This window comes from Drosophila obscura, unplaced genomic scaffold (assembly GCF_018151105.1).
Source record: "Drosophila obscura isolate BZ-5 IFL unplaced genomic scaffold, ASM1815110v1 contig_187, whole genome shotgun sequence".
NCBI lineage: Eukaryota > Metazoa > Arthropoda > Insecta > Diptera > Drosophilidae > Drosophila > Drosophila obscura.
The window spans coordinates 887,620-942,086 of NW_024542775.1; the positions used below are offsets into that span (position 1 = coordinate 887,620).

Below are 54,467 nucleotides of genomic sequence, written 5' to 3' on the forward strand. Positions count from 1 at the left end.
CCAGCTGGTTAGTTGTCCAGTTATTTAGTCCATTGGAGTCGGCTATACCCTATAGAGCTATTGTCTGCCAAATGCATATTCGTACATGTACCAGACATAATCGAGTTTCATATTTAAGTGAGGAATACGGTTTCTTGCAACCGGAAGCAAAGCGCAGGCAACGAAACGCAGCTACCTGCAGGGCTACACAATGGCTCTCAAATCTTGCTTCGGTATCCAATCCAGAGATTCCACATGCCCACATTCATCTCCACTATGTGAACCACGTGAACCTAATGGGCTCAAATTGTTCTATGGCTCTGTTTATTTACACTTTTACAGAATAGTACGTACGTACATACATACATACATACATACATACGTACATATGTGGGTTCAGCACCTTTGTTACTGTTACACACATCGATAGATGATATTGTTGCCTCAGCAGGTAACCAATTCCATTCACCAAGTCAATTCACACGGAATCTTTCTGGAGTTGTTTACCCTCGAGCAGGCTGAAATCTGAATTGTTCAGTTGCTTGCAAGGATGGAACGGGAACGGGAACGGAACCCATTTCGATCAGCATATCATCAATACCTGGTCGATAGCCAGGTCCGTTTGTCGGGCAATCCATATGTATATAAAATATACGAAATTGTCTCTCCAGTTTGGAGCTAATGAAGCATCGAGGCTCCGATTTGGAATTGACTGACCAGTGATGGTGTTATTATTTTGCTGTATACCCACTGAGGACCCCCTTCAAGCGCCGTAAGACTCAGTACATTACTATTGAAACGCATACCCAAACCCCTATACGATAAGTGATCGCCCGCCGCCTTCGATTCGATGAAGAGGCAGAAGGGACAATGTCAGCAAAGACCAACTGAGCTGACGAGATTTAACAGAATTTTAATTAATTATGTTGTCGTGGTGGTAATAATGGCGCAAAACGGTAAACGGATAATTATGCTGGCAATTCCGGTCAAGGGCAACGGGCAACGGGCATCGGGCATCGGGCAGCCAGCCGGACGTCGAGATTGAGGGATGGAATGGAATGGAATGAGGATGCTCTGGTTGCTGCCGACCCCGAATTGGGCGAGGAGAGGCGAGGCGAGGCTGCGTTTCAATTATAATTGTTTTAACAGAGTTTTAAATGAACGAAATAGGGGTGACGAGACGGGACGAGACGAGACGCGACGGGACTGCGGTGGACAAAGGCGTTTGACTTCCGGAATTAAAAAAGCATAACAAATAAAGCAAGGCAACTGTGGCTCACCCGCACAGATTTGCTTGGGCATTAATTTGGGATTAAGAACCGTAAAGTATCAGCATTTTCACCATCGTCGTTTGTTAAGTGAGACACTTAACGAATTTAATTGAGGACCGCTACACCCAACCCAACCCAACCCCCAACGTGCCGACTGCCGCCCCCATTTTGTGCTTTTGAAACGCATCCGGAAAGTGCTGCGGAAATACATATGTATGTACATACGTATGTACAATGTACAATGTACGTCCACCACTTGGATAAACCATTGATTGTCAATCCAGGAAACGGCATTTTCGCGACTGAATTCTGTGAGGCAATTCTGTGAGTATAAAATGACAATGGAAGGAAAGGAGCATGTCTCTGCCAGGAGTCTTTGGGTCAAGTTGAAGTCCGAGTTACAAAAACGATTGCCCTGGACAAGTTGGAGTGTTTCCGTGTTGCATGCATGCATGTACATAGTACATATGTATGTATGTACATACATATGTAGGTAGGTAGGTAGGTAGGTGGGTAGGTGGGTCCATAATATCATTTACTTTTTGCGGCACGAGCCTAATTCTTTAACAGGGTAATGCAAGTTAGGTTTGCGACAACAGAACACACAGCCTCGAAAAACGCCCGTCTGGCGTTAAAGCGCAGTGGAGGGAGGGAGGCAGTGGAAAGGTTGTCCAAGCCGACGATTGACCAGTTAACACACCCCCAATCCAATACTTTCCTACACCAAATTTCGGTCAAGTTCAGTTCATTCACGTTTCGCTGTCACTCTCTCCCCTCCCCTATCCAACCCTGAATCTGATTTTGATACTGATTGTTGTTGTTGTTGCTGCTGACCAGAGCTTAGTTTCCGTGTGTTGCTTTTGCTCATGGATTATATGTATGTACATATGTACATATGTATGTACTATGTTTCATGCGAATACACTTTTAGGTTTCGATAATGCTACAAACTAACTACAAACTTTAATAGTATTAGGTATCTGGAAATAGACAGATAGACAAATAGACAAACGATCAAACAAAGAACGTTGAATTTTAAGGTTCATCCATAATATAATATAATATAATATCTTGTTCATCTTAGCAAAGTGGATGGCACAGCAAGCACATAAACATACAGATACAGAGGTATTCAGGTATAAAGTATACACAGGTATGGAAGCGACTTCGACCCCGACCCCGACCCTGCCACACGCACAAAAATGTGTGGGCTAAGCTAAGCAGGCACGTAGGGCAGTCAGAAGGCAGTTCTCGTCAATGAAAAGTGGAAACGGAACGAACGTCGCGCCGTATCGTACGAGTGTGAGTATCAATAAATTGTCAACGGGAAAGGTGCCAGCCCACATAGAGAGAGCACAGCTACAAAAACAGTGACCAAGGAGACGAAGAAGTGTCGAACCGAAGCGAGCCGAACCGAACCGAACCGAATCGAACCAAAGAAAAGCAACAACATAATCAAAAACAATAATAATAATAAAAACACCAAATGAGGCAGCCGATCGAAAAGGTGAAATCGTATAAATACATCATAATCGTAGACTAGCATGGGGAGAGGACCCACTTATGCATGTATGTATGTATGTATGTGCATACGTGTGTGTGGACACATGGTGTATACTTTGGATGCCAGGCAAACAAAAACTCGATCCATTTCGAAGCATTAACACACATACTAGTCGATCTCCCACCTGACTACAAATATTTTATAATCATATTCACAGGGGCTAATAGCTCAGAAATTTACGATTTCATTCATAACATCTAGCCACACGCACACGCACAGGGACATGGGCACCTGCGACAGAGTGTTCTCTGTCAGAGAACCCTCCGAAATCCTCCATTGATTGTCCCGACTAGTCGATACCCATACGTCTATCTTTACGAGCAAGTGTTTATCTATGTATATGAAGTCAGCTTTTGTTAGTAAAGCGTGTATTTCGTGATATGAGGACATGGAAATACAAAAAAGAATATTCTCTTACCCCAGAAACTAGTATTACTCTTTTCCGTTTGGCTTTACGCAGACAAAAATTATGAATTCCTCTTATTGGAAACTATGTAAGTGTGTCTTCCGTCAATCATTTGTGTTAAAGACTGTTTCGGACCTGGGTGTGTAACATCATTTGTCCGTGTGATCGGAGAAGGGCAGAGCCACAAAACAAAACAAAACACAACACAACACAACACAACACAATATGTGATCCGAATTAGCATTTTATCACCTTAAGAGTTCGGTACGAAAGCAGGCTATAACAGAAATTCATTTGAACTGTGAAAACTATCTGTAAAAAGTGTCTCGCTCAAACCGATAATCGGATTGAATAGGTTAATGAATGGATGCCCGGACCAGACCGCCTCGGATCGGATCGGATCGGATCGTATCGGACTGAATGAAATGAATCTATAAATATGCAAACAATTTGATCATAGTAGAGCTGGTCAGATGGTGGTGCGGTGCGGTGTGTTGTATGCATACATACATATGGGCATATGTATGTATGTATGTACATAGGTGTGTATGTGGCTGGGGAACCTGAATGACTTGAGTGCTTATCTGCATACATACATACATACATACATACATACACATTTATGTAGATTTGTGCATCAAATGATCATTAGAACTGTTCACACACGGACATGACAAATGAGTAGGAGAAATTCTGATTTCGGCTTTCTGATTCGATGCAATCACAATTCCTGCTGGAACAATTTGCAGCGAGTGTACAGTAGTAGCAAGTACCTAAACACAGTCTAGTCTCCTCTTTAGCGGCCGAGGACTGTCGCCAGAGCGTTGTGGGGTCAGCAGTCTCTCCCGGTACCTCCCTCTTTTCCCGGTACCGAGAATCAACGGAATCTTCGAAATCGAATCATTAAGACCATGAATATCTCAACCAATTACGATGGCTCCATGAGTTCGTGCCTTGTCCGGACTGGGACTGGACTGGAGCTGAGCCCGACTGAAGCGTTCGCAGTTTGTTTGATCACCTGTATTTATTTAATATATCCACTACCCCCACACAAGCGCATAAAGCGCACGCATACAGATACATACACTGTAATTGTACATTCGTATGATATGATATGATATGATATGATGAGCACGTGAAGTGTAGTTTTCTTTCTACATATATACATACATACATACATACATACATGCATACATACATACATACATACATACATATTGTATACCTTATTGTTTACCGATCGTTTACCGCTCAGCAGCGTTCCACCCGTTCCAATGATCATGCAAATGCATTTCTGGGAGTGGTCGTCGCCGTTCCCTGCCAGTTCAATACTCATCTCAATGGTCTCTATCTGTTTTATGGCAGTGCACAATTATCTGTTAATGATTTGTGTAATTAATTAATATGCAAACATTGATGTGTGCACATACATACATACATATGTATACATATGTACATATGTGTGTATGTGATTGCCTTAGCGAGTACACACTAGTTTACACAATTAGTTTCGGGTGGCAATATGCAAGCGTAGACCCTGTGCGAGATCTGAATGTATCCGCATGTTTCTATGGAATCGAGAGTACAAACATACATACATATGTACATATGTATGTATGAATGTGAGTACACTGTGGATCGCTTTGGTTCCTCAGAATGGGCTCTCCTCATCAACTTTGAACCCTGAGGCGTTCGATCCCATCTTGGCATTTGACGCCTCGTCTACAAAATACAAATACAAATACAACATAAAAATCACACGAGGACATTACTTCATTCACAGTTGTAACATTCAGATTTAAGCAGGTAACGCTAAGTAAGGCTATTATTATTCACGACTCCCGAATCTAGAGTCTTTCGATGGTAAAAACAGCTCAATGCATTCCCCTTGCTCAAGTCAGCTCTGAAAAAGTAATTAATTATAATTAATAATAATGCATATATACATATAATTGACATATTTACATATGTATATACATATTTCCCTTGGTCCCGGCATCATGCGTGATCGGCTGGACCGATTTCGCTAATTCTCTTTTTGTTGTGTTTGCTATTGTCAGGGGAAGGTTCTTATGTTAGTGAGTATGTTAGTATTGTTTTATGAAGTAGGTTCTTCCATGGCTGTCAAACGCTTGCTTTGCTTGATTGTTTGTAGGAAAGTGTTGCATAAATCAAAAAATAAATTATTATATTTAATTAATTAAATTATATAGTACATTTCATCTGTATCTGTTTAGACCGATTTTGCTAGTTATTTAAAAATAGTTTAAAAGTGCTGAAAAAGTCCGAAAATTGTGCGGAAAACGTAGAATAAATTTTTAAACTGTTTTGAAAATTGTTTTGTGTGAGTATTATTATCATTAATATATGTATACAGATTAATAAAGATGCTGCACAAGAAGATGGTTTTCAAATGAGGAAGAATGAGGAAGAATGAGGAAGAACGGGAGTCCCGTACGAGAGATAATATCATGAAGCATCCATATGCGTAGCGGGAGACGGAATGGCAGTCGATCAACTGAAGATGCCGGAAACGGGAATGGAATATTGTGTATTGTGTATACCCTCCAATTGTTGCAAATCCAAATTTATGTTGAACGTATTATTCGACTCACTTCTCATCCATGCAACCACGATGTGCCACAGTGAAACGTGGCCGGGCACAGCTAGTACGAAAATATATTACAAATACGCAAATTCTTTTACACAGCAGCATAGGATTTTCTATAAATCTGCAGAGAAACAGGCGGAGACTGTCTATGAGGCATGATCATCGACCATCCTGATCGAGAATATTAACATACATAAACACATGCATATACATACCTGCAAAAGGAACTTATCGGACAACATTTCATTTAATTGCTCTAAATTTAATGGCTATTTGAAGTTAAAGCAGCTTTTGGATTATTTCTTTGGGTTTTCCCGAGTCTAAATAATAAAACAAATACAAAAAAATGCACACACATAGATGCATACATGTGTACATATGTATGTATGTACATATGTATGCCACATAACTTACGCGAAAGGTGCTAGTTCCCAAAGAGTGCTGCCGAATTTTGAAAAATACATGTACTCTCGTGTATTGATGAATAGAAATTGTACACACAAAATTGAGCAATCAAATGAGGCGCAGTTTTTGTCTGCATCTCTGAATCTTACATAAGTACATATGTATGTATGTACTTATGTACATATTTATGTATCCCATCTATCCCATCTCTTAGCAAGGAATGTTCGCCTTGGAATATGTAAATTAGCTATTTTAAATATGTATGCATCTTTAACACTTTTTAATTTATTTTGACTGATAAATTGATGTTTGCATTCACATATAAATATGTACATTTTGATGGTGGTGACAATAAATGTTTGAATTTCGATTTTATAGGCCACATCCCAAGCCAATAGAAATGTGCAGCGACAACCACGATCCAAAAGCCAAGCAAACCACTAAACGAGCTCTCGTCGTACCATCCGATAGACTATTGTCCACATTTTCTGAAGCATTTAAGAAAATACATTTAAAGAGAATGTTGCCAAATGTGGACGAACTTGCCTAAATATTCCCAAGTATCAGTTTGGATTTAGAAGAGTGTTATTATCACCTCTGTTGCCCATAAATGCCGGTCTCCGCCAGGAAGTGTCTTAGGCCTGGAAAACAAAGTTCTCCCTCTTTTAAGCCATCCTAAAACCTGTGAGACGTATGCTAATCAATTGTAGGGTACAGCTCGAACATTCCTTGTGCATACACAGAGCCTAAAAATTCCTTTCGTGAATGAAGAAATAAATAAAGTTAGTACAAAATATGCATAGGTACTACATACATACATATGTATGTACATACATATATGGAGATATGTATGTGGCTGAGACTTCTCAGCCACGAAAAAACCTAGCCTAAATCTAACGGATATAAGTCTGACAGTAAGAAAACTTAAAGGAGTTCACGTTTTACTCTTTCCTTCATTCCTAACAAATAATTCAAATATACAGATGTACATACGTAAGGAGTTGGTTTCATTGGAAATCTTCTGTGTCAATTAATCATAAAGAACTGAATTTTCTTATTGTCCCAAGACAGATGGCAAATAAAGGATACGTAATATACAAGATGTAACAGTTCCGATTAAAAAGTTTGAATATTTCTCCCTGATTTTATTTCGACGTTTGGAATGACTTCTTGCCACTCTCACCTGTTCGGCCGACATATGTATGTTTATTCGTAGCTAATCCTATTCCAAATCAAAACTACATACGTGTTTCTGGATTTCGAAATATTTCAGTGGACGGGGCCCTTCGAGCTCTTAGGTTGGGACTCAGCTAGATGCATGTGTGTAAATTAAAGTACCTACATTTGCACACATATGTACATCTGTATGTATGTAAATGCACTCGTGTTCCTAGACCCCCCAAAAGGAAGCCCAGCCACCGCACCCTCGCATCAATACACACACTCCCAATCAAATTTTGTCGCGAAATTAAAACGGAAAACTGCCTCCAGGCGACATATGTTTGTGTGTGTGTGTGTGTGTGTGTATGGATGTATGGATGTATACTCAAAGCAACCAGTCAAGTCAGCATGCTGGGAAATGGTAAATGGAAAATGGCAAACACCCAACCCCAGCCCAAGCCGAGCCCCCCGTGCAAACCTCAGACGCTGACACATGCACAGCATCCATACATAAATACATATACATATACATATATATATACATATATGTATGCATGTGTGAACGTGTGCCCGCCTCATGACCGCGAAATGAGCAAACTTCTATATGTTCATACACATGGTACATACATACATACATACATACGTACGTACAACTTTTAATGCGCGTACATTTGAATGTGTGTGTGTGGGGGTGGGTGGGGGCATGTGGATGGGGATGTATGTATGTATGCAGATATCTGCAAAAGTATGTGCACTCGCGTACATAGATATGCATATTTACATGTCCACATACTATACACACATAATTCAAAGGAGTTAAAAATACTGGATTGTTAGTCAAAAAAAAAGGAAGACGGGACAGGACAGGACAGGACGACCGACCCTCTGTCTGCCCCTGCCTTTGCATTTGACGACGCCGTCGTCATTGCTATATCGTCGCCTGGGTATGTGGATGCTGTCTCCCCTTCGTGCCTTGCCCACCCACTCACTCATACAGCCAAATATGTACATATGTATCAGTAGTACATATGACCACATACATCCACATACATACATGCATACATCCATCGCACTGGCAAGTGAGTAAAAGCGAGAGTAAGCCCGCAAAGGAGTGAGTGAGAGAGGGAGCGTGGTTGGCAAAAAAAAAGGGGTTTCTCCCTGCCGTTTCCCATCCCATCCCATCCCTTCTCACTTCCTCCTACTCCATCCAGCATGGCATGCGTGTTTTATTCATTTCTAGTTAAAAAGCGTAAACGCAGACGCGAATTTTACGTTTCTGCCTTATTCGCTGGTTCCTTTTTTCAGTTGTGACTTTTTCCAGCGAAATGAGAATATATGCATTCGATTACGACGCCGACTGCAGGATCATGTGCGTATGTGTGTGTATGTGTTGGTGTGTTGGTGTGTGTGTCAATACGAATGCGAATGCAAAGGGTGGAGCATCGTGTCACATCGCATCGCATCGCATCTTGGGGCACTTGGGGTACGAACCTGCTCCAGCTCCATTCTTTCCTGATTTGCCAATAAATAAAATGGCGCTTGATGACGAATTCGGCTTCATTTAAATGAAACTAAAGCCCCGTACATACTCACTTATGTAAATATGTATGTATGCATGTATTTGCACATATTTATGTGGGTACACAGATCGTAACTATGAACGGTCACCTTAGTGGAGTGACCGCGTAGTTAATATCCTGAATGCAGACCAAGAAAATATTCATAAGACGACCAGAGTAAGAATAATCTCAAACTATGTACATACATACATACATACGTAAACATATGGAAATCAGGCAGTATAGTCCACTTTTCTTGGCGCACTAAGTATATTATGGCACGAAAAATCTCGCATGAAAACCTTACGGAGAAGTACAAAACAAATAAAATGCACCGAATCAGAGGGGAGGATAATGGAAATTTGATTAGCGAAGAACATTGGACATCAATTCCATTGATGTCCTAGAGATAAGCATGGATATAGACTTGTACCGTCTGATGATATTCCATCTCAAAGTACCCGTTACTCCAAATAATTTCTTCCTAATCACTCCCATTTGCCTGACCCCTTTCGGAGGAGCCCTTTGCTATTACAATATTGGGCGGACCTTGGTGAATCACAGAAGAAAACAACTCCCCCCATTCTGTAAGCAGATACATACATACGTACATATGTATTCATGTATGTATGTATTTATGTACAATGTACATACTTTGTACATGGATGTCCTTTTTAATTATTCCCCAAATGATTATCTTTGATAATTCATTTATTTCTCTCACTGCCACTGGTTGCTTTTTCCAATAGGACCTCCAACTGGTCTCGCCAACCTTTTAGTTAGTTACATTCAACTCTGGTAGAACACAATTCTACGATAAAAAAATAGCCAAAAAGAAAAACAACAAAAAATGGCAACCGTTTTGGCGAAAAATCACCAATTGTGGCAACGGAGATTGTAACAACAGGAGCTACATGAGAATTCTGGTTAATAATTAATAATATACCTTGGCATATACATAGGTACATATGTATGTATGTATATGTATTCTTGATCGGAAGGACGAGCTGATTCAGCCGATATAGCCATGTCCGTTTGTCCATCTGTCTGTTTCTTCGCAAACTTTGAACTCTGGCAGAATCTCATCAAGGGATTATTGTTCGGCCCAAATGTCTGTCTGAGTGATATTTGGACAAGTTATCGATAGAATTTGATGAAAGTAGTTGAGACGTCTAAGGTAGATTTAATCTGTGTCCAAATGTACTATACATATGTATGTACATATGCCCGAATAAATCCAATGTAATGTAATGTGAATGAATCCTGGCACAATTCCTTAGACAAGGTACTTTCGCTTTACAGCTATGTATATAGAGTGCTTTTCCATCCCGATTTGCAAAGGAGCTTAATTTTACATCACAGTTGCATACATTTTCTACATAGTATGCAGCTCTTCTTTTAGGCCGTCGATCTGGAATCGATTCACTTTACATCCCTTCTTTGTTTTAAAATTGTAAAATATAATGTAACAAAATTAGCCAATCTTATGGAAAATTGATTAATAAATCGTATAGAATGATCTGCCTTAAGCTTAAAATAACAGAAAACGATAGATATGATCGTCTCTGCATGAGGTTGCATACATATTACATATGTACATATGTTTATATGTATGTAGGTATGTATGTTGTGGATTTCTGGAAGTTTGGATTTATTGTTTAATGCTTGTTCCTGTGTGTGCAGTTTACTACGTGACCTTCAAAGAGATATCTTAAGGAAAACTAATCAGCAACTGCTACAGTCATGCACGGGAAATGGTCGCTTCTCTGGACTCTTCTCCGCTTTAATCGAACGAACGGAACGAAACAAAGATCCAGCAATAGTTCAACAATGCAGTAAGGAATTTATAATTGCTTGAAAATGGTTTTTAAAACCAATGATTGGTGAATATTGCACAAGCGAAGAATCCCCTCCGAACATTCTGCTTTCAGCTCTTTGAAACCTCTAACTTCCGACGGCAGTTATGTATATGTACATATGTATATGTATATGTATATGTATATGTATATGTATGTATGTATGTATGAATAAGAAAATAATGAACGATGATTGCCCAAGCTACTCCCACACGAGAGCCGCACGCACACACATGAAATTTGCGAGTGGTAGAGGGAGAGGAAGAGCGAGAGCGAGAGCGAGAGAGATCCACATTGAGAGCAATAAAGCACATTGGTACATTGTTTTATTTTATCAGTTCTTCGCTGTCTCGCTCTCTCGTAATTACCACTCTGCGTGGCAATAATTACCCCATTACGATTACCTTGAGACTCTCTTCAGTACGCATGCTTCGATTCCGACTCAATTCCACCCAAAGAGTACACGAGAGCAAGAGCGGACGGACGTCACCGCGCAAGGTCCAGCAAATAAACACGTTAAGGTACGTACTGCCATACCGCTCCTCGGTGGCCAAAGTTGTTTTACACACCAACTACCACCTTTTGCCATCGAAACAAGAGCCCGATCTTTGAGTTTGTTTGCCGTACCGTACCCTATGGAAAGTTGTACACTCCGGTTACTGCCAAAGAGCGACGTCGAGTGAGAGCAGCGTAGTTCAGCGCTCTTCTGTCTCTCTGCATCTGTATCCGTATCTCTGTCGACTGTCGAAAAAAAACCGTTGAACGAGTCGGATGCGGGTCGGATGGTGAGTTCTGTGTTGCCGTGCCTCTGTGGACTGGAACTGTTACTGTGATTTGTCTGGTAGTAGTTGCGCTGCATGTGAATGCGCCAGACAGCTCTAAGCCTATTCCGCGTATTCCGAAGCAGACAATTGCAAATAACGATTGAAAATCTGTGCGAAACCATTTGAAAACAAGTGCAGTGCACGTCAGAGCCAGGACAACAGGACAGGAGTGAAACCGCATAAAATGCCGCGGAGTCGAATTTGTCGATCACAAAACAAAGCAAGAAAATTTAAATGGAAAATAAAAATACTATTGCCTGTGCAGTAAATGTGTAGATACTGTTATTCCACTTCCATATCGATGCAGTATAAATGCGACGAGAGTGTTGTGTGTGTGCGTGTGCGTGTGTGAGTGGAGTGGAGTGTGAGTGTGTGTGTGTTTGGAACGAAGGTGCCGCCGTGACCGTGCATCTCTCTACCTGAATATACCCTATTCCCTTCGACACACATCGGATCTGTGCTGTATTTAATAGTGAACAAAAACAACAAAAACAACAAAAATATTTCTAAGGATAAAAAGTGTTCAGATTGTGTCTCTCACGTTAACAAAAAATACATACATACATACATATGTACATACGTATACGCAAAGACCCGGAATAAATAGCACCTTCAAGTGCATCCCATCCATCTGGCTTTGATCCGCTTCGATCCAGGACTCCAGTGACTGCCGGTTCTCGGGAAGGGTGGCTACGCTCCGTAGGCCCTTCTGCACCTAACCCTAACTTAACCCGATCCTTAGCAGCGGAAAGAATTTCACCCATTCCATCCCTCACCGCTAGCCGAATGCAACCCATAGCTTGTGTGTTTGTGTGTGTGTAAGTGTCGGGACTATTGCAATAACCGGAGTTGGAGTTGGAGTTTTGGGTGCTGAAGGGCATACCCTCCACATCCACTCAATCCCCATTAGATTATTGTCGATCAAAGTCTAGGGTCCGTCGCTAAATCAAATCCATGAATGGTCTATTCACATCTGAATATTTGTGTTGCATACACACACGTAAAAAAGGTACGTGTACCCTGGCAACAACAATAGTTAATTTCAATCAAACTAAGAAGGGTGAAGGGTGGCAAGGAGTACATAGTTTCTTTTATTTTAATTGCATTCCGAACCGTACCGCATAGCGAGCAAAAAAAGGGAGCACACACACCCACTGGCAGCAACAAGAAAAGGGTGCGAGATGGAATAATGAGCACGTGGTGCGGTGAGAGAAGTGTATGCAAAAGGACTCTATCTTTCTCACTCACTCACTCACTCTCACTCTCTCTCTCTCTCTCTCTCTCGTTGTGCCTGTTTAGGGGTGAGAGCATTGAATGTCGAAAAGTGCGGGACTTAGAGTAACTGTGTGCGTGTGTGTGTGCGCGCGAATGCATGCATAAAAAAGAGACAACTGTCTCTCGTTATAAGAAGCCAAATAGGAGTAACAGTGTTGACATTAAAAATGCAAAAAACGGAAGACGAAAAAAACGTTGGCAAATTAGATCGCCCTCTCGCTCACTCGAGCGCTTATTCTCGTTCTGGTATAAGCTCAGACACACACACACACACAGATTGCATTTGAAAATGAGCACGCACACCCGCTATGTACTGAATACATACATATGTACATATGTATGTACATATGTGCATATGTATATACGAGTATTTATGAACCTCGTAAATATTCAGTTCTATCGCGTATGAATTAAAAGTGCATTCTCCTTCTCAACCATTGAGTGAATCTTCACATTCGAACGCTTCCTGTTGCCACGCCAAGCGCCCCCATGTTGGTCGATTGGCAACAGCAGGTCGCTCACCTGCCGCCTGTTACCGCTCACCTGTCACTGGTCACGGCAATTACACCCTCAATCACATGTATTTCGGATCCTGCTTCGGGTTGTCGCTCTGTGGCGATCTCTCCCCTAATGTCCTGCTTCAATATCCTGCCTCTTGAATTCCCTGCCTCCATCCATCCCTCCCTCCTGAATTCGCACAGGAGATCGATGCCAACCTGCTGTTGTTCCGCACAAACATACAGACATACAGACATACTGTATATTCATTTGTGTTATTGTTTCGAACGAACAAGGAGGCATACATACATACGTATGTATGTATGTATGTATGTATAGATTTGTTAACTAAACCATCCCCAGGTGCTGCAGGCCAATCTACAAACTCGTCCACGCCTACATACGCTCGATTCAGAAGTTCCTATAATATTAAGAATAACATAGAATAGTACAAAACTAGTACGACTACGTAAAAGCCACTAACTGTCGATGCAACCAATGCCACAACCACAACACACCCCCCAAGTAAAATCCAATTCGAAATTCACACGAGAAACAACAAAATTAAAAACACATCGAATCGAGTCGGCGATGCTGCTGCGCAATGCCTTTCTGACGCCAAGCTGCTGGAGGGAAGACTAAGAGAATCAGAACAGCTGACAACAACCAACCCGTTCGCTAGCGAGGACAGCAGGTGAGTGAGTGTGACTGAGTGTGAGTGAGTGTGAGTGCGTTCTCTCGGATGTTGTGTTTGCACCAATTAGCTCCTCGCCAATTAAAAGCACTTTGATGGCTGACGACCTTCGACCCCACGTAATTAACAGCAGCATAACTCTAATTAGCCAATGACAATTCAGCGCTGTTCGTGTCGAAGCAAAACGAAGCGAGCCGAACCGAACCGATCCGATCCGAACTTGGCCGAGTAATTAAGCAAAAGCAAAAGCAAAAACAATGACTAAAACGAGCTTTAGTTCCGCGCTCTTTCTCTTCTCTTTCATATTCTCATTCCCAATCTCAGATGCTGCTTGTCAGAGCAGCAGAAACAGAAGAGTAAAGCAACAGTGCGCGACAACAACGCGCGACATGATTGGTCGGTCCTCAGCTTCTCCTCCTCCACCTCTACACCTGCTATCCACATTCGCATCCCATCCATTGGACTCCCTTCTGTGCCGTCCCCTCTGTCCCATGTGTTCTTTTCGCCAAAATAAACGGCTGTCACTTCTTATTCTGCTTTGTGCCGTTGCTGGGTGTGTGGTGTGAGTGCGAGTGCGAGTGTGATGAGTAGAGTTAATTGCTGCCTTTCATACTCCCACCTTTCCCACCCAGTACACCACACCCCATTCGTTGGCGTTGCTATTACTGGCTGGGGGTCGTCTCGGAATACGTGATTCGTTATCGTCGCCAGCCCACCACCCCACACCACAGGCAAAAGGGAGGAATCGCCGCTTCGCTCGGAATAATGTTAATTACAAATCCAACCAATTAAGCCCACATACACACCACAGACAGTTTCACACACGTACGTACGTACATAAGTATGTATCGCACACCCTCTGGGACTTCCCGTCTCTCTCGTTCTCTCAGTCAAGCAGAGGCTCTGTCTCGCTTCACACACATAAAAATATGTATTATCTATAGTACATGTGCCTCTGTGTGGTTGTGTGTAGTAGTAGTAGAACCAATTAAATGAGAGTTTTCTTATGTGACTCTGCTCGAGGCGGTACATAGTAAATACACATGTATACATTGCATATTCCTGTATTAAACATACATATGTATGTATGTATGGATATAGATTTGTGTGTTTCATCGCCCTAAGACGTCCTTCATTATTCATTTTGCCGATAAATGCACATAGCTATGTGCATGTATGCACATGCAGATGGGTGGCTCTGTCTCGCTTCACACACATAAAGATATGTATTATCTATATATTATAGATTTGGCTTCTACTAATTGTCGCTATTTTTTGTGGCATTTATGTACATAGCAATGGTATGTGTATGCATGCATGTACATATGTACATATGGACATAACTACATACATACATATATACCAATGTACATGTGTATGAATGCTTATTATATGCACGGAAAATCATCCTCAACCATCCCTCAGCCAGTCCTCTGTTACGCCACCCCCACCCCCAACACCACCCCACAACTTCTTCTTGTGGGCTCCTGCCCAGACCAGACCAGACCCCAAGCCCAGAAGCAAGGAAGGCAAATAGCAACGGAAAAGGCGCAAAAATCGATAACGCCGAGCAACGAAATTAAAATAAAAAACGACTCTGAAATATACAATAAACAAGAAACGAAATTTCTGCTCCGTATGTACATACTTATGTGTATGTTGTGTGTGTGTGTGTTTGTGTGTGTGTGTAAAATGGGGGTGACTGAGGTGGCTGCTGTACAGTGTACATGCAAATGAATTCTGTTTCCTGCGGCATCTGGGTTCGTCTTTGCAAGACTTCGTCTCAGATTTTTAGAATGGTAAACTGTGGGTCGGAGCAGCCCCCACCCCTGACTTTGGGTGGAGTGAGTGTCTGATTGTGGGTGGGGGAGGATGAGGCAGACATCACTAGGACTATCCCGATCTTCAATTGATGTACATTCCGTCTGTTCATTTGTACATTCATACATATGTACATACATGTTGTTGGGTGGGTGTGAGTTTTATGTTAATGGGCAATTAATTAGCTTTTCTTCATATCTAAGCACAATTTTTGGTGAGGAAATATCTACATATGTACGTCCATATACATATGTATACATAAATATATACATATGTATGTACAGATATCTTCATGACATGTCCATGTCGATGTCGATGTCGTCCATACCTTTAGAATGTGATTATTAACAATTCAAATCATCATGTCTCTAGCTGCATACATATGCATATACATACACTATAAACATACATACATACATATGTACATGCATACATATATGTACATATGTACATCATCACCTTTTGCACACAGCTACAAGGATTGCAGACCGGCAGGCAATGAATAAAAAAAAAAAGGAAAAAAATACATTATGTACATACAAAGTAGAAAACGAAGGTGAGGGTGGTTTTGTTCCGAAATGAGACAAAAACGTGTGGGAACGAGGGAAAAAATCTCCAAGTAGCAAAGTATGAGGGAAATATTGCAACAAAGAGAACAAGAAATGTCCTGCGAGACGTCGACAGACCAGACGCGATGTTCGAGTAATTGTGTACTCATCCTCCTCGTCGCTCCTCAAGCCGAGCAGTGTGGGGCTGTCGCTGTCTTATTCTTATATGCCCCTCCACTCAGTCTGTCCCGCTCCCACAGCCACAGTCACAGTCACAGCCGAGGCACGAAACACCAACACCCACAAGTCTGAGCGTTTTGCTTTACTGCGTTGCCATAAGAGACGAAGAGTAGGACGGAAACATGCGCGAAAGGGACACGGCAGGAAAGCTAAGCGCAGTCAGCGCATTATGTATAAATTATTTATTTACATTATATTTGTAGTCGCACTCTCTACGGTCGTCGTTGGGTTGTTGCTGGTGCTGTTGCTGTTGGTGTTGGTGTTGGTGTGATGTGCGGAAGAGGGGAGCTCCACGAGCGTGGAGACGAAAATGAACGAACCATGTTGGGGTCTGGTCTCGATGTTGTCTCCACATTGTCTCCTTTCATCTCCCAGCTCTCAGCCGATGATAGACGACTGTGCTTGTGTGTGTGAATTGTAAACTGTAATTGTATGCACACTCGCACACACACCCACGCACACACAAAGAAAGGGGTACGAAAACAATACAAGATGCGGCAAAAAGAGAATTAACAGCGAATATCTGCTGGAACTCGAGCACGGTACGAACCGAACACAAAGCCGAACCGAACCCTTCCGTTTGGTCCAACCCCTCCCGCCCCTTCTCCAGACGACAACGTAACCTGTTTTCCTTTTGTTGTTGCTGGTACGAGAATTGCGAATTTCTCAGTCGGCAAAACTGATTTTACAGAGAGAGTAGAGTCAAGTAACCTTTGCTCTCTTCCGCTCTGCTCTCTTACTTGCTGCCAGTCAGTCTGCTCTCTTGAATTTGTTTTTTGCGTTCGCTAATACTAATTAAATTAAAAGTCTCTCTTCTCTGGCTGCTCTGCTGCGCTCTTTCATCTCACTTTCCGTCGCCAGCTCACATCTCAGCCTCTTTCTCTGTTTCACTGAACGAACCGCTCAGTCTCTCCATCGCGTCACACTCTCTGTCTCGCTCTGTCCATTGTGTGAGTGCAGTCGAACTCACTTATATACATACATACATATAAGGGGAAGCACAACCAGTTAAATGGGCGTGAACGAGATGGAGGAGTATGGGTGGCAATGATTTAGTCGTGCTCATTGTTTTTTGTTGAATGCTGATGATGCTGCCGCAGTGGCTTTCTGTTTTGCTCTCTCACTCGCACTCGCACTCGCACTAGCTCGCTTATGACGTTCATTACTACTGCTCGGTAACCCTAAACCCTAAACGCCAAACCCCAAACCCCAAACCCCGAACCCCGCCGAACCCCGAACCTTAAACCCCATCCTAATCCTGAGCATTGTGCGCGTCAATGAGTGGAGTGCTGATGCTGTGCTCCGCTCTGCGCTGGATAGGCGTGGCGTAAAAATGGACTCCTCGGCTTCGACTCTCAGATGGTCTGGGTCTGGCTGACGATAAAAAATCTGCATATCGTACATAAATCCTTACCTATACATGTACATATATGTATATACATACATGCATACATACACACGTATGTCCATAATTGCCAGCCATTAAATGTACTCTAAGCGAATATTACCGTGAATGCATATGTACATATGTTGAGCTTTCGTTCTTCATATGCAACATACATGCTTACATGCTCACATGCTTACATTTGTATGCACATGGTTTCGCTCCTCTCTCTCACTCTCTCTCTCTCTCTCTTTCGCTCTCACTGTATATGTATATATGTATATATATAAATACATTTGTACAGAATGTAGTTAGCCAGCCATCCCCAACCCATCATCTCTCACCCACTCGAACTTGTGCTCAGAAAGTGGCACATAAATCGCACTCGGAGTCATAGCCAGAGCGTAGGTGTGTGTGTGTGTGTTTCTGTGTATGTGTGTGTTAGCGAGTGAGGAGCTCTTTGCGATGTGCGTTGAATATTTCGCACACCAGCACGGTCTTTGGGGTCTCAGAGCATCTCATCTTCTGATTGGTCGTTTAAATGAGCTCTGTGCGCCCGCGCCCGCCCCCCTTTCAGCGCTTCACTCCCCTCAGTGACTGCTTTAATTAACGTTCCTATATCATAAGCACTCCGAGTATTTTAATTGGTGCAGAGCTCAGGCCTGGGACAGCTTTCAATTCGCTCGAAGATGCCTATGTGTGTCCGTGGATACGCAAGTAATCCACAGGATAGACCCGCACTGCAGCATCGCATCGGTGAAATAGGATCAAAGATAGGCCACGTCCCGTCTGCCCATTCTTCGTCAAAGCCAAAAGTTTTTGACTGCCTTCGACTGCACTCCCTTCCCTCCGGATAGATCCACCTTCACATCACTACATAAATAGCTACTTTCATACCTAATGCATACTGCTTTATGAGCGTGGCGTGTCAAAAAGCTTCTGAGATGATCTGACATCAACATTTCAGCCCAATTGGTAAATATCCGTTAGGCTTGAAGTTTGAATGCATTCAAATGGTTTGAATAGTACTTTCATTTAGTTGTATCGATTATTGGTAATGTAGTTTATTTAAATTCCAAACTAGATTTACTCCAAGCGTCCGTCCTGGCTTATTGTTTCATGTTGGGTTCTTAGCGGTTAGAGCACTGTAGGCACTGCATGGCCAACCAGTACATATACACACATATGCTACTACATTTGGGCTCGGATTTAACTACAAGTGTAGCTCCAGCTCCGAGTATCTGTCTGGCGGGCCATGGCCCTTGGCGAGCGCGTCAGGTGGGACACTAACTCACGTGAGTGGCAAATAGCGTGCGGGGCGCGTGGTGAGTGGGTCAAATTGTTGCAGAGTTGTTCGTACTACATGTCGGGGTGTATACGGGGTGTACATACACATGTACGTGTGTATGTTGTGTCCCATTCTTGACCACAGCTTGTGTTTGTTTGTGTTTGTGTTTGCGCGTGTGTGTGGTGGACATGTGCGTGTATTTTGACACCTACTCCTCATTTTGTTATGTTAGTGCTCGCTTTTATCTTTACGGTCAATAAAGGTTTCGTTTCCCTTTTTGTATTATTTTTCTTTCGAAGTATCTGTCACCCCGAAAGGCCTTTAACACGGACACACACCCAGCCGACACGGCACACACCTAAGACATCGCTTGTTGAATGTTGTTCGGATAGTAGTTCGAATAGCGATTAGTATGGGGAGAATATATACATAAATATGTACATACATACATATGTAGAAATGTACATGTACTTCAGTAGTCAAAGTGGTTCCAAGATGTGGAGGTGGCTAAAAATTGAGCTCAGAAAAACCTGAAAAAACTGCACAATTTTAAAATGAATAGCATTTTTATACAGTAAATAAATACCTATGTACATATGTATGTATGTATACATGTATATGTATGTATGTGCATTTGGTCATTTCTATTCTGGACGTTACATTTCATTCGTATGACAAATTTTGAAGGGTTTCATTTGAATTGAATTTTTATTTTATTTATTTATTTTATTTTTATTTGTTTATTTTATTTTTATTTATTTATTTTATTTGAACGAGGGTACCGCTATATTCACCAACCATATTACAATCATCGAAGGTACGGTTTTGCAGATAACGATGTATAAGCCAATATATACATATGTACATACATATGTTCAATATGTAGCTTAAATATTCAGAGGTAATTTTCCCAGTTCCAAGTTAAATGTAAAAAGATTGCCTATGTTTATGTAACACGTGAGTATATCCGTAACAGCAGTAAAAATAAATACTATATACCCTTAGCAAAGATAAGGACAATTTTTTGGGATTCTATTCAGACACCTTTCAATATTTTTGAGAGACTTTGAGGAATATTTGGGGAATATAGCGGTACCTAATGCCAATAAAACCCTTCATTCACGACAATGTCGAATGGGCAAATTAGTTAACTTACCTATACAAATTTAGAAAATAATATCGGCACTCTTAATGTTTTTTGTCACTGTGGACATTTTGCCGAAAATGCACAATTTAATATGAACATTCCTACATACGTATACGTACATACATATGTACATAAGTATGTACTTGCGTCACGTACATCCCATCACATCCCCAAGATGGGTGCTGGAACTGGGCCGTAGCCAATAACAGGCACGGGACAGGGCTTTGCCGGGTACCAAAAATAGTCACTAATTAATCGTCCTGATGTTGTTGTCACAACCAACAAGCAACCAACCACCCTCTGTATGGATTTTGGGGTTTAATTAGACGATGAGAGAGTCGGCGAGAGAAGGTTGCTTGCCCCAAGCAAGGGCATGCAGCAAAGGAGTCGCAAAGGAAGTTCTCATTGGCTGGCCAATAGAAGACCAAAGATTTCGTCCTCGATGTATTTCGATGTATAAATCTGTGTGTACTTTAACCGTGATTGAAGCATTGGTACCAGGATTTATGTAGAGTGTGCTATGAAGCACAGAAGGCGGCATCTCCGACCAACCCCGAAAGGCTTACGTAAAAATATTTTCTTCATCAGGTGACAAACTAAGTCGATAGTAAATATGTATGTACATACATATGTACATATGTATGTATGTAGTGCCGCACACATCCACTTTCAAAACTCTTTTTGAGACATCTATGTATCTATCATCCAAATTGAACAATGGTACCTTTATGGAAAGCATAACTGGAATGTAAGCATTAGAAACCGTCAGACACCCGCTACATTCGCATTCCATCTTCTTGTTTTTCATGACTTTAGAGTCTCAATCCTAGACAAAAATAAAACCCTTTAAATCTGCTCTTCATTCTATTCAAAAAGGGTTCATTTGCTTGAATATTTCATTGAGCACAGCTGTACAATGTACATACAAACATACATACATACATACAAACATATGCCTTCATGAGGTCCAAACTAGTCGCTTAGTTTTTGACACCAATTCGCAATTGAAGTTAGGAAACTACTTGGGAAATACAATTTTTCGCCACCGCTACTGACTGAGTCATGGCCGTGGTTAGGGAACAGAACAGAACAATTAAATATGTGGTTCTGATCGTGGAATTAGCTCTGCAAGACAAGCACACGGAAAAGGGAAACAGACAGAGAGGCATACCGGCAGACCGGCAGACAGTCAGACAGGCAAGGGTAAAAAACACAAGCCCAACAATGTGTTGGAATTAAAATTTTCAACGAATTTCGTATTTTAATGTGACCATAATTATAGTTACTGTATAATTATTAGAGAAATTATTATTAAATTGGCGAATCATTATTATCTCCCTCTCCCACTTGAAGCGCATGAACACAGGCGCGTATGCGTATGCGAATGCGCATGTTTGTTTGTGTGTGTGTGTGTGTGTGTGAGTGTTGTTAGAGATCGTTCGGTTGTGACCCGCTGGGACTAGTGAATTCCTTGACCACAGGGAAAGCGGCTACTCACTGCTCACTGTGTTGCCCTTCACTATGTCACATTGTGCTTGCATTGATGAGAAGCGAGTCGAATAAAATATAAGTTAAAAATAAATTTATTTTTGCAATAGTTGGAGGGTATGAAATACCCAATACATATACATGTATGGTATATATGTATATGTATATGTATATGGTATATACCGATATGGTATTCCGCTCACGTTTTCGTCATCTTCAGTCCAGATCGTAAATGAAAAAGAAGGATATTTGAATAGCGCAAATGCAAGAAAATGCTGAATATATTTGCGATTGGAAACCAATCGAGTCGGACTAGCTCTACCGAATGCAACTTGTACCGAGGAGAAACCCTGCACTTGTACACACTATGGTATCATAGCTATCAAAATGCTCAAGCATTACAGATACATTAGGTAGACACCTTTAAAATTACATCGAGTACTGCATTAGATGGATGTGTATTCTTACAATTTCGGACTATGCATATGAATTTTCTTGGATCCGATCCGAGTCCATCCCTACACCATGTACACCGTGTACTATTTACTATACATACGTACCACTATATGTACAAAACCAATCTTGTACGGGATGAAACGTTATGGGCAGGTTATGTACAGGTTATGTATGCTTGCATGTACATATTCATGTACATATGTACATACATCAGAGTAAACATAATTCTCGCACTTTGTTCGTTAGTTTTGAAGCACCTACATATGTATGTACATATGTATGCACACACTCACACACGTACACACACACACACTTTACCATACGCACAAAAGAGAAGCCTCCTTCAGCAATAATCTCTTTTAATTATGAGTGAAAAAGCGTCTCGACAACTTCCGCTGCGCTTATGCCCCTCTTATTTTTTCACATTGCTTTCCGAGTCGTCTTCTTTGAATTACTTTTTGAATCGCCCGCAATCACATCACTTGACACACACACACCAACCAACAACCAACAGTTAACCAACAAAACAAGTTTACCGAGTCCGAATCGACGGCGAAAGAGAGAAAATGGGAAAAAAATAATCATGGTTATAATTAGTATTAAGTCGAAAAGGAGGGGGACCGGGTGTATGTGTACAAATTTGTGTACAAACGTTGAGAAGCTAAGCAAGCGCACTGAATTGTCGCGCAATTAGCAGGCTGCCATGCCACATGGAAAGAGTGCAGCCTGCCAATACGCCTGCTGCTGTACATATGTGCGATCCCATCCCATCCCTTCACAACACATCACATCACATCACATCACATCAAAGGAGAGGTCCTATGGACAATATTAATTGGTAAGGTAAGAAATTAGAGATATTAGGGCTAATTGGAATTGGAATTGGAACCTGTTTACTGGTTGAGCGTGAATGCGATGCGATAATAACTCATAATGACTGCATACTCGCGTAGGGTGCTGTGCTCTCTGCTGATCTTGAATTCATCTCGAGCTTGGAGCGGGAGCCTAACCCAAAAAAAACAGAACCTGAACGGATCCCGTCTGCACAGTGTAGAGTGTACAGTGTACAGTGGTACACTCTTTGTTTTTTGGGAATATGTAGATACAAATATTCCGCATGCGTGATTTGCTCCCATACGTGCTGGCCAGGTTAGAGGAAAGTTGAGAGGAAGGAAACCAATTAACAACAATTATCTTCGATACTGCCAATTAGGTTAGATTGGTTTCGAACCTTGCACGCGGGGCGGGATGCCAAAGCCACGAAAGGCAGGGAAGATTTCGAAGGAGCAAGAAAGTCGAAAGCTGCCTGAACAGGATACATATGTATGTATGTATGTATGTATGTATGTATATTCTGCTTTGGTCGCTCTAGCAATGAGTGGTCTTAGTTGTCTGTTGGGACGACCCGACCCGACCCCCTATCCATTGCTGAAACAGTGTCGAAAATCGGATCCCAAGATATTGATATCACGATGGGAGGGGTGTCACTGGCAACGTGCGCAACGTACGTGCCGTGCGGTTGAGTCTGAGTCTGAGTCGAGCGAGAGCTCCAAGATCGGGGGCCGCTCCGCATCGCGCATTTGAAATAGTTCAACACCTTTTGTGTGTGTGTGTGTGATGTGTTGTCTCTCTGTGTGTGTGTGTGTGTGTGTGTACAAACTACATCAACATCGACGACAATTTTTGGGCATTGAACTTTTTAAATGATCGGTGGGGGCTGTGCTCATGCGCATACAAACAGAAAATCTGGTTCCGTGGCGTTGCCAAGTTCATGTCTAACTCAAACTCAGCATTTATATTTATGCGTACTGTGTTGGCGAATAAATGAACGGCAAATGTACGAGTATATGTATGTACATATGTATGCACCTATGCATGTACATAAAGCCAATTACGTGAATGCAATAATTAATTAACGCTCGACAACAGGGGGAAGAGGAGCAACCTAACCCAAACGAGCGAAGAGGAAGAAAGGGTTCAGCAAACGGAATTTTTCCGTTTCCAATCCAGCCGCACATTGAGCTCATTGGACAGAAACTAGAGTTTCGCATACCCTCCCATGCAGAATATGAAATAAACTTGTCATCATTTTCATTTTATGTACATAAACAGATGTACATATGTACATATGTAGCTGTGCGATTCCAACAAAAGAAACGTGAGGAAGATTTGTATTTGCGTGAGATTAGTGTAGCTTAGCTGTCCCCGCTACTCCCCGCTCTACCACGCACTTACTAACTACTCGCCCATCTCTCTCTCTCTCTCTCTCTCTCTCTCTCCATCACCATCTCCCTCCTACTGTTGCAATTCTTGAAATCGAATACACAAGTATTCAACCACAAGTCGAGCTGATCGATCAAAACATCCTGGCTAAAACATTTTTTCTTGATCATCGGAGTATCACATATGTATTTCTGGCACAAGAAAGGTGTGCACATGTATTCTATAACTAATTAGTATATAACCCTCTCCCTTCCAGAGCAACAAATGGCCAACGATGCACTAACCAACTAATTGAATTGGTAAGTTCCATGTACTGCTAGAGATATAACATACAGCCAGCCATATACAGCCAGAACACATGAAGGAATCAACTTTCTCTGTCACCTCTCAATTATAGCGACTCTGTCTCAAAGAGTGATCGGAGTTCGCCTCTCCATCCGCCAATGTTAGTCGAGTTTTGAACATATACATATTTTATAATGGTTTTTCCCCGAAAAAGTATGTCAGGGGAGAGTTTAACACATGCATGTCCTAGGGCGTAACCACCCCTGGTTCCCGATTGATTACCCTACTGGTAATTACCAGTAGCTAGTTGCTCATAAGCTAGTTCCCGATCGATTGCCAGTACCTGGTTGCTCAAGCTAATCTATATTCTCATAGAAGTTACCTTTTTTGGGGTTACAGCCCCAATAATCAGGGACCAAACATTAATCCACTTAGAACAGCCGCACAGCAATTTGATGTGATTTTCAAAGGGTTGGTCAACCAATTTTAGCCTCAGCCGTTTCTCCATACATTTTAATGAACTATACTTTAAACGACGCCTAATTAATGCACCTAGAGTCTAGGTCCTAGGCACAAAATAATAAAGGACCCAGGAAATATTTTTTTCCACGTTTCCTTTCAATATTTCGTAAAGAATACCGCACAAAAATCATTATTTTTGCATTTGAAAGCTTAATATTTCTCAGACGGTAAGCTAAAACCACAAAGTGCTCGGGTCCAATTTCTAGATGCATCAATTAGCTTTTCGGAATGGCAATGTTCTTTACAGCCAAATGTAAGATACTTAAGTTATGTGAAAAAAAGAAGCGCTACCTCTGAAAAAAGCTTAAAAATACCGGTTTTATAAAATTTTCAAAAAGAAAGTTCTGCCATAGAAAAAAAACCATAACTCTATCAGAAAAAGTCCGTTTGGTTGGAAGCGGAAATCTTCCGAATCTCTATTTTGTCGAGTAGTGTAATCCGTAATAAATTTTTGATTATTGAAAAAATCATAGGAAGTTGAGAAAAAATGTGTACATATTTTTATTAATTTTTCATACAAATTGATACACTTTGGTGTAATCTGAAAACTGCTTTACCGTGGTTCGTCTTGGCTCAATTAGTTAGGTAGTGTTTAAAAATAATTATTATGGATTATTGTTGATAATGGTACTAAACAAAAACGATTATGACTGAAGAATATCCTTAAACGTTGAATTACACTTTTGTTGTTTGATTTTTAAAATACGAGAATAACGTAAAAACAGTTCGCTAGGGCTTATCCATGGTATGATCGATTCTTGTTAGCCACACACACACACACACACACAGATGCATATACATATACATATGAATGTACAAAAGTGAGTGAGTATGTGCACTCTCTCAGTTTTCATTGTGTCATGCCCATAGGCCCCCTAAGACCTACCTATTGTAGTCGTTTCCGTAATTTCTCGTTGTTTCCGAACTGGCATAGCCGTCGTCTGTCCCGTCGTCGTGTGTGCGTATGTGTTTGCTCCTGATGGGACTATGTACATACATACATAAATATGTACATACGTACATATACCCAACTACGAGTATAGTAAGTATGTCTGGGTCGTCTCCCAGTGTTCACTCAGACACTGTCATCTCGATTTAGCAGCTTAACTGCCTCCGTCCAGCTTTTACTCACTGTCCCATTCCAATCACAATCACACACAATCCCCATTCCGATTCCGATTCCGATGCCGATGCCCATGCCGATTCCAGTCTCGACTCACCTCACATGATCCGCATTCATTGTGTTGGGCCTACGTACAGAACACTGTTCTGTTCTGCTCTGCTCTGTTCTGTTCTGAGAAAAGAAGGCAAAGAAAACAATTCTTTCAATAAAACACAATACATTTTTTCATTTTCTTCTTCATCTTTGTTTTTGTCCTCTTTGATATTGTGTCCATATATATTTACAGTGCATTAATTCGTTTTATTATTGCTTTTTACTCCTTCTCGGCCTTCTATTTTACTGGTACTCCGCATCCACAACCACATCCAGATCCTCGTCCTCATCCTCGTGCTCATGTTCATTGTGTGCAGCTCTTGCTTATGAATTTATGGATTCAAATTGTGCTGCGCCTTCCTCTGCTTTGCACAGCTCTCATTGTATTTTCCCTTATGCTCGTACAGGGCAGGCATCAGGGCTTATGTTGCCTTGTTTGTTATGTGTTTGTTACATTGGTACGCTCTTATAATACACTATACACTATGCTGGGATACACTGACGACTGGGGACTGACGACTGCGACTAGGGTATGCATATTTCATAATGAAGCCCCTGGACATTTTCTCCTCTCGATTCCTATTCACCATGATGACTTATGAATGTTCGAAAGGTGTTTGTCTGTCTGCATCTGTATATGTATGTATATGTGTCTGTGTCTGTGTATTGGCTATTGATTGCAAAAAGAGGGTGACTCTGAATCGGCATCATCGGCATCAGCATCAGCGCCAAAGATTCTGCCTCAGCCTGTCTTAGTCTAGTTTCATTCATTTTTGTTTTTGTTCCCGTTTTCGGGGTCTGAACTAACGGGCAATTTAACTGCCGAAAATGATGAATTGCTGTCTTGGTGTCGATGCGCTGGTGACTCCAGTTCTACCCGATGTCACTTTTCAAAGCAGAGAGTGGAGGGGGAACGGTCATGTACCCTGTAATTTTCGTAGAAATGTGCAACTCACCTATCTCCGTCCTCAGAGGGGCAGAGAGTGTCCAAAACCAAGCTACGAAACTGCGGTAATTAAAAAATATCGACAGTGATAGCAGATATAGACTGTAGTGATAGATACATACATTTATGTACATACATATACACATGTATGTACATATGTATGTATGTTTCAACATAACAGAATAATATTTAACAATTTAATTTCGCATTTGTTGTAACACCATCGAAAGAAATTCAGAATTGGAAGCTAATGAAATCAGATTTATGCATTTGCCTCGATCGTTTTGTTCTTGCTGATGGCGGGTCGCAGCTCATGTATGAATGTACATATGTGTGTGTATGTACATATTTCAAAAGGCCCCAGAGCTCCAACAATGGGCTGGGTTCAGAGGCTCATTGTGATGTGTCACACTCCGTCTCCGACTACGAAGTCGGTAGCGAACATTTTGGACATTTTGGTTGCTTTTGCTTTTGCCCTTGCCTTGCCCCCATGCGGTGACATTGCATATGTTTGTACATTGTACAATGTATGTATGTATGTTTGCTTACAATCATTCATTAACATATTCATGCGATGAAAACAATCCGCGACAATTTTAATGAAGGCTGAAAAGGCTTAAAATAAATGAAATTTATTGTTCTTTTTGTGCAACTCCTTTCGAGAATTTTGAAAAGAGTTCATCAACGGACGCTGCGAGATCCCTTCGCTTCCCTTCCGACCCGATCGCGAGAACTCATACCGTTTGGCTTTCGCCTCCTGGTTTCCTTTTTGTCGCAATTCTCTGCCTCCCCAGGTATATCGTATCGATCCATTGATCTTACCGAAATGAATGATTGTGGAGCTTTTGTGGAAGCCACAGTACAAAAAAAAATCAAATGGCCATATACATACATACATACATGAATACATATTCCTACAAACAAAAAAAAAAGAGGGAATCAGCCAACACAAGCCAAGCCAGCGACAAAGGGAAAAACAATGCAAGCTAAACCTGGACTGGACCTCGTCTGGTACCTCCAGACCCTCCCTCGGCAAGTGACACTTTTGTTTTATATTCGCAACTTTTTATGCTGAATCTCCGAGAACAAAAGACGATTTCTTAGTAAAAAAAAAACCTGAACCAATACATATACATATATTACTTGTTGCCTTTACGTTATCCGCCCCGCCCCGCCCCGACCCGTCCTGTCCTCCCCTGTCCTGTCCCCTACCAAATACTGGGTACTGGGGTACACTCTACTGTCACTGGCAGTACCGTACCGTACCGTACCGTACCTTACAGTACCGTACAGTACAGTACCCCTTTGGCCAGTAGGTATTAACCCTAATATGTACATACATACACACACACACACACATGTGTAATTAATATCGATACGATTATGGAATCGCAGATACTTTTGACATGAGTTTTGTATCTGAGTATATACATATATATGTACATATAGTATGTACATACATACATATATCAAATAGTAAGTATGTACATACATACATATGTTGCGAGCAGCGGGCAAAGGGCATGATTTGATCCTGTTAATTGGATTACGAGCAATACTTTACTCATAACTGGTGAATAAAGTCAAGGGACGAATTGCTTGTTTCAAATTTATTAAGTGGCGAGGGGAGGAGCAGACTCAGAGCCAGAGCCAGAGCCAGAGGCAGAGCCCTTAACAACCAGAATAACAGCGATGACAACAACCAGAGGGTAAAAGAGAACACAAACAATGTAAAATGGGTAATTACTTGACCCAACTCCACTCCACTCCACTCCACTCAACTCTCGACTAGACAATTATCTGAAAATACGTTTTTCCCAACTGCTTTATAGCTATTTAATGACAACTCCAGCCCAGCTCTGATGACAACTTAAATATTATTATGCGTGCAGTTTCGCATGTGTTCTGTGTATTGCCTTGTAATTATGTGTGTATGTGTGCATGTGTGCTCGTATGTGTATCAGCTATTGTTGCACTCGCATTCACTGAGGTCAATAAATCGTTTCTGCATGCAAGTGCATTCAGAGCGGCTGTAATTTGCATACACATGTACACATGTACCGTTGCACGGGTATACGGGTATACGGTGATAATTTGTGTACAACAAAAAAAAAGGGGGACACACAGGGAATCAACAGATGAGATGCGATAGTAAAAGGGTTGATGGGTTGAGGGGTTAATGGGGTTGAAGGGGGATGAACAATCTGGAACTTGAACGCAACCAAGTGGAGAGGTTCCCAAAATACTCTGTTGTATATGTACATATGTTGATCAGGAGGTATGCTACATGCCACGGCTGCTTCCCTCCTCATAACCTTAAGGCCTAAGCTCACAGAGGATGTGTGATCACAGGAATACCAGCTGCTAAAGCTGCTTTAAAGGTCACGACCTGTCCCACCACTCACCACTCACCACTCACCACTGACCTCTCACCTCTGCCTCATTTTGTTTTGGATTTGTTTGGAGAATAACATAACCAAATCTAATATATGCATCTCTCAATTGGACACCGTTTCATAATTCAATTGGTAGAAAGAACATAAAAGTGTACATATTATACCTATACCTAATAAAGATTAGGAAAACTTCGGTTGAACCCTTTGGATCCTTGGCTGAAAATTCCTGAAATTCCAATCTTCATTTTGGCATGAGCTAAATTATTAACCGAGCATCTGCCTGCGATTATTGCTCTACGAGTTACATAAATACATATGTACATATGTATGTACGTATGTTAATAATAAATACCTACTAAGTGTACAAAGCAGTCCCTAAGAATGTAATTTGTAATAATTTCATGCATTGATGAGCAAATAGTTACAGAGTGCATCAAAGGAACCAGAAAAACAAAAATTATGTCTGGTCTGGGAGCAGTTTAATAAGCGTACAGTACAGCAGTGCGGTAGTGCGGTAGTGCGGTAATGCGGTAATGCTAGTGAAACTCTTTAAATAGTTCAAAGTCAGACTGAGTAGAAATATCGAGATTGCCACACCGATTCAAGCACCGGCACCGGTGGGAGAGTGACCACGGAGTGGCCTATCCTGTGGCTTCCGTGACTTCTGTGTCCCTGGGTCCAGTCCAGTGACGGAAGGGACATTTACAGCTGTGTTCAATGAAACTACAGCACTACTAGCCGCACCGTTTTACCGTTTTAGAAAGACTGGAATGTAAGCCTAGAGCCCTGATCCTCACTGACAGAGCGATATACAATTGTTTTCATAAGTTTTGAGGTTATTGCCGACCTCCGACCATCCAAGAAATAGGATCTACGCATACAAAATCGATTTTCATTAGCCAATTTGCTTAAATACAGCGTTAAGAGTGCAACAACAAACAACTGTTTTTAACCCTCCTTTAAAGCTCCTGCCTTTAATTTTAGTGTGACTCTTGTGTGTCCTCTTCTGGACCGAGCAATGATTGAGCAGATTTCATGGGTGCTCGTCTAAGCTTCAGAGTCATTTAAAGTCATTTAAAACAAGAAGATGGAATGCAATGAAACGGGATCCATTCCAGGCTGGAAATGATATACTGAAAATGGAAATGCCTAAAAAGAGTTTTGAAAGTGGTGAGGTACAGAACTGTACAGAGCGGACAGACGGACTTGGCTATAGAGTTGAGGAATCGGAAATGCTCGCCTCCCGTTGCAAGCAACTAGACAAAGTCCAAGTAACTTTTCTAGGGTATAACCAAACGCGCGAAGGGGGGCAGATTCTTGCTCCTGCTTCTGCCTTTAATGTGGGACGACAATGGGATGGAATGGAATGGAATGGAATGGTAAAAATAAGTAAGTTTCAGGCGCTGGCAACGCATTGCCGACAAGAAAGAGCAAAAAATTATTAAGGAGACTAAAGGTGTAATGGGAAGACAGACGCGCAGCGCAGCGCAGCGCAGATCGACCTGAACATGAACCTGGTCCTGGCCTGGCCTGGCCTGGCCAGGCTTTTGAGTGCTGTGCTTCAAGAGTTGTTTGCATACCAAGTCGGCTGCCCTGCCCCCACTTGCCTGCTGCCCCATCAACTAAAATCCAAAGTCGAAGACTGAACTAAAGCCATACCCCACCACACCCCACCCCACCGCACCGCACCGCACCGCACCGCACCACATGCCACTCGATGGTGGTGGCTGATATATCACGGAATTTGTGTGTGGGTGTACTGGGTACTGGCTACATACATAAGCATAAGCAAAAGCAAAGCAAAGCCAAAGCAAAAGACTACAAAGACGACTGAGTCAAACCAGTTGAGGAATATGAAGAACAGATAACGACGACTCCACAGAAATAAAGACGTACAACAACAAGGCACGCGCAGCACAAGCAGACATCGCGGAATGGTTAGGAGAGGAGTGGAGAGGAGAGGAGAGGAATGGAGAGGGATGTGTGGGGATGGGAATGGGGATAGGATGGGATGGGAAAGGGAAAGGGATGGTTGCTGGATGGGTGGGGTGGAGAAGAAGGAAAACCTTGACTTCCTTTGTTTTGTGTACAACCAGAAGAGGCAGTGAACCCTTCCTTCTATTTGTGACCACACCAAACCAGTGATCAAGTAAGTCAAGTAAGAAAGTGTAAATTACGTACGGATTTACATAGATAATGCCGTGTAGTGTTGCTGTGTTGCTGTGTTGTGCCGTGAAACCATAACTTCGTATCATGCACCAGTACGAATATTTACAGAACGCACTGTGTACTTCAAACTTTTATTTCCGACTATCGAATGTTTCATTTGAGCACGAGTAGATGTGATCAATTGTAACTTGAGCAGGTTAATTTTAGGCTCGGACGGACCGGACCGGACCGGACCCCTCACTACGCATAGATCCGGCCACTGACATGGGTTCACGTTCGACCTGTGCCTCAGTCTGAGACGTGTCTGGGGCTTTGCGTGGGCTTGTTCGTTCCTGTTCGTTCCCGCTCTTCCCGTCTCTTCTTTGGTAATGTGAGAGCTGCGAAAGGAAAGTTCCGTTCCGTTCCGGTCATTATATTGGAGAAACATTTAATTAAATTAAGGGGGTTGGATGATGAAAAGGATAGGATGACATGGCCCTGCGCTGTGTGGAGTGAATCTTATTCGATAGTGTGTAGTGTAGTATGCTTTAGGGTTAGACGCCATAAAGCCATTAAACCCGATTTCTAATCACTTGTAAACACTTAATGTGGCATTTACTTATTGTGAATTTTGTTTGTTTGGTCTATTTGCAGTTTCAATAATGCTAATGACGACGGCTCTCCAATGTCCAGTTCTGATGTGGAAACTTTCAAAGGCAAAATAGTTTACAATATCGATGGCAGCGCATTTATTATCGATGCTGATAATGCCAATGGATGTGGATCTGTTTCTGTCTCTCTCCAAAGTTCAGATGCCTCAACATCGACACTAGTGAAAAGACCACCGAAGACTAAAGACCGAAGACCGGAAAAGCAGGAAGAACAACAGCAACATCAACAGCAACAGGAAGAGGATCAGGATCAGGATCAGGATCAGGAACAAGCTGGTGCTGACGCTGACGCTAACGCTGATGCTGATGCTGAATCTGGTGCTGGTATTGGTTCTGCTGGGGGATTTGGTTATAAATCGAGTCCAAAGATCCATTCCTTCCGCGTTGTGTCCGCGCAAGATGCAAATACAACTTGCCAGGATCCGAATAGAGCCCTTAAGATTCAAAAACCGATTTTAATGTGCTTTATATGCAAACTATCCTTTGGCAACGTGAAGTCATTTAGCCTGCATGCGAACACAGAGCACAGACTCAATCTGGAAGAGCTCGAGCAGCAGCTACTGAATCGCGAGTACTCCAGTGCCATTATCCAGCGTAATATGGATGAGAAGCCGCAGATATCCTTCCTGCAGCCCCTGGACATAAATGCCACTTGTGCTGACGAGAAGCTCATACTGGCCCCCGATGCAAATTGTACTCCACTGGCTTCAGAGCCAGAGCCAGAGCCAGAGCTCGATCATCATGATCATTATGAGCAGGATCAAGATCGGAGTCAGGATAAAGGAGTAGCGCAAGAGATGGAGCAAGACTCAGAGCATGATCAGGTTCAGGATCGGGATCCGGATCAGGATCAGGATCAGGAGTATGCTAATAGAAATAGAATGGCAGCGCCTAGTGCCAATCTCGCATCATCATCGACTAAAGTAGCAGCGAAATCAGTAGCTGTGAAATTTGGTTCCTTAAACTCAGCAACTGCTAAGACTAATAATCTATCGAAAGTATCCTCATCCAGCTCACCAGTATCCGCATCCGCATCCGCAAACGTGGTTGAGGGAGAGGTCCCATTACCTAGTACTGATAATATAAGTAACAATAAGTCAACCAAATGTAGGCAAGGAATAGAGCCGCCAACAACATCGTGTGGATACCTGGATGATGGCAAGAGTCAGAGTCAGAGTCCAGCAGCGTCTGCCTCTGTTTGCACCTCACCTCAACCAAACGAGTCGGATGCAGCAGGCGCCGATTTCTTGCAACTGCAACAGGTGGCTGCGGCTGTTAGCATATTCCCTCCCCAAGTCAGTTCCTTCCATGCCTCCTTGGCAGCGCTGGCCGCCAACGAACCAAATGCCAATAGGGTCAAGCTTCTCACGGAGTTTCTTCAACAGCAGCTGCTGCAGCAGCAGCAGCAGCAGCAACAACAACAGCAGCAGCAACAGCAGCAGCAACAGAGTTCCTTGTTCGCCAGCCTATGTCCCGAGCATCCCGACTTCAAGGGGGTCGACTGCAAGACTTGCGAGCTCATTGATATCCAACAACGGGTTAGATCGCCGCCTCCATCGCACCAACATCTGGCTCTGGCTCTGGCTCAATCTCAATCTCAGTCTCAGTCTCAATCTCAGGCCCTGCCTTTGTCGCAGCCTCAGCCACATCGCTCTCCTAACAGCAACAGTGGCGGTCTGGCGATATCGCCCAGCTCCTCATCGGTGACCAGCGTAGGAAATGCGTCTGGTGCGGCTTCCAGCTTCACAATCGGCGCGTGTTCCGAACACATCAATGGGCGACCCCAAGGAATAGACTGTGCCCGGTAAGTCAAGCATATCCCTCATCCCATATCGATAGAACTGAATCAGAATTCTCGAACGGCAGCAGCAACATGTGTGTGGGGTTGCAGCCAGGGAGCCAGCCGGGCAATTAGAGCATGCCGCGAGCGATTCATTTAGACATTAGTGTAAGGGTTGCTGCACGTCTGCTGGTCCGCTGGTCCGCTGGTCCGCTGGACCAGCTGCAGGGTGCAAGATCTTTCGGCAGGAGAAAGAAGGAGAAAGGGTTGGGATTACGTGTTTTCTGCCTTACTGCTGTAATATGCGTAATTATTGACACTGTTTGAACTTTGACTGGGGGAAAGCTGCTGGGCATTGCCACACAATAACTCATTAGGCCCAGAAGCAGCAGTTACGGCAGGGTGGCAGGAAGGCAAGGCAGAAGGCAGAAAGCAGAAAGCAGGATGTGTTATGCCCTGAGGTCCGTTGCGGGTTGTTCATTTAAACGCAAATGAACCTTGGGATTTGGATCTGGCCACCACTGATTGCATCACACTTGATTAGGTGGGGGTTTGGGGTTGGGGTTGGGGCTAAGGTATTGGTGTTCCATTTCATCACCCTGGGATCCCATCCCACTTAAAAATATCTCGTATACTGCGATCTGCGCACTCCATTCCATTCCCCCTGCATTAATTGGTTGCATTAATGCTTCTGTTATGCTGTTATTCTGTTATTCTGTTATTTATGTGGGAAAACGTTTATTTAATGCTGTCGCTCGTACTACACAGGGACATTCTCCCATACGAGTATTTGTATTTGAACGTACTGCAGCGTTAATTTGTAGGTGGCCAGATTTGAACATGCCCCCCCCATTGTATGTACATATGTACATCGGTTACATCTCACATCCCTCTGCACGCATACGCATACGCGCACGGCCGTACGCGTAGTATACAGTACAGTAGGTATTTAAATTAACTGATTGTTGAGAAATCTTTGTGGAGATTTGATGATCTGTGGGCTTTGCTTTGGTCTGATGAGAATCATTCCACGAGGGTGGAATATGTATGAGATGTGTGTGTACAAATGGATGATATTATATGGCGGTGGCTTAACCGACAAAAAATTAAACCAATTGCGCTGATTTCACTTAATAAATGCCTCTGTCCCTGTCCGGGTCCCCAATTGTCACAATTTAGTGGTGGCGACTGGGTCGCGGCGGCTCAGCTCGGTGTCATTAAAATTTCGTCAATTGTGGGGTGCCGGGTACCGCTATTGAATGTGGATACGGTACGGGATACGTACGGGATACGTACGATGTGCCGCACCAGATTCACGCTGTGCAGTCGTCGTGTCGCGTCGCGTCGCGTCGGCTCGAAGCCAAAGCCAAAGCCAAATTAAATAATTATGATAATAAAAATAGTTTACCCAAATATTTACCAAGGGGAGGATGCAAATTTTGGTTATAAAGTGATCATCTTTGTTATCATTTATATCAGTAGAAAAACACACACACACACACACACACACACACGTACGTTCATACACATGTGTATTATTATTGTATTCGTTTCTTCCATTAACTACAGCTGCGAAATGCTGCTAAACTCGGCTCGACTCAATAGCGGGGTCCAGATGTCCACCCGCAACTCGTGCAAGACGCTTAAGTGTCCCCAATGCAATTGGCACTACAAATATCAGGAGACGCTGGAGATCCATATGCGTGAAAAGCATCCTGATGGGGAAAGCGCCTGTGGTTATTGCCTAGCAGGTACGAATACCTACATACATACATATGTACATATTTAAATACATACAGCAGCATACATATGTAATTTTTGTTGGATCTGTTTTCCCCGTTTACTTTCTGCCACAGGACAACAGCATCCTCGGCTGGCCCGTGGCGAGTCGTACTCATGCGGCTATAAGCCATACAGATGCGAGATATGCAACTACTCCACGACCACAAAGGGTAACCTCTCGATACATATGCAATCGGACAAACACTTGAACAACATGCAGGAGCTGAATAGTTCACAAAATATGGTTGCTGCTGCGGCGGCAGCGGCTGCGAGTGGGAAGTTGCTGCTGTCCAGCTCATCGCCACAAGGATCCGGTGCCGGCCAACAAACTGTGCTGGGCTCAAGCGGTAGCGGGAGCGCGAGCGCCGCTGTCGTCTCTAACAGCGTTGGGGGCAATGCAGCTATGGTTGCGACGCCAACGCCTGGATGCACGGGGGTAGGAGGCGTGGCCAGCGGCAGCGGCAGCGTCAAACCAAAGCCCTCGTTTCGGTGCGACATCTGCAGCTACGAGACTTCCGTTGCCCGCAATCTGCGTATCCACATGACCAGCGAGAAGCATACGCACAACATGGCTGTGCTGCAAAACAACATAAAGCACATCCAGGCATTCAACTTCTTGCAACAGCAGCAGCAACAGCAGCAACAGCAGCAGCAGCAGGGCGCGAGTGGCAGTACTTCAGGCTCCAGTGCTGGGAGCTTCATGCCGGAGGTGGCACTGGCTGATCTGGCCTACAACCAAGCGCTCATGATTCAACTCCTGCACCAGCAGCAGCAACAGCAGCAGCAGCAGCAGTCGTCTAATACCAAAATGTCGCCCACATCGTCCTCGCCAGTTAGCGCGACGGATCAGTTTTCATATTCCCCAAAGCCCATGAAGCATGGCCATGGAATGGGAATGGGAATGGGTTTGGGCCTGGGGTTGGGGCTGGGAATGCCAATGGGAATCGGCCATTCAAATGAAGCATCTGGTGAATCGGGGAGCGATTCTCATCCACTGGCGAAGCCAGATATGTGGCCCACGGCGCTCTACAGTTGCCTAATCTGCGACTCCTTCAGCACAAACAATTTGGACGATCTTAACCAGCATCTGTTGGTGGATCGATCCCGACAGTCCTCGAGCGCATCCGCCGACATAATGGTCATACACAACAACAACTACATATGCCGGCTCTGCAACTATAAAACGAACCTAAAGGCCAACTTCCAGCTGCACAGTAAGACGGACAAGCACTTGCAGAAACTGAACTTTATAAACCACATCAGGGAGGGCGGAGCCCGCAATGAGTACAAACTGCAGTATCAGCCCCAGCTCAGTGCCAACGTGGTGCAACTGATGTGCAACTGTTGCGACTTTCACACCAATTCCATACAGAAGCTCTCCATGCACACCCAGCAGATGCGACATGACACGATGCGGATGATTTTCCAGCATTTGTTGTACATTACGCAGCAGAGTCGAATGCACAAGGAGTCGTCGCCGTGCACGGCATCTGACGATGCCCAATGTCCTTGTCCGGACGAGGATCAACAGTCGATGGCCATGGCAACGATCGAGAAGGTTCTCATTTGCCAGCTGTGCAGCTTTGCCGCCAAAAATCTGTATGAAATGGTTCAGCATGTGAAGGGCATAAGGCACATGCAGGTGGAGCAATTCATTTGTCTGCAGCGTCGTAGTGAGAACCAGGAGATGCCCGGACTAAGTGAGGTGTACAAAGTGACTGAACGGATCCGTGGTAGCGAAGGTATGTAATAATCAATTAAATCGAATCTTAGTTCTGAAAGACCTACATGCATTCGTATGTATCATATGCGTACATGCATATGTACACCATGTAAGTGCCATATGGGGAATGCAATAGATTTCTATTTTGTGTGTCCAATGTCCGAATATGAGTCTGAGTCTGAGTAGTTTAGTCTTCCCTATTTTTCCAAGGCCCGCCAATATTTTCTCCCAGCCCACCGCTCACTCGCTACAATCTACAACCTAAAACCTACAACCTACAACCTACAGCCGAGTACATAACATAACGATATTGCATTGTAGTTGTAGTAGTTGCGGTTCGGTTCGGTCCGTTCGTTCGTTCGTTCGTAACTCATCATTAAGCGCTGATTTCAGTTCAATTTCTTTTGCTTCACTCTTCGATTATTATCGTCTTCGTCTTTTTCTTCGTCCTCATGCCCATGCCCATCCCCATCGCAATCGCCATCCCCATCCCCATCCTCACGTTCGGTATCGTCGTCGCGTTTACGTAAATTCTTCACTGCGTACCCTTCATCTTCTTCTCTACCAACGCCATCGCCATCGCCTTCGCCTTCGCATTCGCCCTCGCTCGCTCCCGATGCGATTTATATGCGCTCTGAGATTTATACGCTGACGCTGACCCTTAAGGAAATTATTACAAATTACTTAAGAATGCAAAAACGATTATGTGTATCCATCGAATTTGCAATTAGTGACGTGCACACTTTGCTCCACGCCAGTTTCAACCTCAACCTCAGAGGCTCAGGCTCAGGCTCAGACTCAGGCTCAGACTCGACTCCGACTCCAACTCCTCTTTGGTGCGCGATGCCCACAATCCAAAAAGGCAAACATACATATCCACTCCGCAGTGCAGTGCAGTGTGAGATTCCCATATCAGATGTGCGGCGTCGTGCGGGGCCGAACCGCAGGCATGGCACCTAACCACAGAGCACAGAACAGTGAGACCAGGCCACGCAGAGACACAACAAACGGTCGCCGCACCACTCCAATCCACTCCGCACCGCACTACACCACACCACACCACACGAATCCGAGCCTGCCAATGCGCGCGCCCTCTGCTCTACTCACCCACTCCTCCTCCTCAGATGTTGATAATTGCACATGCCGCTCCGCACCACTGTAGGGTGTCGGAGGTTTATATGCAAAATTGAAATGCTTGCTAACGTAGACAATGAGGCTCATACGATTTTCGTTGTCTCCCTCTGGTTTCCTTGCCTGCTGCTCCGTTCCGTCCCGTCCAATGAGGCTTTGTGTTTGTGCCTGCGGATTCGAAATCGCTGGCCTTGTGTTTCGGGATGCGACTGCTATTGCTCCCCGTCCTCAGTCGTTCGTCTGGTCTGCCTCAGTCTGCGCCTTCGCTTCCGCTAGAACTTGTGCCTCAAATGATCCCGAACATATCCTAAACCATTTCAATATACTATCTCAAACGATTATGGCACTTACTAGATAACGGTTATTTAATTATCGTATGTCATGTGTACACACATGTATGTATGTATGTACATACATGTCATATCATATAATCATATAATCCCTCCGTCTTCTGTTTTCATTTTAAAATATAACGCGAAAACTATGCTTGGAATTCCAGTTCCAGTCCCCAAAAACTGTTGTTGTTTTTCGCACACAATCACACCTTCGCGAAGCTATATGGTATGTGAATATGTGGGTAATTTTGATTGTGCTGGCAATAAAGCGCTACATAATGATACCCATCCCATCCCATCTTTAGTCATACATAAGTGAGGAGGGAAGGGCTGGTCGGACGTCTGCATCCGAGAAATCCTCTTCTTGTATACTCTTTCAGATCGCATTATGATTTTGGCCACAGGTTGCCTATAGGTTGACACAAGGAATACCTATACATATGTACGTATTTAAGACGTCAGTCAGTTTGACTGAATGTACTACATACATATGTATGCATGTCATAAAATTCGAATAAAATTCATTTCGGTATTGTTAATCACAAAAGGAGTAACGTTCTATTAAATCCGCGCAGGTTACATACAGAAGCAATTCGTTCCGACCCTATACAATATGTATGTGTATATATACATATATATGTATGTAGGTATCTGAGTTACTTATTTATCTTATGCTAATAACAATATTGGAATGTGTTGTGTTGTGCGGTTCTACAATCTGGGCCCTAAATCTGCCCTTAAGATATTCCATTGCTCTGCTCTGCTCTGCTCTATCGGATATTGCCCTATCGGGTGTAGTGTATTCCGACTTTTTTATTGTTGTGTGTGTGTGTGTGTGTGTGTTCGCAGTCTTGTTGCCAGGAGCGGGAGCGGCAGTGGCAGTGGCAGCGGCAGCGGTAACAGCTGCGCATGATTATTGCCTAACTTGGATGGATGTATGTATGTATGTACATGCATGCTTTATGCTGGTGTGTATATGTATATGTGTACATATGTATATATGTTAAGTAACCAAGAAGTCGAAAAGTGGAAACAAACAAAGTACCACGTGAACATGTTCGATTTGGTTAGATTTATTCATTCCCCCTTGGCTTCCTTTTCGTTTTACTTCCTCGGTCCACGTCCATGTCCGTGTCCGTGTCCGTGTCCGTGTCCACCGCCCCTGCTACCGACATTGTCTTGATTTCGGTTTTTAATTTGATGCAATCAGACTGTATGGAAATTGCTTTAAAATTGTTAATGGAATTTGAGACGGAATCCCATCCCAGAATCCCAGATATTCCCACTTTGAACCCTGCACCACACCACGCTTCGTTGCTGGCAATTAACTCAATCAACTCAGCAGCTGAGGCCAATGGCTTGACCAGATCCCAATCTCATCCCAATCCCTTGCGCTGACCGACGAAGATGTAATAAGTTGTATGCTCATACATACATACATACATACATACATACATACATATATACATACGAGTACATAATGTTAAATGAAGACGGGCAGGACAAGGTTTCGTCGCTATTGAAAACTCAGAAGGATTTGTTTTCAGCATTAAATACCACTGCCGTTATTCTTTCACGATACATTTACATTTATTCCAGATATCATTTTTGAAGCTGGCTTCAATATGGCAACAACCGCACCCGTTGGGGGATCGTCGGAGCTTGGCTTTGCAGCGGCAACAGCTGGCTCGTCGGCCGCTGCCGCTGCCGCTGCAGCTGCAGCTGCAGACAGCAACATACTATCTCCAAAGTCCACCTCGAGTTGCTCGACATCGTGTGGCAAGAGTATCGGTCGCATCGCGTCTCCAAGCATGAATGACTTTAGTCTGAGTGCTTCAAACAGCATTCCCACCACAGTTTTCAAGTGCAACTTGTGCGAGTACTTTGTGCAGTCGAAGAAGGACATGGCCAGCCACATTGAAACGGTGCACCCGGGGGCAGAGGGTGACGACTTCATGAGTATACCAACGAACACGGCGGCTCTGCAAGCCTTCCAAACCGCTGTTGCAGCCGCAGCCATAGCGGCGGTCCAACAACGCTGCAGTGCCATCAACATGCCTAGAGAAGCAGATACGGAAATGGATCCTTGTATAACCGACTGCCCCATAGACATTAAGCGTGAGCGTCTCGAAGAGCAGGACGATCCAATGACGGGCATAGAGGAAAGCAAACCAACAGCCAATATAGATGCGGATTCGACAGGAGCTACGGCTACGGCTTTAACTACAACAGCAACAACAACAGCAACAGCAAAAACAACAGCAACAGCAACAACACCGGGAGTGCAGTGTCCCCTTTGTTTAGAAAATGGCTTCCGGGAGAAGTCATTGCTCGAGACCCATTTGACGAGCGTGCACAGCGTCACCAAAGATGGCCTCGCCAGGCTTTTGCAACTGGTCGACAGTAAGGCCTGGAGTGATTCCCCATCCCCATGCCCATCCGTAACCGTAACCGCAACAACGAGCACAGCATCCAATTGCAATTCGAAACCGGAAGACTGTGCGACAACCACGGGGAGTGTAAGCACCGAAGACTGTGTGTCGACTGTGTTCCCTGGTGCCGCAGCGACCAGCTCCACCGCAAGCTCGGCGGGAATGCAGGGACTCTCCTGCCAGCAGTGTGAGGCCAGCTTCAAACACGAGGAACAGCTGTTGCAGCATGCGCAGCAGACGCAACACTTTCCAGAGCAGAATGGAGAGTACATCTGCCTCGCGACCAGTCACATCAGCCGTCCCTGCTTTGCGAGCTTTAGCACACTCTCGGCAATGATCAGCCACTTTAAGGACTCGCACATGAGTCTGGTTATCTCGGAGCGCCACGTCTACAAATATCGTTGCAAGCAGTGCTCACTAGCATTCAAGACACAGGAGAAGCTTACCACGCATATGCTCTATCATACAATGCGCGATGCCACCAAGTGCTCCTTGTGCCAGCGCAATTTTCGTAGTACACAGGCCCTGCAGAAGCACATGGAGCAGACGCACTCCAACGATGGAGCTGGAGCTGGAGTCGCGGCTGGCAGTGGCAGTGGCAGTGCCAGTACCAGTAGTCCCCGACCGCCGACACCAACTCCAAGCTACGGCGAGATGGACAAATTGTCATCGGGGGAACGAGAGCCCCCGAATGCTAGTGACGCAGGTAAGACAGCATTAACGAACAAACTCTAAGCGAATATCGATCCTCATCGGGAGTTTTGTTTTCAGGGCCCAAATCGAATAACACCTCAAGACGTTCACTGTCACCGCTGAGACTAGAGTTGCAGTACTCTAAGGAGACGGCGCAACTGTCGCCCAGCCCCAGCCCGCACACTCTTGACACGAACCAAACCCAGCAGCAGCAGCACCACCTGGCCACACTGACTGCGGCGTTGCTTAAGCAGCAGCAACAGTGTCACCCAGATGCTGGCCTTCTGTCGGCAGATCCTCTATCGTTGTCTGCTGCCGACTTTTCTCAGCAGCTGCAGGTAGTGCCGCCGCAGTCCCAGCTTGGGGCTTTCGGAGTCGCTGGCATTAATCAGCAATCCTTGCAGGGCCTGCAGAATCTCCAAAATCTGCAGCACATGCAGCAGCAATTTAGTGCCGTTGCTGCCTCATCGGGAATGCCCATTAACCCGGTGGACATGCTCAACCTCATGCAGTTCCATCATTTAATGTCTCTTAACTTCATGAATCTGGCCCCTCCATTGATATTTGGCGCGAATGCCGCCACCGGCAGTACAGCTTCAACAGCCGCGGCCCAAAACAACGGCATGACCTCCGCTTCCTTATCAGCACCAGCTTCCCAAGCGGGCGACATGCAGATTGGGAGCGGAGCAAGTAACTTGACGGGAGAATCCACTAGCGCGAACAATCCCACGGCCCAGCACAGCATCAACAGTAACTCTCAGGTGAGTGGGGTGGGGCTTAGCCTTAAGTACTGCTAAATAAGAGTAGGGTGGGGGGGTTCGTTTCGTTTGTCTCACCTTATCAGAGAACAGAAACAAAAACTAATACAAAAACTAAAATAAAAACGAGAAGGGACGTGTGAGTCGCTTCTGGGGACGCGACTCTACTTATACCCGTACTCAGCCAGTATATACATTTTTGAGCTTATGATTATTTAGAATTTTAGAATTAAAAAAAAATTTTACATTTAACATTTTTTTGCTACATCTGTTATCTACATCTATGTATATATATACAATGTATATTTTACATCTAACATGTATGTATATTCTACATGTACCATTTAGATTCTACATCTCCTCCGCTAGGGGTTGCTCGCGCACTGAACGCGGCAGAGTGTGCGAGCGAGAAAGAGAATAAGTAGCGTTTCTCTGGCTGGGGTGGCGGGGGAAGCAACTGAAATTTAAAATTCTTCATTCTGGCTATAATTACGATTCGATCGGATTTAGATTCAGCAATCTGGTAGATATAGTCACTCTCTACGATACTGCGATTTTAGTTTTATCGTATCTTTAAAATTGTGCCTGCCACAGATTTTCGTTCTTTGTGAAGGCGGAAGGGGGCGGGGCGAAATTTTACACTTGTAGCAGTGTCGCATGAGTCTGGAAACCAAATTTGGTTGCCCTAGCTCTTATAGTCTCTGAAATCTAGGCGCTCATCGAGACAGACAGACAGAAGGACAGACAGACATGGCTATATCGACTCGGCTATTGATGCTGATCAAGAATATATATACTTTATGGGGTCGGAAACGTTTCCTTCTCTGCGTTGCACACATCCACTTTTACCACAAATCTAATATACCCCTTAACTCTTTTTTGTGTACGGGTATAATAAATAATAAATGGGTAGCTAGGTTGATATGGGGAAGAAGTTTTTGGCTATTGGGCTATAATCCTTACATTGCATATTCCAACAGATGAACAACAACCAAAAGCGAGCTCGCACACGCATCACAGACGATCAGTTGAAAATACTGCGTGCCCATTTCGACATAAATAACTCGCCCAGCGAGGAGAGCATTATGGAAATGTCGCAGAAGGCGAATCTGCCAATGAAGGTAGGTATGCGGGTAGGGGGTATGGGGCAAACTGCCTCGATTGGACCCGTTGTGACCAATTTGGCTTTGACATTACAGGTGGTTAAGCACTGGTTCCGAAACACTCTGTTTAAAGAACGACAACGCAACAAGGACTCACCCTACAACTTCAATAACCCACCGTCAACTACCCTAAACTTGGAGGAGTACGAGCGCACAGGTCAGACCAAGGTAACGCCCTTAAATGATATTGTCAGTTCCGCGTCGCCCGCAACCATATCCACGCCGACTGCGATTTCGTCCGCTCCGTCGGGAAACGCAAACTCTAAGGAGAACACAGCAGCCACCGTGTCGGCACCTGCAATCTTGCCAGCTCCCGCTCCGGCTCCCGCCCCGGCTCCTGCCTCTGGCCCCGCATCCCGTCCAGCGTCAACCAACTCCAGTGGCAATATATCCGACTACTTAAGCAACAATTTGTGTTTTGGACAGCAAGGGGGCAAAGAGCAGAGCCTGCCGTTTCCCGTGGAAGTGCAAATAAAATCGGAGCCGCAGGACGATACGATTGTGTCCAGTGAATTTGCATTTCTCCGGAAGCAGCAGCAGCAGCAGCAACAGCAGCAGCAACAGCAGCATCAGCAGCAGCAACAAGGCTTTATTTTTTTGAAGCATCAACAGCAGCAACAAAGTGATCCGCCGGAACAGTCCAACCAGCATCAAGAGCCTGACACCCTACATGATCAATCGTTGCTCGCAGGCTCATCGCTTGCAGTTCACTGTCATAACCAGCAGCAACTGCAACTGCAACAGCAACAGCACGCACAAACAAATAGCTTCGAAACCAAATCAGAGAGCGGAAGCTCTGATGTAATGTCGCGTCCACCGACTCCTAATAGTGTGGCTGCTAGCAATTTGTATGGCAGCATGAACGACCTGCTGAGCCATCAGCTAGAAAGCATGGGGAGCAACATGGGTCCACCGAAAAAACTGCAAATAGCTGGCAAAACATTCGACAAAGGCACGGCCACCGTCTCCAGCTCGGCAACAGCATGCAATCAGTTTGAGAGCAATTCCTCCAGCTCGTCAAATTCATCGTCGACGTCGGGAGGTAAACGGGCGAACAGAACACGTTTCACGGACTATCAAATTAAGGTCTTGCAGGAGTTCTTCGAGAACAATTCATATCCAAAGGACAGTGATCTAGAGTATTTAAGCAAGCTGCTGCTCTTGTCACCCCGCGTCATAGTGGTGTGGTTTCAGAATGCCAGGCAGAAGCAACGCAAGATCTATGAAAATCAGCCAAACAATTCACTGTTCGAGAATGAAGAGACCAAGAAGCAGAACATTAACTATGCGTGCAAGAAGTGCAGTCTGGTGTTCCAGCGCTACTACGAGCTAATACGTCACCAGAAGAACCACTGCTTCAAGGAGGAGAACAACAAGAAGTCGGCTAAAGCTCAGATTGCTGCTGCGCAAATTGCCCAAAATCTAAGTTCTGAAGACTCGAACTCTTCCATGGATATACATCATGCTGGCATCTGTCCCCCGGGTCCGCTGGGTCCACAGACTGTTTCAGCACCCGTGTCTATCGTAACCCCATCCGGGCACGCTGGGTCACAGCCATTTGGTGCTTCGCCCTCGCCACAGCATATATTTAGCAAGTCCTCGTCACTCACTGACTTCAGCCCATCCACGACTCCAACGCCTCCCCAGCGGGAACGAAGCAATAGTTTGGATCAGCCGCAACGAACCGCATCGAAGTTTGACTGCGACAAATGTGAGCTGCAGTTCAGCCACCTGGAGCTACTGCGTGAACACCAAATGATGCATCTGATGAATCCAGCAGCACTCTTGGCCGCCGCCGGCCAACACCCCAATCCAGAGGCGAGCTATGGTCCTTTCGGTAGCATACTGCAAAGTCTGCAGCATGCAGCGGCTCAACAGCATCAGCATCAACAGCCTCATACAAAAAAGCGAAAATACTCGGATAGCTCTTCCAACGCAGATGATATAACGTCCGTGGGGGAGATGGAGACCCCGCAGAAGAAATATGAATTTCTGTATCAATACTTTATGCAGCATGAAACGAACTCTGAGCTGAAACAGCAGTTTCTGATGCAGCACCAGCAACATCAGCAGCAACCAGGAAATGAAACGGATTTTGAATTGGAGTTTTTAACTAATTTCTATCAACAGAGCGAGCTGAAAAAAGTCAGCAACTATGACTTTTTGCTACAATATTATCGCAAATGTGAAGCAATATCGTTGAACACGAAGCCGCCTCAACAGACTTTCAGCTCCAGCAAGAAGCCAACAATTGAGTTCCTTTTGCAATACTATCAGCTTAATGAGTCGAAAAAGTTTTTTCAGTTAGTTGCCTCGCCCCAAACGATGCCTGATGGGCAAGGGTACCAACCGTCGTCGCAGTTGCCGAACGCGACGGCGGATGAAACCATGAACGTTATCGGCGAACCAGAAGAGGGGCAACAATTGCAGGAGCAATTACAGAATCATCAGGAACACTCTAACGTCGAGAGGAGACGACTTGGAAAAGGGCTGGCGCTGGCGCTGGCCGACGACAAGAAGGAACAGGAAAGGCTGAATAACAACAGCATTAATATCAACTCGAGCTCATCTGAATCAGCTCAGTTCACCTCAGCTAGAGTTGAGGCATGCGAGACGCAACCAATTGAAATCAGAGGCCATCAGCAGCCGGCAGTGACACCCACTTCAATGTCGATCACTGAGGATGAAAAATCTTTATTTGGCAGGTCACTACAAAAAAACGACAAAGAGAAGTCCCAGTTCTTTCAAAACCTTGAGGACTTTTTGGATGCCACCATGATTGAAAACAACTCACAGACTCTAACTTTTAACGATGACGACACTGCTAGCCAGAAAGATGATGCTAAAATATCCTCAACGCTCAAGGTCCATGAAGTGGAAAACGTAACCTCGGTGTCTCCGGTCAATGCCCCATCGAAGCAGAATAAGCGCCTACGCACGACAATACTTCCAGAGCAATTAAACTTTTTGTACGAATGCTATCAATCCGAGTCGAATCCCAGCCGAAAAATGCTCGAGGAGATATCCAAGAAAGTAAACCTCAAGAAGCGTGTAGTACAGGTAAGCTAAAAGCATTCAACAGTAATTAAACTGCAGTTTTGTATATGCATTTGTATGTAAATGGTTCGGAAACGAATACAACGTAACCCTTGGGACAAAACCATTTATATGTATGTACCTACATTAAAAGACCCATTGTATCGCCCAATTAAATGAACACCCACCACAGTAACAGGCCAAGCAAGATAATTCACTATTTTAGGAGCACTCTTCCAGGGCTAAGGTCTACAAATCAGAAAAGATAAGATCAGGGCGCTAACGATGAATCAATGTAAAATCATTTGAGTCAGGATCGACAGAGCTACATATTTAAAAAAAGATTGCATCGTGAGAAAACAAATATATTGTAGGATTGTATGTGCTACATGCGCACATTATCGTATTCACCTAAAATCTATCACTTTTGTTTGGATTATTTTCACAAGACTAAAATGTAAATAATAAAAAAGGTTCGTTCCGCAGATAGCATTTCTTCCTTGTTGCAGATAAAATACAAAATCTACATCTGAGCAGAGCACCCTTCCTCTTTTTGTTATTAAGAATTTCCTTTTTTATGCATCCAATTAATTATGATTTTATATATTTTTGTATGTTTTCTTTTATTTCATTTCATTTGATTATATAGTGAAAAGACACAAATCGAAACCGTGAGATGAAATCCCAAAAGAGCATCCTGTAAAATAAAAACAAAAATAATGTGAAACGTGTGCGAGGGACAGGGACATCATGCAATAACGTATTGATTAAGCCACTGATCTTCCAAACCTCCAGTTTGGCGAGCTTGGCTCGAAGAAAGGGCAATAAAGGTAATTAAATGAACGTGATACCCGATAATGGAGTAAATGGAAACAGGCAGACGAATATGGACTATGTACATACATATGTACATATGCATGTACATCAAATCAGTTCGTAACTGTGCTCTATTTTGTAAAGATTTAAATTTCATAGCAGTTGGGACACTCCTATATAAACAATAGGATATGGTAGGTGTCCGATTTGGATTTTTTTGTATCTTTCGGTTGAAATATATTGAGAAAGAGACTAGCTTTTCCCACAAACATTTGTTCGTCGACCTATGTATGTTCCATTCATATACAGCATTAAGAAATACTCGCAATGGTAATACTGCCTGAAGAAAACACAACTGTCTGTGCCAGTAGCAGTCAGATAGATTACAAACCGATGGACTAGTTTGCAAGGAAACAGACAAGAGGCAACGTCAACAAGGACCAAAGAATTGAAAGAATTTTGCTGATTTGCTAGGACGGCAAAAATAATATTCATAGAGCTATACTATGATCTGAAGATCAGATCCATGGCGGCGGCCTTAGTCTCACCCAATTTCGAATATGCATGATAAGAAATATGGCTAATACAAAAACTCTTACTTTTACATTGATCTTACAGGTTTGGTTTCAAAATTCACGTGCCAAAGACAAAAAATCTCGAAATCAGCGGCATTATTCGCATATTTCGGATGACAACAGCTACGACGGCTCCAGTGGGAAAGAGGTTGGCAACGACCTGAAGGGGAAGGGCGTTTCCGTCGTACAGGACCACGACATGGATCTGCAGGACTGTCAGCTTTGCCAAGTCACACAGGTCAATATGCAAAAGCACGCTTTTAGCGTAGAGCATATATGCAAAATGAAGGAGCTTCTTGAACAAACCACCGAGCTATACGCAAATAGCAATGGCAGCGGCAGCGACGATAACGATTCGGATAGAGAAAAGCGCTTCTACAGCCTATCAAAAGCTTTTCTGTTACAGCACGTTGTTTCGAACGCTGCTAACATATCTACACAACGGCATACGCATACGCCGGGTGCTGGTGCTGGCCCAGATACAGATGTGCTCCCAGAAGAGAACTGTCTGCTTAACTTTGACGCCGCTGCTTGCGAGGACAAAGGCCATATCAAGCATCATTCGGCTGCCGACGTTGGGAGTAAGGATGTGCAAAATGTCGGTGGCAATCAGGATCTCATGCATCAGCTATTCAACCGAAATCATATCACCGGTAAGAAGGGTTACGTTACGACGACATAATAACAGAAACTCTACTCTTACTGACCCCATCTAACCTATCTGAACCAGTTTCGTAGCCAGTAGCAGTAGCCACACCCTTACCTACCTATAAACGTGGCAGCATTATTACTTTTTATTTTGTTTGTATACTCGTTTTTAATATGAATTGTGTATAATTGAAAATATTTGTTTGCTGCTTTGTTCATGCCTCCCCAACTGCTTTCAAATGGAAATCTTTGTAAGGAAGATCTTGCATTTAATTGTTTAGAATAGTAGGAGAAATAGGGGACTCTCGATAGGCATACCATACCTACAGTCTGTTTTTAAGGAGTAAGACAGTAAGATGTAAAATTCAAAACGAGTATTTGGGTAGAAACTCGTAAGCGATAACTTTGTGCCGTTGAGCTTTGTGTAGGAGAAATCGATACATTTGAAACTATCTTCTAGTAGTGCAATGCACTGTACGAGTTTAAGCATGTACAATATAATACGAAAATGTATTGGCATTGTCAAAGACTAAAACTATGTTGTTTTAAACAAGCACTATTATCGTAATATGTATGTATACCGAACTTATAAATAGAATAGAATACAATTTTAACGCCTCGCAAATTTTACAATTATACTATAAATTTACATAAAGGTAGGATTAGGACACATTCAGTTTTACTACATATTTTATGCATATAAATACTTATTTAAAAGGAGTCTTAGGTGTGCGTACATTCAGCAAGAAGGTACATATTTACAAAATGTAATAAGGAAGAATGTGACAACTTGAGTAAATTAATAAAAACACTAAAAGTGTAACGTTAGTATGTACAATGTACTGTAGTACATGGTACTACCTCTACTTTTTTTCTGTCTCATTTTCTCCCTCAATCTCGCCCAAAGGTACCAACTGGCATTGGTCCTCTCTCTCCCCCTCTCTCTCTCTCTCACGCTCTCTCGCTCTCTCTATCTCTCTTGCTATGCCAATATCTTGAAGATTTACCCATGTATGTCTACAAAAATACATTTTGATATGTATGCCGTTTGAGCCTTTGGTGCTACTATTGCGGATACTTGATACTGAAACTTGATTGATAGCTTAATTAGCATTATGTATTTAAATAAATAGACAAAAGTAAATACAACAACCGAATTACATTTATATACAATATTAAAAACATGTACAAAAATAAATCTTTTATTTTATTCAAATCAATTCATTGCATATTTGCGTTTTTTTTACTTATTTGGTTTTATTCATTGTTTGCATTTTTGTTTGTTGAAAATTTTTTGTTTCTTCTCCATGCTGATGGAGAACTTTTTATTTCAGTTGGAGTAGAGCACACAAGCTTACATATTTAATGGGCGTGTATGTTGGTACATGCATATGTACATACATATGTACATTTGTATGTATGTACATCCCGAATAAAGTTAGTAATGCATCTTTTATTAGTTATAGGTGGAAAATGAACTGAAGGGTTGCCATTATCTTGTTATTCTGGATAAGGATTGGTGTGCAGGTGAGTTTTGTTCTCGAAACATTTTCCAAGCCCATTAATCAATATGAGATTCTATTCAGATTATGGACGGAAAGGAAACATGATGATAACACTTGATGTGGAGGAAATTACACTCCAGCATACATACATATTAACTATACTATGCAAACTTGAAAGTTCCTATTTTATAGAAATACACACATAAATGAAATTTTTGACATTTCATGATACTAAAAAATGAATACATGTATAAGAAATCTCACGAATACCTATGTACTTCAACCTTAGTAAGAATTGCAAAATGATACGGAAGTGTTCCTAACTATTCAAAATATAAATGTAGCAATAATCGAAAAGTTTATACATATAATTGCAGCAATGGAAGGTTAAACGTTTATAGGCCATGGCAGCTTCTACCAAAAGTAAATAATATGACATATACATATACATATAATGACTTAACAAAAGCATTAGATTTAATGAGACGCAAACTGAGTTCCTAGCATTTGATTGCTTTATGCCTTTGTTTTCTATTTTAGAATATAATCATAGTCACAAGGATACAATTAATACTAAGAAGCTACTTCGGCATGCCGAAGTCCCTTTGGACACCTATCAAAAACTGATACAAGCTTAGTCTTTAAAGTATAACCCCACTATTCAAGTTTTCGAAAGTGTGCATCAACGAAACGAGCAAAATAAAAAATAAGAACTATTGTTTTATTATTACCTAAAAATGCTGAGGGTAAATGTGCCAATGATTTATTTCGCGAAACATGCATATATGTATGTACATACATACATATGTACATGGTTAGCACATTCTATGACTAAAGCTACATTAAGATTTAATATTCGCTTTCGAATAATTTCCAGTTCCTATTAAAAAACATTAAAATACTGTCATGTGCATTTAGAGTATATGAGTGGGGGGCTTGCATATCCAACGGGTTCGATAGTTGGATAATAGCCAGAAAAATGACTCTTATTTGGTCCTGTCAGAGAGCATCCTTGTTAAATATGTATTTGTTATTAAATATCACAATATTATTTACTATTTACTACTTACTTTTTATGTATTATTTAAACGTTCTAAAGAGAGAAAAACGTTAGGCAGTGGTTACTACTATTTCACAATTACATTACTTTTTTTTTGTAAGGCTTCCAAATACAGATCTGAGCTTTTTGTGGGAAAGCTCAACATAAATATCATACTGTTACATACATATATGTTTGAACTATTCTTCCTGCCCTTCCATTTAGTTAAAAAGATTTTAAAAACAAATGGGCTAAAATAGCTAAATGAAAACAGATTTGATAAGCTTTAGACCGATTCAATTTCTTAACAAATCGTATTGACATTCAGTTAGTTGAGTTGTTCCCTTCCCTCTCCTGCACATACATTCATACGTACACCCAGTATAAACTAAGTGTAAGAGTATGTTACGAGAGCTAAGAAAAACTTTACTAAAAAGTTCCTATAGTATTTAATATAAAAAAAACAAACCAAACAAAACAAAACGAAATGAAACTATATTTTATTTTAACTTTAAGACAAAAATATATAATATAGTATACATATGTATGTATATGAAATGCGGGCGTCTGTTTATTCAATTTTTTCAATCTCATGGTGTTAAATGAAGGCCACTTTTAAATAGATTACAAACTATGAGTAAGGAAATGCCAGTATTGAAAAAGAATAAATGTGTTGTATCAGAAATAATTGAAAAATATTCATACATGCTGTAGTTCGCATTACATACATACATATTTATACCTATATATTATTATAATTAAAAAACACATGCAGATACTAGAACGAAATGAAATCCTCGCAAAACCTTCGGTGAAAATCGGAGGAAAATCCATTACACTTGCCAAAGTTCCCCACATATGTATGTATGTAGGTACATATTTATGTACATATAACATCCGTGCGTTCATGCATACATACATGTGAACCCCATCCTCAACACACAGAATATAATATGGGGAGATCAGATCAAATGTTACATTGCAATCCTCTTTATACATAAATATATATGACATATCATCATATACATACCTACATAGCGAAAGCCTCTGAAAAGATTCACCAGCTCTCTAATACCCACATAGATATATATACATATATTTATTTTTTCGTTCTTTTTCTTCAGATTACATATGTACATATGTACAATGTATATGCATCAATATTTTTTGTTTGTTTTTGAATCCTTAAAGTCATCTTTCTTTGGGCTTTCAATGGGCTTTGTTTCGTGACTTGGTCATATTACAAAATTATTTTGTGTGCAAATGGGAGGGAAGTGTTAATACAAATTTACCGTTGCTAGCTATCTGCATAGAGACATCTGAGTACATCCTATACAACATCCACGATTTGTGAATCGGGAAGTTATTAGAATTAAAAGAAGAAGTAATATTAATATAAACATCTACGTACATGTGTATTAACCAGAGTTGCTGCAAAAATTGAGTAGAACTTACAAAAATGAAAGATATAAATACATATTTATAAAGTTCCTATATATTTAATGAATGGCAAAAGATGTGCATATATTATAAAATTATGACTAAATAAAGATATGAACATACATATACATAACTATTTTTTCTTCTGCTCGATCTGCAACTGTATCGTTTATGTAATATAGGTATGTTAGGCTAACCCGGGCGGCCCTCAGGCGGCCAAGCAAATGCCGAAATGGGCCTTATTTATTCGGATGGGGGCTTAAGCGGTTGCGAAGTCCTTGAGGACCAAGGTATTTTTAGCAAAGGCAAGTAGTTCCCCTGGCGTCCTCTTGGAGGCATCTGCCAGTGATGACAGTATCGCACCGGGCACACAGGTATCTTCTCCTTGCCCGTGAGAGAGCCGAGAAGTTTCAGATAAGATGCTCCAGGGTCTCGAGGGCCCCGGTTTCATCGCATTTCTTGCCGTTGCCACTGTTGGAATGCCTGTGCCGCAGCCAGACTGTGACCTGTGAGTATTCCCAAAAACATTCTGCGGTACTTCTATGGTAGGTGCAGCAAGTAGTGGCTGACATAAAAGCTTTTTGTGCAGCCGCTGCATCGTTTAGAAGCACCTTAAACAGCGTAGAGTCGTGGGTAACGAAGAGCGGGCTTTGAGATAGCGCTTAGCAGGGCAAGCAAGAACAAAGCTTAAGCGAACATAATAATAACATGGAATTTAGTAGCAAACAA

The 54,467-nt window shown here is 42.8% G+C and overlaps 1 protein-coding gene across 5 annotated transcripts; it reads left to right on the top strand.

The window, feature by feature from the left end:
• The first annotated feature begins 11,558 nt into the window (after positions 1–11,558).
• Positions 11,559–52,815, top strand: LOC111070777 (zinc finger protein 2). 5 transcript variants are annotated; one of them, XM_022361658.2, is made up of 13 exons: positions 11,559–11,597; positions 13,773–14,103; positions 24,955–24,997; positions 32,866–34,686; positions 36,232–36,413; positions 36,519–38,186; positions 41,233–42,771; positions 42,837–43,519; positions 44,497–44,637; positions 44,716–47,739; positions 49,150–49,759; positions 51,215–51,281; positions 51,341–52,815. In XM_022361658.2, exons 4-12 carry the CDS (start codon positions 32,897–32,899, stop codon positions 51,229–51,231), a joined length of 9,654 nt encoding a protein of 3,217 aa, XP_022217350.2. In that variant the 5' UTR covers positions 11,559–11,597; positions 13,773–14,103; positions 24,955–24,997; positions 32,866–32,896; the 3' UTR covers positions 51,232–51,281; positions 51,341–52,815. The 5 variants fall into 5 exon arrangements, with proteins under 5 accessions (XP_022217350.2, XP_022217351.2, XP_022217352.2 ...); XM_022361659.2 differs by having other exon boundaries at positions 51,221–51,281; XM_022361660.2 differs by lacking the exons at positions 51,215–51,281; positions 51,341–52,815 and having other exon boundaries at positions 42,837–43,096; positions 43,163–43,519; positions 49,150–50,974.
• Positions 52,816–54,467: the final 1,652 nt, after the last annotated feature.

What these genes read in the sequence shown, in the direction of transcription:
- LOC111070777 (XM_022361657.2), top strand. Translation starts at nt 32,897, where the DNA reads ATGTCCAGTTCTGATGTGGAAACTTTCAAAGGCAAAATAGTTTACAAT. An exon ending in CAAGGAATAGACTGTGCCCG is followed by an intron (nt 34,687 to 36,231) that starts GTAAGTCAAGCA and finishes CATTAACTACAG; the next exon opens with CTGCGAAATGCTGCTAAACT. An exon ending in CTGTGGTTATTGCCTAGCAG is followed by an intron (nt 36,414 to 36,518) that starts GTACGAATACCT and finishes TTTCTGCCACAG; the next exon opens with GACAACAGCATCCTCGGCTG.